The sequence below is a fragment of the Coccinella septempunctata genome, chromosome 9 (assembly GCF_907165205.1).
Source record: "Coccinella septempunctata chromosome 9, icCocSept1.1, whole genome shotgun sequence".
NCBI lineage: Eukaryota > Metazoa > Arthropoda > Insecta > Coleoptera > Coccinellidae > Coccinella > Coccinella septempunctata.
The window spans coordinates 7,257,262-7,319,550 of record NC_058197.1 but is presented as its reverse complement, the minus strand read 5'-3'; the positions used below and the strand labels follow the sequence as shown (position 1 = coordinate 7,319,550).

Sequence of the window (62,289 nt, the reverse complement as noted above, 5' to 3'; positions counted from 1 at the left end):
GGTCCTGTATGGCAAGCAGTCGCCCTTCAGTTTCTGGGAAGAGGTACCCTGCACGAAGGTAAGTCAAGGACTCCATCTTATTTACTTCTTTTTTTTCCAGGTTACCCGGGTATCTACCATGCAGTGCTTTACTTTTCCATTCCTCCATCATTTCTTCGGCTGAGTGTTCCTGCCTTCGATGTTCGGTTTCCGATAGCCGCAGCGCCGAGAGGCCATCGTCAGCTTCTCGCAGCGCGATGAAAAAAATTGTGCTCTTCTTTAGAATATATGTTCTCAAGGCATCAACTTCTCTCTCATGTGCGATCTCCAAACTTATCAAACCTCTTCCACCTAGGTGCCGCGGAAGATACAATCGTGTTGTGGACGAGTGCGGATGATGCATTCCATATTTGGTCAGCATAGTTCTTACACTCCTATCGATTTCTCGGAGATCAGTAGGCGACCACGTCAAGATCCCAAACGAGTACGTAATACTAGGTATCGCCCACATGTTGATGGCCCTGAATAGGGATCCCGCATTCAGTTTTGATTTAAGAAGCAAGGTCATTCTGCTCAGCAATCTCTCTTTAAATTGTTTTTTCATTTCCGAAGTCTTAATGTCCAGCGCTTGCTTTACTCCAAGATATTTATAAGTCTCCTGCGCCGAAAGTGTGGGTATTTTTTCGTTGTTCATCAACTTAATTGGCTCATCAGCATTTATTATTTTTCCTCTTTTCACTTCCAGTGTCGCACTCTTATTCATCCCCATCTGCATTTTAACAGATTGACTGAAAGCCGATACAATCTCCAATTGTCTCTTCAGCTGGTCAAAGTTGGCTGCGTATAGTTTCAAGTCGTCCATATATAAATGGTGACTAATTCGCACGTTCTTTTGTTTGTCTATCACATAGCCGTAATTCGTATTTTTGAGAAGTATACTCAGGGGGTTGAGTGCGAGGCAGAACCACAGCGGGCTCAGGGTGTCGCCCTGAAATATTCCTCGGTTGATGAGAACTTGTCCCGACTCCTCTATTCGATCCCCAACTTTAACCTTCAGGCGCGTCCTCCATGTTTTCATGAGGTGCATGAGGGTGTCGGTTACTTGATCGGCAATGCCATGCATCCTCAAAACCTTGATCAGCCAGGAATGAGGAACCGTGTCAAAAGCCTTGCGGTAATCAATCCAGGCAACAGAAATATTTCTGAGCTTCCTTCTAGCTTGTTTTGTCAGGATGTAATCGACAACCAGCAGTTCCTTTGATGATCTTGCGCCTCTTCGGCATCCCCTTTGCTCAGCCGCCATCAAGTTGTTTTCCCCTAGGTATTTACCTATGTGTTTACTTATTACCCCAGTGAACAGTTTGTAGATAGACGGAAGGCATGTTATAGGTCGGTAGTTTTCGGGGTCAGTTTTATTGCCCCCCTTTGGTATAAGGTACGTAATACCTGCTGTGAAGTACTCAGGGATACTGGAAGGATCTTGCAAAGCCCTTCGAAAGAGCCGCGCCAGCAAGTCGTGGGTACTCGTGAGGTACTTCCACCAATAATTGTGGATCTTATCCTCTCCAGGGGAGGACCAGTTATTGGAGCCTCTTAGGACCTCCACAATGTCCGCCTCAGAAACTTCTATGTCTTCCATCCTGGTGTTAGGGATCTTCTCCTGAGCTTCGTCTATCCAGTATGCACTGTCCTCGTGGGTAACCGCCTCAGTCCAAATACCGCTCCAATACTCACGTGCCGTCCTAGGGTCAAGATGACCTCCATCACTGGGTGTTTTTTCTTCTAGTTGGCGGAAGAATTGTTTTTGGTTCTTGTAGAAAAGCTTATTGTTATTATAACGCTTAACTCTTTCATTGTACCTTCGTAATCGACTGCCTAACGCTTTGATTTTTTGTTTTACGAAATCCAGTTTTAAGGATATCTTCTCCCTGAAGTTGGGATCTTTGCGTTTGATCTTAAATGCTGATGCCACTTTTTTTACAGATCTCAAAAGTTTCAATGATGGAGCATCGTTCCCCAGGTAAGCATGCATGATCCCGACTTTTTTCCTTAAGCTGACGATCTTCCCCTGCAGACGGTCCAGCCACGGGGGCCGCTGTTGACAAGTCTATATATATATATATATATATATATATATATATATATATATATATATATATATATATATATATATATATATATATATATATATATATATATATATATATATATATATATATATATATATATGAAAGTCTTAAACACACAACTGTCAGCCAAGAACAAAATGACCGCTATCAATACCTGGGCAATACCGGCTTTCATATATACTGCTGGAGTACTCACCTGGTCTCGGACGGATCTGGAAAGACTAGACAGGAGAACTAGGACCACCTTGACACAGTATGGTTTGCTGCATCCAAATTCAGCTATTGAAAGGCTGTATATTCCACGTAGAGAGTCGGGGCGAGGACTGAGCTCACTGGAGAACGTCTATCTGAAAGAAGAAAGCAGAATTAAAACCTTTTTTCTGCAGAGCAACTTACCGGTGCACCAGTGGGTAACTAGCCAACGCTATGTGTCCACGCCGGCAGGAAACGACGATGAGCAGGAACCTGAAACAGAGAACATGGTTGAAAAATGGAAAGAAAAATGGAGATCAAAGCCCTTACATGGACGGTTCTATGCCAGCCTGCAGCAGCCAGAAGTCGACTTGCCCAGCACGAACACCTACCTCACTCAGGGTTACCTCTATCCTCAGACTGAGGGAACCCTGATGGCAATACAGGATCAAGTTGTTCCTACACGAGCCTACGCGAAACACATAATGAAGCAAAACATCGAAAACACAAAATGCAGGCTCTGCAACAACGTTGAGGAAACTGTGCAACATTTGTCATCTGGATGCTCGACTATAGCTAACACCAAATACTTGTCTCGCCATAACAACATGGGCAAAGTTGTACACCAGTTTATGTGTCTCAGAGAACGGCTTCTCCAAGAGTTCGTCCCTCATCACATCTACGAACCGACGACTGTCCGGGAAAACCAAGATATCAAGATCTATTGGGACTTGACAGTGCAAACAGATCCGGGTGCTGAACATAACCGACCAGACATGGTTGTATGGAACAAAGATAAGAAGTCGGCGATCATCATTGACTTCGCGGTACCGTTAGACCAAAACCTCGCTAAAGCCTACGGAGAGAAGATTGCCAAATACGAATTGCTATCAAGACAGATGAAGCGAACTTTTGAGCTGGAAAAAGTAGAAATAAAGCCATTGGTGATTAGCTGCAATGGTCTGGTACATAAGAAAACCGTTGAGCACTTGAGAGAGATGGATCTGCCTTCAAACACCATAACTTGGATGCAGAAGGCCGTAATATTGGCAACTGTCAGCATCATACGACAAGTGATATTCCCACACTAATCAGTCGGATTGCTCTTGGCGCTTTTTCCCGAGCAATCCGAAAGGCACCACATTCTGTGTGAAATTAAAAAAAAAAAAAAAAAAAAAAAAAAAAAAAAATATATATATATATATATATATATATATATGTGCTAGCACAGTTAGTGCAAGGAACGGAGTAGACACAGTTTGATCGACTCGAGAGGGGAATACTATATTTTGGTCTGGAGAACAGAGCATTATTAGAAGAGATGTTATATTTCGCTATTTTTAAGTTATCGATACTTGAGTATATGTGGACTAACTTATTTGTGAGTCCTGGAATACATGGCAAAGAGGCAAATTTTAGTCTTTCCAGTCCTAGGTTAGCAACCATTACATTAACTCTTGGTTCATGGTTGCTTTCCGGTGGTTCATCTTTCGTTGTGTTGGTGATGTATAGTAACTTATTGAGAAGCCCTCTAGGGTATCCATTATCTTTTAGAATGTTGTAAAGCTCTCTTAGTGATGATCGATGAAAATCTTGGTGGGCGATTTTTAGTATTCTGCTTTTTATATTCAGGATCGTGTTTATTTTGACCTTCCAATCGTGGTTAGAGTGGTAGTGAATGTATCGGACTGAGCTAGTTGGCTTTCTGTACCAGTCTAGCTTGATTATATTGTCTGGAGTTCTTATGACTCTGGTGTCTAGGAATGGCACAGGTTGATTATTCTCTTTTTCGACGGTGAACTCTTCTGGGATTGCAGTGATGAGGTCGGAGTCGAAGCTTGGAGGCTGTCTGCGATTCTATCCAACCATATTGTTTAAGTTCTTTAACCAGTTTGTTACTTGCTGTCTGGAATTTATTTGTGGGATCTGTGGGAATTCTTCTGTAAACTGTGTTGTCATTTACCAGGTCTAGCATCCTTTCCTCATATTGTTGTGTTGATATAGCCACTGTAACGTTGCCTTTATCTGCTGTTGTGATTTTAATGTCATCGTGGTTTTCTAGGAAGGACTTAGTGTTTTTAAAGGTGCGATGCAGGATGTTCTCTTGATCCCAACTTGATTGCAGGACATTAGTGATGGCGTTGGTGGCTCTTGCTCTTAATAAATCTTGTGCCTCTTTTGGTGCCATTTTCACAATGTATTCCATATCAGATAACATGGATTCAATAGGTGCATACTTAGACGGGAATCTGTGAGCGAATTTAGGGCGCAGACCCAATAGATGTTTAATATTTGGTGGGAAGGAGTGATTTTTTAAATTCACAAACCAAGATTCTCAGATTTGATCAAGTTTATGTTAGCATTGGCTAACTTGGTGAATTTATTGTTTAAATTGGTGGAGCCAAGCACCCAAATAGTTCCATTAAAGTTAATCTAAGACGACAACACTCCACATTAAAGATAAGTTGATAAGATCTCCAAATTTAGTATAGAGAAATTGTTTGAGAAGTTCCCAATTGTTAGGTATATCGGAAGTTAATACTTCAGCACGCGCTCTATTAATTAATTTTGATTTTACAACAGCAAAGCAATAATTTTTAACAATTTGGTTCTCATTACCGAACATCCTTAAATAATCTTCAGCATTTTGAATAAACGAATGCAACTCATTTTCTATACCAGAAAATTAGGGTGATAGCATGCCAATATTTTTTTGCGATAGACAAATCTATTCTTTCCGTAGCCATTTTGAATTTATTTACTTCTTTATTCTTTGTTGAAGTAATCTTGAGATTTCGTTATTTTAAATAATTATTCAATATTGAAAATTCACGTTACTATAAGTTTTTTTTGAAAGAAACCAAGAAAAAACTCTTCCTAATTATTTTATTATTGATTATTATTGATTATTGCTTTTACGCTCAAAACTGGGAAAAAGAATGATAACTTTGGGTCAGGTTATTAGACTGGGGGCAAAAGTTCAGGACTTGCTCTCCACGTTGTATTCCTTAAAGTTGGTTTTGAAGTCGTCGAGGGGCGCTACTCGATCAATCGGACTCCTACGGGGTTTCAACTTGTCCTTTGGTTGTGCTGGACAGTTCAAACTGATAATTCGTGGATGCTCTGGATTCTCGGTTTCTCACACAGACACAATTCCAGTTTTTCTGCTCTTCTCACAAATTGGCACAATCCGAGACCTCGTCGCCAATTATATTTTTACGGTGAAAAATCCGTTTTCAAAAACACAAACTTTATTTTGGAAATTTACAACGATGACTAGAAAGTATTCTATGTAATGAGACTGATTGACTTTTGAATTAATTCTGTTCTTGCATCTTGAATGAATTGATATTTATAACATTGGATTATCTTAAAAGAGATAAGGATGCAGGTGCACTATTGCCTAATATTATTATTGTATTGTTATATGTAGATTCAAACAGGTAACAAACAAAAGTCTAATTTAAGTTAATAAGGGTTAGGATTATGTAATTATATACAAACTTTCATTGCTTTACATAGCCTTTCGGCGTCAAACCGTTCATTTTAATGTTTAGGAATATCTGGGCCATAAATTGTATAAGAACTAACTTCGAATATCCGAATTTCTTCGGTGATATACTTGTTAATGGCTAACAGTGCTATTTGTTTTATACTTTTATTCAGAAGTGTCCAATAAGTTACGTTGGTATTCCCTATTTTGATGGATTTGAGCATGTCTATTTTCTTGAAAACATGTTTTCAAATAATTGCTTGCCTCCTCCCGTTCGTTCAAGATTTCCTTCAGATTTTTGTGAATTTTAGTTCCCTTAAAAACTTGCAAAGCCTTGCAATTCTTCAATTCAATTTATAGCCATAAATTGGAGAATAATCCTGCACATTTCGTCCGTTATTTCAGTGCATGAAAGATAAGGTAGGAGAAGAATAGCATCATCTGTAGTTATCTCCAGATGGGCACCGTTTCTCAGAAATAAAGCCATTGGTCCAATATTTTTTTTCAAGGTGAGATATGGTGTGCGTCCTCGGAAATCTTTGGTCTCCAAGTCGAATCCTCTATCTAGGAAAAACTCCATTACTGCTGCAGCCTCAGCTGCTGCTTCTTTTGATCGAGACACTAATGTGTGCATCGGAGAACCTTTAACGGTTCTTGAATATAAGGAGTTGTATTCCATACATTTCTCAATAATCTCTTTATTTTGTGGTATGAAATAACAAGCATAATAAAGATGAGTTTTCCTTTCCACATCTGTATTTTCCATGCTTCCTCCATGCTCAATAAGTAAATTTATGAATTCTATTCTCTGGTAGCTTACAGCCCGATGAAGTGGGGTTTCTTTGTATTCGTAGTTGCGCCTGTTGACAACGGCATTTATTGCCAATATTTTTTTTCGTTGTTTTGAAAAATTCCTTTTTCGATGGCAATATGAAGTGCTGTATCTGCCGGCGATAAACCGTGTGGCTTGTTGATGTCTCTAATGAAATTCACCATAAAATTGAACATATTTTCATATGAAAACGAAGAGGAATTAATTGGAAGTGTTTTTCAAAGAAAAATACATTTTTCGGAAACACTAGACATGGGAAGTTCTAAATTCATTCATATTTTATAGTGTATAACACATTTGAAATAAGATCCAATTCGGTACAAAATTCAAACTTGAATTTTTCCGAAACGAATGGATTAATTAAGATATATTGAATATGCGGAACTCAGAAGAGAACTTCCTATCAAATGAGCTATCTATTACCCCAGTTTCCTAAAAATCGGCGTCTCAACAATGGGAAATAATAATAATTAGTATCATTTTAAGTTGATAAGTAGGGGCAATTTTTAAGTTCTACACAGTAAAAAATCGAGGGGATTTTTGACACCAAAATAACACCCGGCGGTGTCTACATCCATACACACCATTTTAGTATTGGTTTCATAACGTAGCTGCGGTGTTCAATTAACACTGTGTAGGTGAATATATTTTACACCGGTTGTTGTTGATATGTAAAAAATTACTTTTTGCGGTGTAATTTCTTCACCAGATAATGATTAATTTTACCATACAGAGTATCAATTTTTGACAGTAAAGAGAGTATTCAAGATTCGAAAATGGTGAATCTGACACCATGAAATGTGGAATTATTTTACACCAGATTGTGTGGGAAACTTTTCTGCAATGGTCGATTCAACACCAATTTATTATTGAAGATTTCTACACCAAATTATGTGTTGACATATCGGAGTGGTTGGTTTCGCACCAATAATTGGTCGAATTCAATTGGCACTTTCATTCCACTATATTATTGTCACGAGCAATTATAATAATTAATATCCCGCATTTTCGGAAGACTCGAAATTATCAAAGTTACTCGAAATAATTTTGATAGGTGAGAAAAATCATGGAGATTATATAAAATTCTTTATTCTCCAATGTTATATAAACAACAACAAAAATTTCACTGTGATAATCATAAAATATAAGTGAAATAAGATACATCATAACTCCTCAAAACATAAATAATACTTCTTGAAACAATATAAAAAAATAAAAAACAAAATATCACATTCAACATCTGTAAGGCCCTCCTTACACCCCCCCTGGGGTGTACAAAAATTAAGAGTTGATTCAATCAAATGTTGAAATTATCAAGGTAAAAAATATTCAAGCAGCACATTTATCAGATTTCAAAGAGTTCATCCACAGAGGAATAGATGTAAAACTAACAAGTTATTGGATTGATAGGAATCAAGAATTCTGTATAAATATACTAAGTATAACGTTTAGAGCTTACACACACTGCATCTATTTAAATAAAATATATTTCGGTACTATGCAGCATTCATCACTAGTCCGTAACGGATATTTTTCGAACGGCCCTTTGTAAATTAGGGAAAAAGCGTCAATTAATTCTGGAGTTTGGGGATGTGAATCATCTTTTATAATATACACACAGATCTTATCACCATATTTCATAGTTTGCCAAGGCTGGATGACAAAGTAATCAATTTGATCAATTAAAATAATATCTAAGATTTTTCCAAAAACTGGCAACTGTGCATTCCCGATTCCAGTACAAACATAAAAACCCAATGTATATAGATAACCATATTTGATCCAATTAAATCGTGAAAGTTTATCCAATCCCGGGGGTTACATATTTTTGTAGATATATGTTTCAAAATTAACTATTTTTTCTGGGTCATATTCTTTTTGTCATACCAGTGTCATTCCAGTTATGACACAAATATGTGTTAATAAACTTGATGTTTTTTTCTAACGTTAGACATATATTATTAAAGTTCCTCAATTTTGGAACCAAGTTTTTGAAATAGTGATCCAAAAATAGAGCTTTATTTTCAGCATTATTTTATGTTTGATACAAAAAAGTTAACAGAAATCGCAAATGAATTTTCGGCAGATTCTTGGCCATTGCATTCTTCATGCACCCACTTGGAACAACTGCAACAACGGAACCATAACTCTTTGTCACGTCCAAACTCCCCACATATGGCACAGATATCATTCGCTGCATACGATGGCTTGCGACTCCAATCTTTTTTTACCTAGTTTTCCTTTAGTCAAATTCTTACCTGGAATATTTTTTCCTTTAATATTACGTTCTTTTGCCAATTTATTTTTCCCTTTTTCTTCCAACTGTTGTTTCAAAGTAGTGCTCGTTAAAATTTTGGAATATTGTTTTGTACAGTGTGAAAGTTATTTGGGTTCTTGGCTAAAGGGGCTATTTATAATCAAACAACCATTGGTACATACACCTATATTTCGGAACTATATTGGTTCCTTCATCAGGGTGCTAAAAAATATATATATAATTACACAAAAACCTAGTTTTCACTGGGTGTGGGGCTAAAAAAATTGAACAATTTAAAATACTTCTTCAAGATAGGTGCAAGAAAGAATTATCAATTAATTTATAGTTATCTCCTGCATCTAGTCTTAAAAGATGACCCCTGTAACTTGATAAACGCCACCGCCTCGTTTTCATAGAAGTAAACTTAGTCTCTTCTGCCTTTTGCTCTCGTCTGTGGTCTCTCCTAACCTATAAAGACTGTTTGTAACCGCTTTTTTGAGTCTATCGTTTTTTCTGTGCATGTCTCCATTTTAATAATTCGATATTATAGCCTCGTAGCTATATTCTGAGAAATGTTTTCCTTCCAGTTTGCCTCTATTTTCCACAGCAACTAACGCATGTGAGTAACATTATGTCTTAGTTGTTGATAATTCTTTCTTGCACCTATCTTAAAGAAGTATTTTAAATTGTTAAGATTTTTTTAGCCCCACACCCAGTGGAAACTAGGTTTTTGTGTAATTATATATATTTTTTAGCACCCTGATGAAGGAACCAATATAGTTCCGAAATATAGGTGTATGTACCAATGGTTGTTTGATTATAAATAGCCCCTTTAGCCAAGAACCCAAATAACTTTCACACTGTACTAATTCCACGGCTACTCTCCTCCAACATTGACAATATTGTTTTGTTGTACGACTTCTAATTTTCATAACTTTTTCAGGCATAGGGCTTCATTTTTGCAAAATATCTTTTGATATGCTTGATGTGGGTTTGTCATTATCTACAACGGAAGGTATTGCGGACACACTCTTAGGCGGATCGGCCACCGAATGCGAAGTTGCGCGAAGCTGAGCATTTTCAGTACTAATATAATCGACAAGCTACGAATCGAGTGACGTAGCTCATCATTTAGCATTGAAAACTCTCAGCTTCGCTCAACTTCGCATTCGGTGGCCGATCTCCCTTAAAGTCTAAGATCTTCGATTCTTGGATCAGCTATAAACTCGTCATCTTGAAAAACGTGTAGATTCACAGGTAAGATGCCAGTTACCTAGAACCCTTTCACCGCCTTGTCCTTCGAAGTAACTCTCAGATAAGCTTTATTAAAAATAAAAGCCAAAACGTCATGGTTTATTTTTTCATATGGATGGTTTTTCATGTACAGATCCCACTCTCTGACTTAAGAGGTCCAAAATATGTAACATCCAGTGGTTGCATTCTATGGGAAGTATGGGGTGGGAGCGACAGCATATGAATTCCAGTGCGTCGACAAAATAAATAGGCCTCCAACGATGGCTGTGTACAAGTGGCAAGAAAAGCTTCATGGAACTATAAACATACAACTTACTAATTATGGTTTCATTTCGAAACCAATAAAGCCTTGCTAGACATAACATTTAGGAAGAAACTTAGACATTTATAAACGTGCAGATTTTGTAAGGGTTTTAGGTTAGGAGAAAACCATTAAAGTTAATCTAAGACGGCAACACTCCAAATTAAAGATAAAAAAATATCAACATCAAGCAAACCCTATTCTGATAAAACTGCCCATGTTTGATAATACCGCGTCTTGTTATTAACACTATTTTTGAATTCAGTACCATTATCCATTATTACCGTTGTTGGTGAACCATGATGGGCCAGTAATAAGATCTTATTCTGCCAACAGTTTCAGTTATTCCTCTATGATTTGTTTTGCCTTCGTGCATACACTAAATGGCTTGTGTTTGATCATCTTTGTCTGTTACCTCTTCCAAAATATCATTACATTTTACTAGCTTGAAAGCAGAAGAGGTGAATGTTTTTCTAAGGATTTCACAAACTTCGGAATAAAAATCGTCTTTTTTTATATAAAGTGCATAAAGAATTTTTGGTCGTATATAAATTTTGAAAAATTCAATCACCGTTTTACTTAAATCATAAGTTGCAAGCTGGACAAAAATTCTTTGTTTATTTGGAGAAAATTCTATCAGTTTTTACCTCTGCTGGGGAAAGCAATACAAAATAAAAACTACCTGATTGTCGACTATATTCAAAACCTTCTCGGAAATAGGAATTTCTTAGACTGGATTTTCATGATTGGAATGTACAGTAATACTCTCAGATTCGCTTATGGGTTCTTCAACACTAACTGATGAATAACAATCTGTATTTCTGAATTCATAAAAATGTAATGTATCATGTTAAAAATTTTGGTCCATTGCAGTTTAACTAATCCACATGAAATTCTAGTTTTTTTTTTTCAATGCTTACTGCTATTTTACAATCTACTTCTTACAGAGTATTGAGTAAAAATAAATGAAAAGACAATAGACTTGAAAGTATGGTGCCCACTGGCAACAACACTTCTGCTCAGTGATGTATTAGGAGATCTTCAGGCCAGGATTTTTTCAATTTTCTGTGGGATGGTCCATTCCTGTAGAGGTTTTCTATATGGTCGTTGGTGTGGCCAGCTGTTCTGTTTTTATAGTTTGTGACGACTGTACTGATTTCTTCCCTGATGTATGGTACTTGGAGATCTTCATGCAGAGTTTTGTTGGTTATGTACCAAGGAGCATTTACTATAGAACTCAATGTTTTTGACTGAAATCTTTGTATAATATTTACTCTGGATGATTTTGCACACCCCCAAAGTTGGAGGCCATATGTCCAGATTGGTTTCAGCATTATTTTATAGAGTAAAACCTTATTCTTCATGGATAGTTTTGATTTTCTTCCTAGTAACCAGTACATTTCTCTAAATTTGATGTCTAGCTGTTTCCTTTTCGATTGAATGTGTTTCTCCCAGGTGAGCCGGCGATCTAGGTGTAATCCAAGGTATTTAATATGGTTTTTGATAGGTAAAGAAACTCCATCAATCGCGACTGGGGGGCAGTTGCTATGGCAGGTAGTAAACGTCACTTGTGCGGATTTAGATTGATTTATTTTAATTCTCCATTTTTTGTACCAGGAGTTCAGTGTGTTCAGGTGGTTCTGCATGTTGACTGACGAGGTGGATGGGTCTTCGTTGACGGAAAGAATAGCAACGTCATCTGCAAAGGCGGCCACTGTCGTAGAACCACTGACTGGCAGATCATAAGTATATATCAGATAGAGCAGTGGACCCAAAACACTACCTTGTGGTACGCCGGATCTTATTGAGTAATGGTCTGACATTGCATCGTTATACTTCACTGAGTAATATCTTTCTGACAAGTAGGAACTCAAAAGAAGGTAAAAGTTGTGCTTCGGGGTGGTTTTGATCTTGAATTTCAGTCCTTTGTGCCACACCTTGTCAAAGGCCTGTGCTATGTCAAGAAATACTCCTGTACAGTATCGTTTTTCTTCAAGTGTTTTTGAAATTCTAGGTAGAGCGAGATGTATGTCGTTATTTTTTCACATAATAGTTTAAGATTCAAAAGTGATCGAAAAATATCCTCATACCTGGGTTTGTAGTAATAACATTCTTTTATTACAAGGTACTAATAAATTCGACGATTATCGCTTTCGATGTGAGCTACGTAACCAATGGGGTATTTTCCTAAATTTCAAAATATATGTCATTGAAATCCTTATAACTCAAATATATCGAAATATATTTTTTTAGAATTTTAACATATTGCGTTTTGTCTGTATTCACTTTCGAAAATTCTGATTTCAGAAGTGCTCTCTTATGAACATTCTACGTCATTTTCACAATCCGGCAACGCCCGTCGAATCAATAAATGTCATGAAAGTTTTATGATCATCATAGACTTAATAAATATCAAGTTTGGTGATCACATTTGACAAAGAAAACAAACAGTGCATAGAAATATCAAACAATGACACAAAATATCATCGTTTTTAAGAATATATAGACACAGATAACAGAAACAATTTTTTGAAATGTGTGGATATAGGATTCTATATCTTCTTGATCTGTTCCACTGTTGTCTAATTAACAAAAATTACTAGACTTTAGTAAAGGCATTCTACGTCACAAGCTTTTACATATTCGAAATTTCGAAGGGTATATTTCTGAAATTTCTGAATTTTGAAGCGAATCTTTTACGTGTTGGATAACTGATGGAAAAGGGTTTCCATAAATAATTTCAAATTCGATTTTGGAGTTTAAGGAAACTTGCCCATTCCTCTATTTTGGGAATTGTGGTCCTCCACTTTACCAAACTTTCTTTAAATGTGAGTGCAACGCCCTTACTCATGTTAAAATCTTGAGATACACAATGAGCCAAAGAATAAGTTTCAGGTGCCGTAAATAAATCACCCTCTTCCCACTATATTAGGGGAAACTGTTATGGTATTGGAATCAAGAAGTTGCGAAAAATTTTCAAATGATAAGCTTTGATATTCATATTCTTCAGAAATTGCTGATTCGTCTGAAGTTACAATCGTGGATTCATTATCAATACTAGTATTCAATTTGGAAAATTCTTCGTTACATTTCTCCATGTATTCAAAAAAATCTTTGTTTTGGCTTTCAACTCTAGAAAGTGCATCCGCATTAGTATTACAAGTACCTTTTTTATGAATAATTCCAAAATTGCATTTTTCCAGTTTTAATCTCCATCGTAATAGTTTACTATTGGGTTCTTTCAGTGACATTAACCATTGAAGGGGGGATCAGTGAATGTTTCCGCATTTAGAGCCAATGTTATGTACTTTTCCAAATATTGTGGTTTCTTTCTTTCCCTTCTCCCTTTTTGTGTGTTCTCTTCTTGATTATATTCAATATCTTCGCCATAAAACCATTGAACGTAGGAAGTGATGAACTTTCCCTTTCGAGCTCATATGCAGTTCTTGTCAGATTATCTAATTTGCGAATAAGAACATAAACATAAACATAATGTCCCATTTGTCCACTGGTAATTTCAATGCTTGAAGAGAATTGAAATTTTGCTTGATATTAGTAATAAATTCTCTTAATTGCCTAACATCACATTTCGTTACCTGTTGGACATCTATTAGACCCGATAAATGCATATTGATAATAGTTAATTGATCATCTTATCTTTTGTGTAAAATATCAAGAGCCACCCTGTAATTATCGTTCGTCAGTTGCAAGTCCTTTATTATACTTAAAGGCTCATGCCTTAAACTACACCATTTCCAAATGTATTTCAGAAATCGTCAATTGTATTTCAGATTAGTCAATTCGATTTCAGAAAGCGTCAATTGTATTTCAGATTAGTCAATTCAATTTCAGAAAGCGTCAATTGTATTTCAGATTAGTCAATTCAATTTCAGAAAATATCAATTGCATTTCAGAAAACATCACTTGTAATTCAGATCAGTCAATTTAATTTCAGAAATCAATTGTATTTCGGAAATCCTAATTCGAAATTACACATTTCATATAGGTTACAGAAATGGTTATTGGAAATACGGTTTATCCTCTAGAATCCTGAGATCAGACTGAAAGTGAGATAACTGTGATATTTGGAAATTCGGTTTAATGTAATGTAAAAAACATTACTGAAGTTCTTTGAAAAACCGTTAGATCTTTTTTTGGAAGACATTTTAGGGGTTCGTGATTTCGTGAATGAGTCATGGAGCATGGAGGGATTGCTTCTGGTAGTTATTGATGGTAATCTTCACAAATTGAACGAAGAAACGAACGAATAATAAGATTAAAGCAGTTCCTACATTCAATCATGAATACAATTATTTTAAAGAGAGATAACGCAACAGTATAGGCCTTCTTCAGCTGCTCGCGTAACGCGTGAATTCAGTATCATTGACATCAGATTCCATGAGTTCAGTGTTTTAACAATGATTGCGGGAATTTGGACAAAATGTATCTCTTTTTTCAAATCTTCATTGAAAGTGTTAAGAAATATGATGGCAGAGTCCGATGAAATAAACCACAAGACAATCTTCTATTATCTAGTTTAATCTCAAAGTTATTTCCATTTCACCTTGTTACAACATAACATACTGATACTGTAAAAATTTCTTCTACACCTTTTCCAATTGTAATTCAGAAAACGTAAAATGTAATTCAGAAAAGACAATTGAATTTCAGAAAATGAAAATTGTAATTCAGAATAGTAAGTTTATATTCAGAAAAGGGAATTTGAATTTCAGAATAAGAACTTTAAATTCAGAAACGGTAATTTGAATTTCAGAATAGTAATATGCATTTCAGAAAGTGTAAATTGGAATTCAGATTTCGTGATTTGAAATTCAGAAAATGGAAATTGTAATTCAGAAATAGGAAATTGTAATTCAGAATGTACTCTACATAGAAATAATAACAATGAGTACAGGTGAGGTATTTCTTGATCGTGAATGAATAATTGATGGAAGCTTATATTGGGATATCCTGGTCTTCAGGAAGAGTATTAATAGTAATATCAAAAGTAACACAATTAACAAAATTAACATAAGATTATAAAGCTAACATAACAAAACTAACAACCAACTGGTAAATCTTCTAAATCTAGCACTGCGTCGTGAAATGTTGTTGTGTGCTGAGCGGCACGAGCACAGTCGCCTCCCATAATTGTGTCTTTACTTCTATCTATAATTTGCTCCAAATATTGCAACCTTTGCTCTTGAACCCCTGGGGCCGTCACCTCAGGGACTCTAAGTCTTGTTTTCACCCCCATTTTCAATTTAGCCCAAATTGATTCGATCGGGTTTAGCATCGGGGAATACGGAGCTAATCTCAACAAATTAGCTTCCGTTGCATTGACAACTTCTTCTAGCCTAGAGTGACAGGGAGCGTTATCACACACAATAACCAAATCTGACAATCGATTGCCCAAGTCTTCCCATGTATTCATAAGTCTTTGAATCCACTCGTTAGCTAGAAGCGCCGTGTAAGATCCTCTTCTATTTTCCATTGCAATCACACCAGCGGCAGAAATAGCACCAATCACATGTATATTCGGACCTCTTGCTGCCGGGAGCTGTTGAATTGCACGAGTACCGGCTTTGGAACGCCCTCGAGATCTTCGGCAAAATAAATTGAAATTTGTCTCGTCTATCCAAACGATTTGTTTTCCTTGACGGATGAAATTGTTAAGGGACCTTACATAATCGGCACGCTTCAATTTATTTTCTTCGGTGTTCATAGTAGCTGGTGCTGTATGAACCTTTTTTAATGTGAATATTCTTCCTTCCAAATAGTTTGTTATCGTTGTGCTCGATATTGATTTTCCAAACTCTGCTAACACCTTGGCTTTTAACTGTTTAATAGTTAGGTCGCAAGTTTCCTCAACCCATGAGATCATTATATCTATTTGTTCACTGTTCAAAATTTTTGGTTTTTTCCCACCCTTTCCAAACATACTGTCCCTTCCTGATCTTACCCACTGATAGGCAGTTTTGTATTTCACACCCAAAGTTTCTGATAAAGACACCCAATCGTCCCCTTTATTTGCGCATGCTGTTATACGCTGCCTGTCTTGACTTGTGTTTTTTTTATATATGGTCCTGGTAACTTCTATTTTTTCCACAAATACAGTTCTGCAAATAGGACAAGTCTGATCCCTCAAAGGCTCCGCACATTTGTCATGTAAAAGATGGCTGCATGGCAATAATTTAACTACTTTGTTTCTACTCATGGATATTCTGCATATTGCACAATTATCTTTCAATTCCATTTTTGATTTTTTTCTCGATAATGACTTAAGTTTCATGAGAAGTTTGATGACATATTGTCATACATATCACTTGATACTTTTCTGAATTACATATTACATTTTCTGAAATTGAATTGATGTTTTCTGAAATACAATTTTCGTTTTCTGAATTACAATATGCTATTTCTGAATTTCAATTCACTATTCTGAATTACAACTTTGTTTTTCTGAATTTCAACTTCCTAATCTGAAATTCAATTTCTATATTCTGAAATTAAATTAACTATTCTGAAATTCAATTTCTCTTTTCTGAATTAAATGTTGCTAATCTGAAATACATGTTTGCTTTTCTGAAATTGAACTTTGATTTTCTGAATTACAACTGGAAAAGGTGTAGAAACTTCTACGATCTTGTCATTGTCAGTGTCAAACGAAATTCACAGATATCTGGATATAGACAGTCCATAGAATATTACACTAACATCCCCCCTCGATTGAAAATTTCCCAGATTGAAATCGCTATAAATGAATTACAACACAATATAAGGTCAAAGTTAACAAATATTCAAATTATCTCTCATAAAGTTATGTTTTTCCAAACTTGAAGATTTTGTTAAAATATCAGCAACATTCTGTTCAGAAGATACATATTCAATAGAAATTATTTTTGAGTTAACAATATTTTTCAAAAAATGGTGTTTTATGTCAATGTGTTTGGCACGTTTACTATTTTCAACAGTTTTTGGAATTTGAATTGCACCTTTATTGTCCATGTACAAAATGCACGTCACATCACTATGTCCGTTTAAATCGGTATACAGTCCCTTTGTATAGATCAAATCACAAGCACTACTTGCACCAGCAATATACTCTGCCTCTACGGTAGATAGGGCAACAGAGGTTTGTTTTCTTGAAAACCAGGCAACAGGACACCCATTGTAGAGAGTCACAGATCCCGATACACTCTTTCTGTCTGTCTGGCAGCCGGCCTAGTCTGCATCCGAGTAAGTTTCCAAACAAGTCTCATCTGATTTCTTGAAACATAGACCAATGTCTTTAGTCCCTTTGAGGTATCTCAACACTCTTTTTCCTTGCATCCAAAGACTCTTCGTAGGTCTGTCCAGATATTGGCTTAAGTATGAAGTAGAAAATGCTATGTCTGGACGAGATGATGTAGCCACAAACATGAGAGTTCCAATTAGCTGACGATATGGAACTTCACTCACAATTGGCTTCTTCGAGTTGATAACCTTTACTTTACCCATATGGTCCCATTGTACTCATTTGGGTACAGTTGATCACCTACAGGTAAAATGTCCCTCTGATGGCATCTCCCAGTTTGCATAAAAACTGCATCGATACTGTAGTGTTCTATGATGTATAATGAGCGAGTCTAGAAGGTTTTCAAACAGGGGTAGCTGAATATCGAACTCATGAAACATATTTTGTACAGCCAACATTTTTTCAATTGTCAGTGAAATTTCACATAAGATCATTTGTATTGTCTGAGACCTCACGAGGGCCCAGTGTACTCGTTTGTGTGCATATTTCTTTCCGAAATCGCTACTTGATTTTTCCTTCGAAAATGAGTCTGTTGTGTTTTACTCATCTCATTCCATCAGTATATAGTGAAATTTATCGAAATGAAGAGAAAAAAATGTGTGGGACCATATGGGTTAATGGTGTTGCAGTACTCTTACAGTCTGTCATATTGAATTTTTGTAGCATACTTTCTATTTGTCTTTTCTGTGTGATCTTGAGTGTGTTATGTTCTTTCATTATTTCCATTCCAAGGAAAGTTTTAGGAAAACCAAAATCTTTTACATTGAATTCTTCTTTCAATTTCTTCACAATTATATTTATATTTTCTTCCAGTCCAGTTAGAATGATGTCATCAACATATATGAGCATCCATACTTTAATATCTTTTCCAATATATAAACACACATCATGTTCTGATCTTTTGAATTCCATCCGTTCCACAAAATCATTGAATCTTCTATTCCAACACCTTGGGCTTTCTCTCAGACCGTAAAGTCCTTTGTTTAGTTTAAGAACTTTATTTCCTTCAACCTTTATACCTTCTGGCGGTTTAACATAAACTTCTGATTCCAGGTATCCATTTAGAAAAGCAGAGGGTACATCTAGTTGTCTCAAGTTCCAATTCATCTCTACTGTGTAGGCGAGTAGAGTTCTCAAAGTAGACATTCTTGCCACTGGAGCATAGTTCTTTCCAAAATCGGTATTTTCCTTCAGCTGAAAACCTTTTACTACCAGTCTGGCTTTTTTCAATCAATTCTCCTTTGTTTTGAAGATCCACTTTGCTTCAATTGCTTTCCTATCTTTAGGTAATTCTATCTCTGTCCATGTTTCCATTCTTCTCGAAGCATTTATCTCTGTGTCTATAGCTTCTTTCCATCCATTGTTAATAGCTTCTTTGTAGTCTTTAGGATCTTCTTCTTCATTTATGAGACAGTAGGCTTCATGTAACTCGTATTCTGATAAATAATTTGGCCTATTTACTTGTCTTCCACTTCTCGTACTTTTGATATTGGTTTCTTCTCTTCTCTCCTCGTTCTGATCTTCATCCTCTTTATTCTGTACTGTTTTGTTCTTTTCTTCTCCTTTTTCCTTTGCTTCATCCTCCTTCCTTTCTTCATCTTTTTTCTTCTTATCTTCGTTATTGGATTCGATGAAATGTTCGTGTTCATGATCGTTGTTTTCAATTTCATTTCTAACTATGTATCTGTAATCCAGTTCATCAAATCTGATATCCCTTGTAGATGTCACTGTATCAGTCAATGGGTCCCACACTTTGTATCCATTTTTGGTATAACCAAGTAGTCTCACCTCCTTTGCTCTTGGATCCAGTTTATCAGGTCTAGGCAAAATTACCATCCATCCTTTACATCCAAATGGTTTCAATCTGTTAAGCATTAAATCATTGCCGTACACTTTAGCCGGAATTCTATAGTTGGTAGCGCTAGTAGGGCTCCGATTAATCAAAAAAGTAGCTGTCAGAATTGCATGTCCCCAGAGCTTTCTAGGAAGATTTGATTCATCAAGAATTGTACGGGCCTTTTCCAATATAGTTCTATTCATACGCTCACTCTTTCCATTCATCTGGGGACTGTATGGCATTGAGTATTCAATTGAGATTCCTTTGTCTTTACAAAAACTCTTTAAATAATCAGACGAATATTCTCCTCCATTATCGCATCTAATTCGTTTCACTCTTATATCCTTTTCTGTCTTCAATGCATTTATGTATTCCATAATGTTGTTTGCTGTAGGTCTTACAAAAATGAGAGTAATCATCGAGGATTAATTGAAAATACTTATGTCTTTCTGGAGTTACAGTTCTCATTGGTCCCACTACATCAGAATGAATTAACTCTCCAATGAAACTAGATTGTGGTCTTCTGATTTCTCTAAACGGTAGCCTCGTACTTTTATTTTTCATGCAGGTAGCACATATTTTATTACTATATGGTAGGTTCATAATCCTTAAGCCATTTCTATTTATGTGCCCCAATCTAAGATGCCATAAATCTTCTTTTTCTTGATGTGTATAATTGCATTCACTCTCGGTAAGTAAGCTTAATCTAAGTATATTTAATCTTCCTCTTTTTTCTCCTTTATATTCATTTTTGCTTGATCTTATTATCAGCTGCCCTTCTTTAAATATAACTTCCTTGCCTTTGTTCGTTAACTCACTCACAGATAATAGGTTATGTGCAATGCCATTAACTATCAGTGCTTCTACGACAATAGGAATTTTACCATATCCTGCTTTCAAGTTTCCTCTTTTGTATGCAATTAATTTATCTCCGTTGGCAATTCTTATTTCAATAGGATTTTGAAGATCTGTCACATCTGTCATATATGTCATATATCTTTCTTGAATAAAGTTGTGTGTGGCTCCTGAATCCACCACAAAAATTACCTCATGTTTATATGGTGCCTCCACACTTGTTGTCAGTGCTACAAACATTTCAGAATCGTTTGCCTGTTCACTCACCTGTGCTTTCGATATCGACTGTCCTCCTCTGTAGTACGACCTTCTCTTGTTACCTCGATATCGACCTCTTCCTCTTTTCTCCTCACCTCTTTCTGTACACTGGTAGGCCTTGTGTCCTTCTTTCCCACATTTTTATCATGCAAAGAAACTTGTTGATTCCATGTTCTCTCCTTTTTGTTTCAGTTTAAGCTCTGCATCCAGTAATCTTGATTTAGCAAATTCCATAGTTAGTTCTTTTTCATCACTCATTGTTTCCAATGTTGTAATCACAGTATCATAACAGTCAGGCAGCGACAAGAAAAGATGAGTCAGTTTGTCAGCTTCTTCCAAACGTGTAGATTCTAGCTCGGTTATCAAGGTATCAAACTTCATCATGAAAGATTGTAGGTCTTCATCTTTGCTGCATTTCAATGCCAATAATTTTTTTCGTAGAAATAACTTATTAAACACACTTTTTCTCTCGAAAACTCGTTCCAAAGCGCCGATCATTTCCATTGAAGTATTGCATTTCTTTATTATATCCAGGTAAGTACAGACAGACAAGTGTCTGTCACACACTGAACTATGAGAGACTTCGCTTTAGCATCATTTCCTGATCCAACTTCTTCTCAATTTCTAGTCCACGTTCTTCCAGCAAAATCTTTACCCTAAACTTCCAGTTTGAAAATGAGATTCCATCTTGCAGTTTCGGGAAAATGCACGACGAATTTGACGACATTTTGCCTCACATCGACCAACCACGCTCTGCTGTTAAGAAATATGATGGCAGAGTCCGATGAAATAAACCACAAGACTGAAGAAAATTTCTCTTTTTCAACTCACACTTTTTCACATTTCTATGTAATTTGAATGATATTCGTACTTTCTGAATTACAAATCATTCAATCTGAATTACAATTACAATTAGTTGTGAGGCAGTGGCGGTGTACACGTTGGTGCTCCAGATAAGTTGCATATACGGGTGAAATACTGGTTTATGAGTCTCCTTTTTGGTGAAAGAGAGCTTTGAAATTTGCTTAAGCTGCATTGGATTGATTGGTTGATTTGTTTTTTTTTCGAGGATGCAGTGTTCCGACTAACTTAAGTACGAAGCGGACGAATATATTGCAGTGCCTGGAGAATTCGACGATCATAGATTAATTACCATATTGTCTGGGTATTCAAACTGATAACAAGATGCCTAATAAAACATCATGTTTTTGTTGTCGTAAACAATATGAGAATCACCAAGTCTTATCTTGTGTCATATGCGGGAATTCCTTCGGAGGCGCCTGTGTTGGTATGGGAAACTCCGAGATTCGTATCATCAATTCGAAGAAATCAGTGGCGTGGAATTGCCCCAATTGTGAAAATCTGGGTGGTGATGTTACATCGCTGAAGTCAGTCATTTCTGCTCTTCAAGCGGAAATTAAACAACTGAAGGTCTCTATTCAGTCCCTCTCATCTCAACCTCAGGATTGTATGAACGATGACAAGTTCGAAGAAATTTTATTGGAGTTCGAAGAGCGTCAAAAACGCAAAAATAATGTTATTGTTCACGGTTTGCCAGAACAAACGAGTGGATCAAATGAAGAGATGACTACTAACGACTGTAAGAGGGTCAATGAGATACTGGGGTCTGTACTATCGAGTTTTCCCACTCTTGATCCATCAGTAATAAAACGTTTGGGACGGCGATCGGGTGGTAATGTTAAGCCAAGACCTATTAAGGTTATCATGAGTAGCAGTCAACTTGTGTATAAGGTGTTGGGAAAATCGAGGGTCTTCAAGGAGAGTTTCGATGTTTTCATTTCATCTGACAGAACCCCAAGACAGAGAGACTATTTCAACAAAATCAAAGGTGAATTGGAGCAGCGAAGGTCAGCTGGAGAGTGCGTGGAGTTGAAATACATAAAGGGTGTTCCCGTGATAAAACATTTAAACTCGATTCCCCCAATTGCGAATTGAGTAGAAGCAGAATATTTTACCAGAATGTGCGTGGCCTCAATTCAAAAACTCTTGAACTAAGGGCCTCAGTACAATCTGAAGATTTCGATATAGTGTGTTTGACAGAAACTTGGTTGCAGGATGGCGTGTACGATGCTGAATTGTTTCCATACAACTATAATGTTTTTCGACGTGATAGGAATCTGGTTGCCACAGGTATGGCATCGGGTGGTGGTGTACTTGTGGCCGTTCATAGTGAGTTATGTGCCGTGGAAGTTAACATATCAGAACTCACTACCCTTGTTCCGTCCATCGATGCTTTAGCCTGTAAGATAATGCATAAAACTCATTCCATTATTATATTGCTATTATATATTCCACCATGGATTGATATTGCAAGTTATGAACAATTTTTCGACTCACTGGCATCATTCGGTCCATTACTAAATAATAAGTTAATTGTGATAGGAGACTTTAATTGTGCCAGGTATAGTGTAAGATCTTTATTCGATAGTCGTACATTGACACTAAATATGTTTTCTGAAGCGCTGGAATTGAAACAGTTCAATGAAGTACGAAATCATAAGAATATATCATTAGACTTGGTATTTTCGAATGTTGAGTGTGTTGTTACAGGCTCGGTGTGCTCGCTTGTTGCGGTGGATTTGTATCATCCGCCAATAGAGATATCATATCTTTCTGATCGAAGTGAAAGAAATTTTAAATTCTCAAACTCGACCCCCTACTATGCACCTCGTAAATATAATTTCTCTAAGGCAAATTATGTGGATATGTATCGATATATGTGGGAAACTGATTGGTCAACTGTTACAAATGAAAGCGATCCAGACTTGGCATGCGACCAGTTTTATTCAATATTAAATAGAATATTCGAGCTCACGGTTTCAGTCAAAGTCGGTAGAAAAAGGCATTTTCCCTCATGGTACACATCCGAAGTTATCAATACTATTTATCTGAAGGAAGCTGCTCTAAGAAATTATAGAAAGTTCAATAATAACTTCAATCGCCTCCAGTATATCAAACTGAGAAGTTTGCTTAAATCGAAAATTAAAATTGCTTATGACAGTTATGTTAGAACTTCCGAGCAAAAGTTATTAACATATCCTTCAGATTTTTGGTCATTTGTGCAGGAAAGCAAGGGTCATTCCCGAATACCCGGTGTAGTAAGCGATAATAATAGAATATTAAATAAGCCGCAGGACATTGTGGACTCGTTTGCTCAGCACTTCAGTAGTGTTTATGATACGCCTTATGACACATATCAGCTGGAAAATTTTGAGGATGATGCTGGTCTACCAATCAGTATTGCTAAGATCTCAGAAGACGATATAATTCAAGCATCAAAAAAATTGTCAAATAAACGAACTGCTGGGCTTGATGGGGTTCCTAGTTTTGTGGTGAAGGATTGCATAGGGGTGCTGTCTGCCCCTCTGGCGCATATTTTTAATCTTTCTGCGTCCATGGGAGTATATCCGTCAGTTTGGAAAAGGTCGAAAATTATACCAGTTTTTAAAAAAGGTGATAAATCGAATGTTTTAAATTATCGTCCAATTTCCATATTGTCAAATTTTTCGAAGATTTATGAGATCATCCTCCACAAGTGTATTTTTTCCTCGGTCCGTAATAAAATCACAGTTAACCAACACGGTTTCATGCCAAGAAGGTCCACTACAACCAATCTTGTATATTTTTTCGAAGAAGTGCTGAAATCATTAGATGAATCCGGTCAGGTAGATGTTATATATACCGACTTTCAAAAAGCCTTCGATAAGATTGATCATAAAATTTTAGTCAATAAATTGAAAAATAAATTTGGTTTCGGCCCAAAACTGATCGATTTAATGAAGTCATATCTAGCTGACAGAGTTTGTATTGTTAGCGTTGAAGATCACTGTTCTGTCGGATTCTTTGCGACATCGGGAATCCCTCAAGGCTCAAACCTTGGGCCTTTACTGTTTCTTCTATTTATAAATGATGTAGTGGACCTTATTGATGTGGCAGTATTATTGTTCGCAGATGATTTGAAGATTTTTCTTAGAATACACAATACCCTTGATTGTCTCAGGCTGCAGGCGGCACTTGACATCCTCTCGACATGGTGCAAAGGTAATAGATTGAACCTTAATATATCTAAATGTAATGTTATGACATACACCAGGAAGAATAAAGTTGTAAATTTCAATTATAATATCCGTGGCACAATACTGTCTCGGGTGACTGAAATAAGGGATCTGGGAATTTTGTGTGATAGTGGTTGCTCTTTTGTACCGCATATTAATCAATTGTTACTTGCCTCCAATAGAACTTATGGATTCATAGTCCGGAATACTAAATGCTTTCACAATTCGAGCACATTGATAGCCCTTTTCAATAGTTTAATACGTAGTAGATTGGAATACTGTAATATAGTTTGGAGACCTATATATGACTGTCATAGGAAGAGCGTTGAGTCGGTGCAGAGAAGGTTCTATAAGTTTCTGATGTGGAGGCAGGAAGGTGTGTATCCTCCCATAGGTTGTGATCATGGTGTTTTACTTTCAAAATACCGTGCTGATTCTACTGTGGATAGGGTGAACATATGTGCATTATTGTTCATTTACAAAATTGTCAATCATAAGATCGATTGTTCCGGGCTATTGTCTTGTTTGCCGTTTCTGGTTCCCCGTTTGGGTTCTAGGAATGAAATGGTTTTTTACTGTGAAGCGGGGAGAACAAATGCGAGCTTGAGATCACCTATTAAATATGCATGTGGACTTGTCAATTTGTTCGCCAGTGTACTTGACATTTTCCACGATTCTCCTCGGTCCATAGTGAGGGCCTATAACTCGCACCGCTGTTTGCTTTCTTTGTAGGGATTTGTTTTGGATATTTTATTTTTGTTTTACTTTTCATGTCTAAACATTGTACACCATACCAGTGTATCATAATTGTATCAAAGTTTTTTCTCATTGTGATTTCCTGTAATTGGGGGTTTTAACCTGTAGGAAATAAAGTACTTATTATTATTATTATTATTATTATTATATTACAACTGGGGCCTATAACACAAACCATACAAGTGTAACAAGTCTACATACATCTCGACATACATACATATGTACAAGTTACAAGTGATCTACCTGTAACTATGTACAAGTCCAACTTAATTCGGTATCAAAATGCGAATGGCTACAATTGTAGAAATTGAATAATTTTGTACATATGTAGCTACACAAATTTAATGTGAATATTATTCTTATTGTATGAAGACTTGTCATGATGCGCTTGGGATAGTGATTATGTAGAGTGGCTTTCCGGTCATAGTTGGGGAGTGTAGAGGGAAATTCGGGAGTGGCTCGAGCGTTTTAGTTTAATATAATGGGAGATACATTGGACCCTGCAGAGTACCTCTACCAAAAATAAGACTCATATATTATGGGGGGAGTTACTTAGACAGCCCGTCGTGTTTCAGAATAAGGTTCCGTAAATTCGGGTTCTTATTGCTCAGACGATTTCATGGAACAGACAGAGTTCCTATGTACTATTGGTCTCTGCTGCATTTCTCATGAGATACAAGGTGTTGAAACTTAAAAAAAGAAATATGGTTTTTCAATACAGGTGTTGTTTTTTTAATTTTGGTGGGTTTATGAGTACACAGCTGTGCTTATCCGCTTATAATTCTAATGCAGACAATCTCCAATTTTCACATTTTATACGTGATCTCCACGTGAACGAGAGTAATTTGTATTTGGAATTGGAAGAAATGTACGGAGAGAAAGAAATAGTGCATGATAACTTGTTCAGGACCTAGATTTCCATTCTATGAGGATACAAGACTAGCAACTTTTCTGAAAGGCCTGGATGACCTGCATTGACTATGGCCAACGACTCATGAAAAACCCTGTATAATCTTTATTAATTCTCAATAACACTTGGAAATGGCGAAACAGTCAAACGATAAAACGAATAACTCTTAACTTCATAAAAATATCTAACTTCCTACAGGCATATCTTCCATGGCAATAGCAGCTGCATGAAAGGCAGTGCTATGCTGCGCTGCTCGAGCACAATCACCTCCAACGATTGTTTCCTTAGCCTGGTCAATTATATTTTCTAGATATATGAGTCTTTGTTCAAGAACTCTCGGTGGCGCACAGTTGGGAATTCTTAGGTGTGTTTTTACATAGGTCTTGATCTTCGACCATACAATTTCAATGGGGTTCAGCATAGGAGAATAAGGGCTTAGTCGCAGCAGAATTGCTGGTGTAGGGTTGACTACAGTCTCCAATCTCGAATGGCATGGAGCATTATCACAGACGATAACTAAATCTTCTAAGTGGTTTCCCATATCTTGCCACTGCTGCAATAAAGTCACCACCCATTCATTTGCTGAGTCCGCAGTGAATGAACCTCAACTTTTCTCCATGGCAACTATACCAGCAGCAGACATTGCCCCAATCAAATGGACATTTGGCCCCTTGACGCTGTAAGATATTGAATCGCTCTTGTACCAGCTCGGGACCGTCCTCTTGATCTTCTACAGAACAAATTGAAATTGGTTTCGTCCATCCACACAACTTGTTTTCCTTGCTGGATATATGAATTCAAAGACTGTACATATTCAGCCCGTCTCCTCTTATTTTCTATCACATTCATGTTTGTCACCTCATAATGAACTTTTTTGAGAGTGAAAAGCTTTCCCTCTAAATAATTGCCGATTGTTGATGTACAAACATCTTTTTGAAAATGTTGCATTATTTTGGTTTTCATTTGTTTGAGGGTTATGGAAGAATCTTCCTCTACCCATAGAATGATTGTGTTAATTTCTTCCTCAGTGAGTGCTGTAGGTTTTATTCCACCTTTTTTCCTCATGTCAACGCGTCCAGAACGAATCCAATGATATGCCGTCTTGTATTCCACGCCCAATGTTTTCGTTAAACTCACCCAGTCTTCGCCTTTATTAGCACAATTTACAATTCTTTGACGGTCTTCTCTTGTGTTTTTTTTTTATAATTTTTCCTTTGGATATTATCAAAATTTATCACTGATGTACGGCAAATAGGGCAAGTTGTATTGATCGGTAGAAAACACTTTTGGTGCAAATAATGTTGGCACGGATGCAATTTTATAACTGCTTTTCTCAACATGGGAATAAGACATATTGCACAGTCTTTCAAATTCATTATTGAAAATTGAAAACTTAGGTGATCGTGGCTTAATCTGAGTCATCCTTTTTTACATCTCTATGTACTTTCTGAATCATAAATGACCGTTTCTGAAATACATATACTTCAATCTGAATTACAATTGACGATTTCTGAAATTCAATTGACTAATCTGAATTACATTTGATGTTTTCTGAAATTGAATTGACTAATCTGAAATACAATTGACGCTTTCTGAAATCAAATTGACTAATCTGAAATACAGTTGACGATTTCTGAAATACACTTGGAAAAGGTGTAGATCTTAAATAAGAGAACTTTTGCACATCACACAACTCTATATTATCGTCTACCAATGCCTTGAATAAGTCTTTGAAGGAATTCCATTCAGTAACTTTTCCATCAAAAATAGGAATATTAATATTTGGTAACTTAATTTCGAGATTATCAACCTTACTTTCACTGAATGATACTTCCTGTCTCTGAAATTTAGAAAGAATTCTCTTAACCTCTGATAGAATAGTAAAAAATTTTTGTTCTACTTGTGTCCTATCACTTTCCTCATTCTCATCAAATGTTTCAAGTTCTTCCTGAATAGTACTATATTTTTCATAAGCCTGAATTAAGAGAGTTTCACGAGTTATAAATTCATTTACATAGTAGTATACCCAATTCTGTACGAAGTGATCACATATTCAAAGTAAGAAAAACAAAAACTTGCATTTCTGTGGTTGACTGCCCACTCTATGGTGTAACCTCACATCTCTGGGGAGGCCAATTCTCCAAACCATTATCTTCAAAGCTAGTTTATTGAACATTTATGTTGTAATTTCATAATTATTAATTGATAATTTGGGTTAGGGGGGGTGGGAATGATCTATTAGGACGAGACGCTTCATATAATTAAGATCAAACTTCACTTAAGGTAAGTTCGTTTAATCTTTACATTATATTACGCGTCTCGTCCTCTAGATGCTTTAACGTAGATGTTCAGAGCATATTACAACATGATTATCAAAAAAGGGGGGTTTTTCAACCAAATCCAACTAAAATACAAGTACACTCGTCACTGTAACGAGTAAATATGAATTCAGTTTTATTCAGAACAAAATTATGATTAAATCCAACTCTTTATACAATAGAAGGAAATTTGCATATACTCAACATTTAGCTCAAAACTGCTTCAGCTAGAGAGTCAGAAGAGCAGATGGGTCTATTATAGACCCTATTAAAAGTATCTGAAGCGGCTGTCCATCCTGCTATTTTCCTTATGACATCTAAGGATACGCCTTTCCGTGATGCTGCTGAAGTACTCGCATGTCTTGTACTGTGTGCACTAAAAATCCTTGTATCAAGGCCACTTTTCTGCAATGTGGATTTTATCCATCTGCTCAGAGTCTGGCTCGAGACTGGTGCATAGGGTCTCTCGAAGGAAATAAACAACCTCTTTGTGGTACATCTTAGTGGCTTTGTTCTCTCCAAATAGGTCATGAGGGTCCTGGCAGGGCAAATGCTCGGTTTTTCATCGAAAAAGGGGATCAACAGTAATGGCTGACATTTTCCAGGGCCTGATGTTTTGATCCTGGTCGGAATCTTTATTGTGATCTGACTATCACTCACCTCTACATTTTCAACCTCGATTGCAGCTAGTGTCTGAACTCGATGCGCTGTTATAATAGAAAAAAATGTGACTAATTTGAGGGTTAATGACTCCAATGTAATCTCCTCATTAGGAAAGAAAGGAGCCAAATAGTCAAGTACGATTTTTGGATCCCAAGTTATGTTGTACTTGGGTAAGAAAGGGCGGAGTCTATAAAAATCTATTAAAAATCTTCTTACCCGGAAATCGGATCCTATCTCTGGTGAGATCAGAAGAGAGAGGGCCGACCTCATCGTGTTCAAATTGCTCCATTAAAAATTTCAAAATCTCGTTGATTGAATTCATCAAATAGGAAATTTTTCGCGACTTACACCAGTTCCACCATAACTTGAGTCCGTGATTGTACTGACTAATGGAAGACTTTGGACAAAGATGAAATAGCTGTCTCGATTGCCTCCTCCGGGTAGCCATTCTTCTTCAAACCCTCCCCGATAACAGCCCTGCAACCAGGGTAAGTTTCCTGTAAAGAGGATGCGGTTTCTTATCAATTCAAACAAGTAATTGAGGAGAGGGATTGAAGATTATGGGTTTTCTTATCAGAAGAGAGTTGAAAAGGGGATACCAGGGTTGCGTAGGCCACTCCGGTACCACTACGATTCCTTCTGCTCTTTCGATAATAATCTTCTGTAAAACCCGAGGTATCAGACAGAACGGTGGAAAAGCATAGAGTTTAAGGTCAGTCCAAGAAATCGTGAAAGCATCTATCGTCATAGCATCTGGATCTAAGTGCCAAGATATGAAACGCGAACACTTTTTATTATTTCTAGAGGCGAATAGATCTATCTCAGGATTCATTAATTTTCCTTGGATTGCCTTAAATGCATAATCAGCTAGTTCATATTCGGTATCCGGTATCAAACTACGTGATTGCTCATCCGCTTCCACATTATCAGCTGACGAGATATAAGATGCATGTAAAAAAATATTCCTATTTTCGCACCACTGCCAAATAACTCTCGTAAGCTTGTTCAAATGTCTATATTGTGCCCCCCCCCATTCGGTTAATATATGAAATCGCCGTTGTATTATCAATACGTAACAATATATTGCAGTTTGTTAAATCTTTTGCAAAGCATTTAAGTCCAAATAAGGACGCTGAAAGTTCTAGGTAGTTAATATGGTGCAACCTCTCAAGGTCATTCCAAAACCCATGGGTTTTGGTGCTGTTACACCATATTCCCCAACCACTTTGTGATGCATCACTGAAAATTTCCAATAAGTAACTGGGGGGCCTCAAGCTATTTGAATCAGAAACGTGAGTCTTCCACCATATTAAATCTGCTTCAATAGACTTTGGAATTATCATCTTATCTTCGTAACATTGATTGGAAGCTTTCAATGATAGAAGCTTTTCATGTTCCATAGTCTTTGTGTACAACCAGCTATATTTAATAGCTGGACAAGCTGATACTAGCACTCCAACTGTTTTTGCAAATTCCCTTATTTTTCATTGAGCTCCAATTTTCATCTTATTAACTAAACTTACAATTCTCTCCTGTTATCCTGGGGAAGACTAACGGTCATATTTAGGGAATTATAAATCAGACCTAAATATTTAACTTCATGGGATGGAGTCAACTTGCTCTTTTCCCAGTTGATAATAAAGCCTATTTTTTGAAGGAAATCGGTTGTGAATCTGATATTTTCTCATGAGTATTGCCTATCAATAAAAAATGATCCAAGTATGAAACCGATAAAAAATTATTCCCACGTAAAAAGGAGAGAACTGGTTTCATTATCTTAGTGAAAACAAAAAGCGCTGTATTCAGACCAAAAGGCAAACACACATATTGATATAAAATTCCATTAAACATGAAGCGCAAATACTTTTGATCCTGTTCATGAATAGCGATCATATGATAAGCATCTGTGAGATCAACTGTTGCCAGAAAACAATGGGGAAATACTAATTTGGCCACTACTTTATGGTCCTCTAGTTTAAAATGTTTCGTTGAAATGAATTCATTCAGCGCTTTCAAATTAAGGATCAACCTAGTGGAGCCATTCGATTTCGGAATGACAAAAATGTTAGAAATAAATTGCCCCTGCACAGGTGAACATTTGCTTATTACTCCCTTTTTTAAAAGATGGACAATATGTTCTTCCACCTGCCCCCTTTCCTTAGAAGACCAGTTAGGCTCCTTAGGAACATTTATCTGTTTGCACAAAAGGTATCTTATAGCCTTCCAGCCAGGATAAAATTGAAGGGTCCTTTGTGACCTTTATCCAGCTGTTTTTAAAAAACTTTAAGCGACCTGCCTGACACTTTACCTCTATGGTTTCTTCCAGGTTGAGCGCTGCTGCTGCTTGTTGGCTGCATGGTAACGCCTCTTGCCCTGGTACTCGTTCTTCTTCCGATGCACTGGCTGTCTGCCCCTTGGATATATCGGCACTGCAGGGGGCAGACTCTTCGAGTTTAAAGGCTTACGCCCTTTTGTGGTTGTTTGTTTTGTTGGTTTCTTAGGAATTTTAAGGTCCCCAGACGCCTTTTCTAGGGCCTTGGTTTCTTTAATTTTCTCACCAAGATTATTTCCATAGGGATACCCATCCACTGCAGTCGAACTGAGTGCCTCCTTTAACTTATCATTGATTCCTGGATGAATCAGTCCTCTACGTAGCGATGACTCCTCAAAATGAACCGCCGTTAGTATTCTGCCTGCATCGCTTAGGCGTTCAATGAGCCTGGTATTCAGGGATTCTTCCTCAACGGCTTCATTCAGAGCCTGAGCGATTGCCGTTATGGCAGCTCCGATCTGATTTTGGGACTTCTGCACCCTCTGGTCCATTTTCCTTGCCAGCTCATTGATTGCCACATTTACCTCCGGATTCAGTTTTGGCGCTTCAATCCAAGGGCAATTTTCAACCGGCGGGTATTTTTTTAACTATCTCCATTACCTTGTTCTCTGGTAAACCAGATCGGAGGATATCTCCCCACTGGTCCGCAATTGTTTGGTGGATCTTTGGCGATGTTTTCTTCTGGGGTATTTGCTCATACCCAAGAATTTCCAGAATACTGGCATCCAATACATCAATATTATTCTCGCCATCCTTTTCAGGTATCCCTATATACTCGATCTCATTTTCCGCTTGACCTGTACAACAAGAACATATTTATGTTAATACACCATACAAGTAGTTAAGAACCAATAGTAATAGTCCTGATCGTTATCCTTTCAGGACGATTTCATGATACGTAACTCAACCTTAAAGGCTATGATATCATTTCTCTCAGAAGTGTATCAAGTTACAACAAGTCTACCATTACTTGGTAGGAATTCTCTCAGGACCTATCAAGTTATGGAAGTAATCCTCTCAGGACACTTCCATATTAAGTAACTCAACCGTGAAGGCTCTGATAACACATCTCTCAGAAGTGTATCAAGTTGTAAAGCGGCCGTTGTAGGCCATTAGATTAGAAGTCCTCTTAGGAGTCTTTCATATTATGAATTTCAACTTACTCTGAGTTGTGCTATCCCTCCTAACATAACATTTTTTATCCTTATTTGAGCAAACAAAATTCTCAATTCTTGTGATCGTACCTTTGGATGATACACGTTTTCTTTTTAATCTTTCAACAATTTCATCCAATTTATCAGTCATATTGAATATTGAATAGAAATCTAATAGTGTTGAATAAAACAAAATTCAATGTAATAAATGAACACAGAACTTTAAATTCCATTTAAAAGAACCTCTAACCTGGATCCGTGAAATTCGCCTTCCAATTCGATTATTCACCTGAAGAATAATACTCTGGAACGTCGAAAATGTGAATGTCCTCCGTTACCTGGAATACTTGATTTTCGAACTGACCTGTGCCTTGATTCCTTGATTGCAATTTTCCGTAATGCGTGTTCTCTCGTCTATTTGTGATGTATTCCTAAAACCTGAATTTGGGTGGTTTAGCCGTTGTTCCAAATATATTTTTGTTTTTTCCTCCTTTATTGTTTATGAGTGAATGGGTGTGGAATGAATTGTTGTTCTCTGCGAACGCCGCCCAGACGTGAATTCTTGCTTCTTCAAAGCGACGCCATATGCGATATCTCTGATATCCTACACGAGCCTCTGAATTTCCAAGCCGATGCACCAAATTTTATGTTGTGAAAAGGGTTGTTTCCTTAATTTCTTTCCTTGAGTTGTCTGGCCGGTAGGATATTGAAACACCAGATTTTGATTTTTTCTTTATTTTTCAAATTATCCTTCTCGTGACCCTCTCTTAAATCGCCATCTTCTTACCATTTTCCGTTTTTCCGGCAGGGACTGCGCGCACACGCTCTTTTTAACTTATTTTCAACTCTGACTCTACCGTGCAAAATACCTTCACGATGTTGTACCTACTGTTACCTGAACATAATCAATTCCAACAAGTAATTGAGGAGAGTTATTGAAGATTATGTGTTTTCTTATCAGAAGAGAGTTGAAAAGGGGGCACCAGGGTTGCGTAGGCCACTCCGCTACCACTACGATTCCTTCTGCTCTTTCAAGATGGACTATATGTTCTTCTACCTGCCCCCTTTACTTAGGAGACCAGTTAGGCTCCTTAGGAACATTGATCTGTTCCGGGGTTTGCACAAAACGTATCTTATAGCCTTCAAGCCAGGATAAAATTAATGGGTCCTTAGTGACTTTTATTCAGCTATTTGTAAAAAACTTTAAGCGACCTGCCTGACACTTTACACTATGGCTTCTTCCAAGTTGAGCGCTGCTGCTTCTGGTTGGATAACGCCTCTTGCCCTGGTACTCGCTCTTCTTCCGATGCACTGGCTGTCTACCCCTTGGATATATCGGCACAGAAGGGGGCAGACTCTTAGTGTTTAAAGGTATACGCCGTTTCGTGGTTATTTATTTTGTGGGTTTCTTAGGAATTTTAAGTTCCTCAGAAGCCTTTTCTAGGGCCTTGGTCTCTTTAATCTTCTCACCAAGATTATTTCCATATTAATATCCATCCACTGTAGTCGAACTGAGTGCCTTCTTTAATCTATCATTAATTCCTGGGTGAATCAGTCCTCTGCGTAACGATTACTCCTCAAAATGAACGGCTATTAATATTCTGCCTGCATCGCTTAGGCGTTCAATGAGCTTGGTATTCGGGGATTCTTTTTCGACGGCTGCATTTAGAGCCTGAGCGATTGCCGTTATAGCTGTTCCAATCTGATTCTGAGACTTTTGCACCCTTTGGTCTCTTTTCCTTGCCAGCTCATTGATAGCCACATTCAGCTCAGGATTTAATTTTGGAGCTTCAATCCAAGGGCAATTTTCAACTGGCGGAAATTTTTAAACCATCTCCATTACTGAGGATATATCCCCACTGTTCCGCAATTGTTGAGTAGATCTTTGGCGATGTTTTCTTCTGTGGTATTTGTTCATACCCAAGAATTCCCAGAATACTGGCATCCAATTTATTAAGATTATTCTCGTCATCCTCTTCAGGTACAGCAACATGGCTGTAGTTAAGGACCAATAGTAATCAATAATCCTGATCGTTATCCTCTCAGGACAATTTCATGATACGTAACTCAACCGTAAAGGCTATGATTACATTTCTCTCAGAAGTGTATCAAGTTTCAATAAATCAACCATTACTTGATAAGAATCCTCTGAGGGCCTAAGTTATAGAAGTGATCCTCTCAGGACATTTCTATACTAAGCAACTCAATCATAATGGCTATGAAAGCATTTCTCTCAGAAACGTATCAAGTTGTGAAGCGGCCATTAGAAGTCCTCTTACTTAGGAGTCTTTAAATTATAAATTTGAACTTACTCTGAGTTGTGCTATCCCTTCTATTCACAATTAAGTTCAAGGTTTGAGATGGAAAATCACCACGTGTACCTTTATCGGGACGGTAAGGAATATGAGGGGCTTCTAGAATCTTCTCGCTCCCGATGACGTCTCCTTTCCTTCTTGAGTCTTTTGACTTCCCTCTCAAGTTTTCTGATACGAGCCCCCTCTTCTTCAGATGAGTTTGATGTCGATGTTGAAGAATGGCGTCTCTTTGTTCGTCCCATTTTCTAAAATAACACTTTTTTGATATGTTCACACTTTGGCACATAAACGAATAATGGTTTGGAGACTTGGCTTCCCCAGAGGTGTGAGGTTACGCCATAGAGCAGTCAACCACAGAAATGCAAGTTTTTGTTTTTCTTACTTTGAATATGTAATCACTTCGTACAGAATTGGGTATGCTACGTTAAATGATCTAGAGGAGGAGACGCGTAATATAATCAAACTTATTATCCCTTTCAAATAACTAAAAACTCTTTTAACCTTAATCCAATCACTGACATTGAAATTTGATTGTTTTCTGCACAAAAAGTTTACTGCATATACAATATCAGGGCGAGTTGCATTTGGTACAATAGACTGCTTGCCTGTAAGGAAATACACCTTCATCATATGATTTGTTTTCATAGATATTGTTACTCTTCTCATTTTCATACGAGAACATAGGTGTTCTAACAATATAACATCCTTCCATGTTAGATCTTTTCAACATCTTCCTAATAAATTCCTCCTGATTTAAACGTAGGGTACATTCATCTAAATTTCTCGTTTTTTGTATTCCAAGAAATTTTTCAAGAGTACCCAGATATGTAATTTCAAATTCTTTGTTTAGAATATCATTCATATGTTTTATTTGAATTTCCAAACATCAGAATATCATCAACATAAACAATTAAAATAACAAACTTTTCATCTTTTCTCCACATGAATATACAAGGTTGGAAAACATATGATGTAAAGTCATAGTTTTCCAATGTAGATTTTAGTTTTTTATACCAACGCTTGGGATTAACTTTTAATCCTTATAGAGCTTTATTCAATTTACATACATAATGTTCATGTATTGCTTCCTTGTCTTTCATACCCTCTGGTATTTCCATATAAACTTTCTTTTCTAGAACAGCGTTAAGAAAAGCGGCTTTTACATCTAATTGATGTATTTCAAGTTTGAATTTATTTGCAATTGCCAATAGAAATCGTACATCTGTTAATCGTGATACTGGTGAATATGTTTCTGATAGATCGTATTTATTCCTGTCCATGAACCCTATAATTACAAGTCTAGCTTTAAATCCAGTTATGTTTTTCTTTTCATTCTTCTTTTTGAAGACCCACTTAGCATTCATTACTCACAGATGTGCAAAATAAGTTTTAAAATGTATTTAAATACAAAATGCAAATACTTTTCTTTTTCTATATTTCAAATATGAAATACAAAATAGTTTTCCATTTTACATTTGAAAAATAGGTATCTTCAAAATACTTTATTAAAATAAGATACTTTCACTTTTTAATTTAGTTTATTTTATATTTAATTTTTTTAACAATATAACCAAAGTTCTCCAATAAGAAGAAGTGATGAAAGCTACTTAACAGATTTTTGATAAATTTATTTCTTCAAATACACTGTCACTCATCGTGATGAAAGCTACTTAACAGATTTTTGATAAATTTATTTGTTCAACTGTCACTCATCTTTCGTCTGTTCAGTCTCATAATCATACCACCATAAGAAAAAAACCTTTCTACCGGTGCAGAGCTAGGCAGGCAGGTATTAAGCGGTGCACACATAGGAGCGGCTGCGGCCACGATCACGATCGAGAAGCGACCAAACGCGTCCCATGCAAATGTATTAGGCTAGGAACATAGTGAAGCGACCAAGAAAGCAAAGCGGCAGTCGAGTTTGATTATTATAGTCAAGAAGTGGCGCGATTTCGAATAATGGATTCAAATGAATTTATGCTGTTGGAAAATTCGTCACTGAAACTCTGGTATCTGATAAATGATGAAAATAGAAGAACTTGAATGTTCATGAAATCAATAAATCTAGAAAATTACATGGTGAATTTCATCACTTGTATAAGGAATTACGCGAGCATCCAGAAAAATTTTATTCATATTTTCGTATGAAGATTGCAACGTTCGATTACATTTTGGAAAAAATTGAATCCAAATTAATGAAAAACTGGGCCAATTTCATTGGCACACATAAACACACATATTCCTCATAATTTTATTCAGAAATGGATTCAAATTGAACAAGAATAAAAAATGTAGATGCTACTGAGTATTTTTTTAATTTTACAAATTTTTAAAATATTCATCAGAAAAATGATTTATGTTAGATGCTATGGATGTAGATGTCGAATATTCCGGTGTACTTTGTACAGAACGGGTTGATTGTGTCATTTGCTGACCTCCATAAACGCAGTCATAAACTTCTTTCTGTATTTTCATCCTCAATAGCATTTTTTTTTCTCGGACTGAGTGTCCTTGGAAGGAGGAAGGAGGCTTTCGAAGATACTTCCATCTTCATCTGGTGATTTCTTCTGGTTACTTAACAATTTGATTTTTTCTTTCTCTAACCTTATTAAAGCGGTTCCAACTTATGACTCGTTGGTTAGTTTCCTCTTATTTTTTTTTTTTGCAAGAGGAGTGTAGCAATCATTATGCTCACTTTCCCTTTTTCTTGAAAAATTGCTCACCGATGGCGTGCTTGTCGATGGTTCATTAATACAGGATTGTGATATATCGACAATCGATGGAGAGGATCTACGTTATCTAAAATTTCTACATTCAATAGTTGAGAATCAAGATCCTCATCGAAGATTACGCTATCAGGCAAATTACTTGTACTTTTTCTTGCCGTGAATTGATCTTTTAAGAAGTATAGGTTGTCGAAATAAGACCAAGAGGAAGCTCCATCTCCTGATCGCTTCACAGGCATTTTTTTAGTTCTTTACGAAACGTATGTCTTAAATTCTTCCATTTTGTTCTAACAACGAATATTGGAGCAAATTAAGACCACCTTGAATTTGATAATGACCTTTTTTTTCTTTATCTAATGAGTAAAAAGCCACATATATTTCGACCCCTTCAAAATTTAGGTCATCTTTTTTACTCATTAAGAAAACTTGGAGCAGATACGAAAAATTCATTTTCACTAAATTCAATATCATATATTTATCACAACTCGGTGAATTCTAAGAAGTGATAAACGTTGGAATGTGGATTTTCATTTTTGCCCACTTCTATTCAGAATTAGAATGTCATTTTTATTTCATCACCTCAACATTTACATAACCGTTTGATTTCTGACTAATAATTTCTTATATTGAATTTCATAATTAAGTTACTCTATTTTTAACTTTTGTTCTTCTCTTTGATATGTAGCAGTTGTTTCCAATTGTTCTAATTGTTTTTCTAATAATGTTAATCTTCTATCCAGAAGTATGTTGTATTTTTCTGATATATCCGAGGTTGTCAAGGCTCTAGTTACTGTTGGTCTTCTCCTACTTTTTGGTTTGGAAGTAGGCATCTCTCCTGAAGGTTCCACACAGTGTAGAGCAGCGCTCATTGGCATTTTCAAGCTATCTGTTTTCAGTTTTTTCCATTCACAAGTTCCTATACATAGAAGATGCATTAAACCTTCTCTCTATTTCTTTCCAAACTTCTTTCTTTTCGTCCAGAGAAGTCCGGTTTGTTTTTTTTTCCTCGATTTCTTTTCCATAAATCATATTAATCAAGTATAGTCTTTCAGACGGGGTGAAATTTGGCACCCGTTTGTTCTCTGCCATCATCAACACACGCTGACAAAACGATTTACGTATAACTTTCTTATATCAGAGTTATGGAGAGTAGAGTTTCTAGAATAAACAATAACGATGCAAAGTTTTGTATGGAATTTCGTATTTCTTTCGTAATGCTGTTATTATCGAAGATTACTGCGTGGCAGGCCCTTTCTAATATGTCTTTTGGACATCTATCTTTCCACACTTGCAAGTGTACGAGGGTCATATTTTCGCATCTCATTCGCCAAATGCAACGCATATGTAACATAAGGGTCGCTCGATGTACTGACGGATGATTGCAAAACCTGCAGTGCTGTACTCATCATTTCTTGGGATTCATCCTTCTGCCCAATTCTTTTGTTCTTGCGGCTACGTTTTGCCAACGGAGGAGCAAACAGGTCATCCTGTTCAGTGGAAGTAGGTGCAGTATTTATTGGAAAAGGTTCCTTCTGCGAAGCAGGAGTATTCTTTGACGAATTACCGAGCATTGGGGCGTCTGCATCAACTGGGAGATCAGTTGCTTCTCCAAATTCCTATAACAAAAAGTCAGTCAATAGTACAGGGTATTTCACTTCATGGAATTGATGGGTTATGGTGAGATAAATTTTGTTCTTTCCTTTATTCTTTTAGATGCCGTCTTCTACCGAGGAGTGGCTCCAGATTTCTGATGAATGTGAAAAAAAATGGAACTTTCCTCACGTTATCGGTGCAATTGATGGAAAGCACATCGCGCCATTCAAGATCCCATTAATTCAGGCACGGAGTACTATAATAACAAACATTTTTCAAGTATCGTTCTGATCAGCTTAGTCCATGCAAACTATAAATTTATATTTGTTGACGTTGGATGCCAAGGCCGAATATCGGATGGTGCAGTATTTAAAAATAAATTCTTCAATCGATTGACAGGAAAAAGGTTAGGTTTATAGAACAAAAACCACTCCTTAAAACAATGCCGACTAGTTTCGATTTTATTCAAAAATCATCCTCAGGGCTAGTTTTAAATAGTCTGAGTCATGTAATCAAAAAATTGAAACAAATACACCTTACAAAACATCGAGAGAAGGCGGATGGAAAACAACTTCCTGTCAATCAACTGAAGAATCTAATAATAAAGGCCTCAAATCTACACTTTAAAAATACAGTTCTATACGGAAAGTTAGACAACCAAATAAAATGTTTATTGATATTTGTGGATCAGTTTATAATTTAATTAAAGAAGAACCTTATATTTTTACTTCTATATTTTCTACTATATCAGCTTCCTACATTTCTTACGACTTTCATTACTACCAAAAAAATCTCTGATCTACTTAACCTAACCTAACTTATATTCTATGGTCTGTTGACAGAACATCTTCTTGAAAGGTGAACATTGTCCCTCAACACTCTCCCTCAATGCACATCTTTCAACCCTATTTTCAATAAAAACGGTAAAAACTGATCCTTAGATAAAGGCTTCGTGAACATGTCTGCCAACTGACATTTGGTATTCATATACTGAACATTAATTAAACCTTTCTCTACCTTTTCTTTGACAAAATTGAATTTGATATCCATATGTTTCATTCTCTTTTGATCTGGATTCTGTACAGCCTTCATTAAGCTTTGATTATCTTCAAAAATAGTAACATTTTGAGCATTTATATCAAAATCTAACAATAAGGATAAATTCAGATGCATACCACCCGACGATATGAATATCGACAAGTGTTACGATCTGAATTGAGCTAGCCAATTTGCCATCGTCAAGGCCCCAAATGGAGTACGCTCCACCGAAGAAAAGCAGATGCTGACCATGGTTTCGGCCTCATTTGGCCTCATCAGAGAGAGAGAGAGAGAGAGAGAGAGAGAGATAAACTTTATTAAACGTTATTATATACAGTATTTACAATGAAATTGTTTTGTGTTATAAAGAACACCAATGATAGTTCCTACATATATATGTTTACCTATCTTTTTGGAACAATGGTACAAAACGTTATAATAATTCAAAGTATTTACATATTTTACGTTCTGTTAGAATACTGTGATTTTGATTAATTTTGCAGGGAAAATAAAAGTAAAAAAACCCTGCTCTTGGTTTTACAATTTCTTCAGAATTGTGTTTTCATTATTTAATTATACACTTTCAATCAATGAAAGAACTCGGATATTGCTCGCATTTTTCGAGAAAGATTGGCAGATGTTCGTAAGGGAGAACATGCTTTTCATTTCGACTCTTATTTGTTGATCGAGTTATTGTTATCCGACTGACGGGATCGCTCACATAACATGATTTTTCATAAAATTTGGAAGCTAATTTGTCTATGTGTTCCTTAAATGTCACAATTCCAGAAGAAACGTGGAGAGTCGCTATTCTTGTATATTTGTTTTTATTCAAGATCATTCTCAATATTTGATTCTGGAATTTCTGCAAGGGACTTAACCCTCTAATGCCCAAGTTTTTTTTCCTTTTTAAAATTATTTCCGTATATTTTCAAGTTAGCTTATGTATAATCTACATCTTTCTTTCGCAAATAGTTAACTGATATTCATTAACACCTGTTCTCACAAAATGAACCTATACTGAAGGCGGACATGGGCAGTTGAACTAAACTGCGCACAGGGAATAATTTTGTATCCACTCATATGCAACCAGTCTCAAGGCGGAGTTGGGTATTAGAGGGTTAAGGGTGTTTGTTTTAAGTGACACCAAGCAGGTGCAGCATATGTCATAATTAGTCGAATTAACGACGTATAAATGATTTTTTTTATTTTTTGGTTCCAACTTACTGTTTTTGTACAATAGGGAATGTAGATATTTCTTCGCCGCGTAGGCTTTTCCCAGTGATTTTTCGATGTGTTTGTGAAAATTTAGTCGGGAATCAAGTTCCATTCCTAGATATTTCACGGATTTTTTTTGTGCAATTTTCTGGCCGTTGATTTTGGGAGGATTGATTATGTTTTTATCATTATATTTTCTACTGAATACGACCATTTCAGTTTTTTTCTCATTCACGCGAATCTTCCATTCGTCGTAATAGTGCATTAATGAATTTAGCCTGTATTGTAGAAGCCTTGAGGCTGCTGTTGCGCTAAACGAGTGAGCGTAAATAGCAGTGTCGTTCGCGAAGAGGGCAGTTTTCGTATTTGGGATACCTGGGAGGTCGTGTATGTATAGGTTGAAGAGTTCAGGTCCAAGGACGGAACCCTGAGGTACGCCTGCTCTAATTGTTTTGGTTTCTGAAGTTGTGTCATTCAATTTCACGGTGAATTTTCTGTCAACTAAGTAAGAGTGAATAAGCTTTATGATAAAAGGTGGTAGTTTAAGCTGTATCATTTTGTATAATAGTCCTTGAACACAAACTCGATCGAATGCCTTTTCGATATCCAACAACACCATGACCGTATTTTGTTTTTTATTGAACGCATTGATAGTATCCGTGATTATTCTTGTTAATTGATGACAAGAACTATGTTTCTGCTTGAAGCCAAACTGCATTTCGGTTTTCTTCAGTGTTTTCTTTAATATATCCAAAACAATTTTTTCTGTAAGTTTACTCAGCATCGACAACAAACTGATGGGCCTGTAGCTAGAAGGGGAATCCTTCTCTTTGCCGGTTTTGTGTACGGGTATTACAAGCGCGGTTTTCCATGAGTTAGGCCAATGGCTGAACTTTATAATTGCATTGATTATATACGTCAGTTGATTTTTTGGAAAGATTCTTAATCAGTTTGTTGTCAATGTCGTCCAGTCCTGGGGATTTGTTGGGAGGAAGGGTTTTGATTAGATTTTTAACATCTGAAGGGTTAGTAAGATATTGATGGAATACATTATTGTGCTTGGAGTTTAGATACTCAGAGACAACTTTTTCAATGTGACGGTCTGATTCACTATCCGTGCAGCCTATATCGTGAACTTTTTCAAAAGTTTTTGCTAACAATTCGGCTTTTTGATCATCCGTGTCATAATTGATTGAATTGTGCATTAAATTTGGGACGCTACTAGGTTTTTTCTTCAAGGTTTTTGTAACCTTCCACAAGGAACCGTCTGATGGGTTGAGTTTCTGCAGTTTATCGCCCCATTCTCGATTTTTGAAAATTTTTATTTCTTTTTTGATAATTCCAGTGAGTGTCTCCGAGTTTATTTTTTCTTGGGGATCGCGAAAACGTTGCCAACGTTTGCGGGTGCTGTTTCTTAGTTTAATAAGGTCAACAATATCAGAAGGGAGTGATTCTGCAAAGGGATGAATTGTTTTTATTTTAGTGGTACGGTTACGTGCGTAAGTTATAGCCTCCGTGAAATTTAATACTTCTTGTTCCAAGCATTCAACGGAATCTATGCAGTTATTGATGACTATTTTGTAATTGAGAATTCTTCGAAATTCTTTCCAGTTGGTGGTTTTATAGTCAAAGATCTTCTTGGAAGTCTTGTCCTTGAAATTTCCGAATATTTTAAATTTAACGACATTGTGATCAGAGGGTAATTCAGGTAAGGACTCTAGTTCACTAATCCGGGTAAAGGATTTCGCTAATAAAATATCTATTGTTGATGGGGTAGTGCTATTATAAGGGAATAGGGTTGGACTGGCCGAGTGATGTAAATTGCAGTCTGGGTGTTTTTCTAAGAATTTCAACGACGTTCTTCCATTAGTGTTATTGCTGAGATTTCCCCAAACACCGTGTTTGGCATTTAGATCTCCAACGACTAAGGTGTTCCCGGAATACAAAAGGTTTTCTAGGCAGTTTTCACTGAAGTTATTTGACGGACTGTTATAAACGCAAGTTATTCTAGGACCGTTTATGATTTGTTTACCTACATTCTCCATTGTGCAATGCGTTTTAGGTAAAATTTTAAATGGGATGGTATTGTCTACTAGAACACCGACGCCTACGTAGTGTGAGTTATTTGAGCGAATTCAAAAGTATCCGAAGGTGTTAATCTAGTTTCGTTTATGAGGAAAATATTGATGGAATGTTTTTTAACGAAATATGAAATTTCGTGTTTTTTGCTGCGAACGCCGTCGGCATTCCAGATGGCTAGATTGAGGGATTTATGGATTGTATTCCTAGTCATCTAGGTTATTCACAAAGTTGAAGAAAGTTTCGAATCTTTCTGCGCCAGATTTGTATTTTGACAATTTTTCGTTCAAGGTCCTAACTAATGATAGAGATTCAGAGACATTTATAAGGTTATTCAGTTTTTTATACTCATTTTTTAGATCGAGAATTCACCTGCGGAATGTGCCATTTTGTGTTCTTCTTTTTCTTGATTTTTTTTCTCCTGTTTCCGACGTTCCTCCCAGGGATTCACCTTCGGTGGTGGTGCTGGTACGTATTTCTTTGGAGTTTCTTGTACATTTTTGTTGGCTGTTCTTATGTGGAGTTTTTCCAATAAGTTTAAATATGTTTCGCACTTCGTGCTATTCGCTGGGTGATTTCCATCACAATTTGCGCATTTTGCTGGTGTTTCTCTCGTTTTTGTGCAGTTCATTGTTAGATGACCTTCTGCACATTTCAGGCACTTGTATGGGCTGTAGCAATTCGAGGTTGCATGGCCCCAGGATTGACATCTTCTACACTGGGTCATTTTTTTGTTTGAGTAGTGCCTTTCCCATGTCACTACAGTGAAGTTGATTGTTCTGACGTGTTGTGTCAGGAAACTTAGTTTGGTTTTCTGATCTGTGATAACCGAGTAGGATGGGTTTTTTGTTCCTTTCATTTGGTATATATTTTTTGTGTTTATTTTGTATTCTGTTAGTTCCTCTTTCAGTTGTTCTGTGTCGAGGTGCTCATTCAGACCTCGTAAAACGAATGCGTGCGTTTTTTCACTTTTTTTCGAGTAAGTATGGAAAGCAAAGTTATCTGATATGAAATACTTTTTCAAGGTATTATAGGCTTACTCGCTTTCTACGTAGATGCTTGATGTTGCTTCGTCACCAATTATTCTTTGGATTATTTTCACCGTTTCACTGTGTTTTTCGAAAATTCCGTGGGCAACTATCGGAGGTGGTCTCAATTTTGGTTTAGTGGAGTTTGTATCGATTTCCGGGACAGAAGTTTCATTGGACAAGGCAGCAAAGCGGTTCTTCAATTTTATTTTTGGCTGGGCAATTTCCATAGGGGTCGGCGTTCCTCTGGGATGGGAATGATTTGGGTCGTCTTCATCGTGAAGACGAATTTTCTTTCTCTTGAAATTTGGAGTACTCATTTTTCAGAAACACTTTTTATCACACACTATGGAGTCGTTTGCTCACTTTACTAACACATGCACTAACACACACACGATATCACGATATACTACAGAAATGATCCTGTGAAGTATGATCTTGGCTTCATCAGAGCAACATAGCATTTTTCCACGGTGGAGAACGTTTGGAATTGATGGAACTTTATTCAATGTTGTCATGTTCTACTGGGTATTATTTACCCAGAGCGCCATCCAACATGAAACGGTATCCGATTCAATCCCCTCCAGATAGAAACCAAGACGAAGACAATAGCATATGTCCCATATTTTCCCTAATTCAGTACGCCGATTCGCTTTGCGAATGTCAGACGCATGATGAATTGAGAAGTCTGGGACGCGCTCAGATCGCGGCAGAGAACGATGCCAGCGGTACAATAATGAAGAATGATAACGCCTAATGGCAATGAATAAAATAATAAGGATAAATTCAGATGCATACCACCCGACCATATGAATATGAGAGACAAATATGTATTATTACAATTTTTAGTATAAATCAAATTGAAATTAACAGTTTGTTTTACATATCTAAGTACTCGCTTTAATGCTTTTCACAAATTTTCGCTTGGCGTAGACTGGTATCTACTAAGATAGTTTACTGAATTAGTTAAATCGGGTCTTGAGCCAACAGTGGCATACATAAGAGTAATAAGAGACCCAATCAATGACATACATTGAAGTTCGTATTTCATATCAATAGTAGAGTTTTCATCTAACTTGAAATTCACATCCATTGGAGTTTGGCTACCATTACAATTTTCCATATTATATTTTTTAAAACACCAAGCAAATAATCAGTCTGATTTATGAGAATTTGTTCCGAATTCTGAATGATTGAAATTCCTAAATAAGTTAACTTTTCACAACCCATATCTTTAATTCTGAATCTTTTTGACAAAAACATTTTAACTTTTTCAATTTCTATGATTTTGAATCATTATCTCTTGTTGAATTGTAACAGCTTTGTTGTACTACCCTACCTCCATTTGGATACTATATAAATTTCCTTTTGCACTACCTAACATTTTATAAATTGATCATCTCTGTAAATTTCAACTCTACCTTTATAGAATGTTACTTTGAATCCATTGGATTCTATTTTAGGTACTGACAATAAATTTGTTCTAAGGTCTGGGACATAGTAAACATTTTTAATTGTACAGGTAGTGATCTTTTCGCCTACTCTACATTTTACTCTTATATTTCCAATTCCTAATGCCTTCAACATAACACCTTCTCTAGCCGCAGCAATATTTCTAGGAAACTTAAGTTCTGAATAATTGACAAATATATCCTGATTATTCACCAAGTGATCTGAACATCCAGAATCAATGCACCATGTAAATATACTTTCATTTGAAACATTATTGCCAATATAAGCTCCAGCTGGACTGCTTTCACATAAAAAAGCACATTTCTCTGCTGTATATGACTCACGTTCTCTTCCATATCCTTGCTCTTCCTCGTTCATACCCATGACCTCTTCCTTTTTGATTATATTAAGCTTTTCCTCTTTGGTAACCCTGACCTCTTTCTTGATGAGCTTGACCTCTTCCTCGTTGATAACCTTGACTTCTATCTCTCATGTTACATTGGAACTTCTTATGGCCGGGTGCTCCACGCTCCACATAGGAAACATGAAAATGCTGTGTTATGTGATAGGAGTCCACTGGAATCTATCTTTTTCTTTTCTTCCTCTCTAAGCAATCTGTTCTTTACAAGGTTTTCCATAGTTTCCAGAGCTGTTATTATACCATCATATGAGTGGCACATTGATAGTAATAAAAAATAATTAACTTTTTCTTCTTCGCTCAGTTGTGTATCAGCTTCTCTCAAATCTGTGAATATTTTTTCCATTTCGACGAAGTGTTCGGTCAATGATGAGTTCTCTGAATATTTGATTTCTGACAATTTTCTACGAAGAAATAACTTTGATCGAACTCCCTTTTCCTTGAAATTTTCTTCTAGGTTTTTGAACATCATGTATGCAGTGTCTTTTTTTAAGTATTCGATGTGACTATCTGCTACCCCTGATATCAATATTGCTTGAGCCTTCGTTTCCGCCTTGGAATTGTGTTCATCTTGACAATAATTTTCGTCTTCGATTGTCTTCTGAACCCCATTTTCCTTGAGTATACTTTTTATTCTAAAAGACCACGTGCTGAAGTCCACGCCGGCAATTGGCACAATAGGAAATCTCTCTCTTGAATTTGCCATCGTAAATACTTTATGAAAACCACGCTCTGCTATCACTATTGATATTTGTAAATCAGTTTAAAATTTATTAAAAGGAGAACTATGTACTTTTACTTCTATATTTTCTACTATATCAGCTTCTTACATTTCTTACGACTTTCATACTACTACCAAAAAAAAACTTTCATCTACTTAACCTAACCTAACTTATATTCTATGGTCTGTTGGCAGAAGGTGAGCATTGTCCCTCAACAATGTTAGTTAGTAGCTATAGTTGAAGAACCTAGCAAAACTGTCTTTTTGCCATTGATACATACCTTAAATAATCAAATTTAGAGTGCCAAATTAGTTGTTAATTCCAAGCATACCTAAGACTTATTTAAATTGGAAATTGAATAAACTTGATACTAGGAAAAATATATATTTCAAATATTCAGTCAATAAATTCAAATAGTTTCATTTGACTGCTCATTTCTATTCTTGTACTCCTTTCCTGATTTAGCGTTCGTAACTTGGTGGTTAGAAGCGCCGGCTCAGTATTTCGCAACCGCAAGGTACTGAGTTTGATCCCGGGCTAGAGATGGAATTTTCTAGTGTATACGGGTACGGGCCACCATTCACTGTTGGTTTCAAATGTTTGAACTAGAAAAAAATTTGAATTGTTGGTTCACCCCGTTTGACGGTACTGGATTCAATGATAGCGAGGCTCTTCTTTTAGCATTTTTTCATTACCTCCTTTAAAAATTGTTCACAATCCATTTCAGTAAAAGCGGAATCTGCTCTTCTTACAATTTCATGGAAAGCCTTGATAACATTTGTATGGATTTTGAAACACAGTTTTTGTTCTGAATTTCTACTACCACTTGCCCATGTAAATTTTGTTAGAAAGTTTCTATCGAAAAAAATGTCTATAAGGATGTAACTAAAATTTATCCCATTCTTTTTTCCATTATCTCCACAAACCATGGTACTTTTTTCGATGAGCTCACTTCTGTGAGTTCGATTTTTAAGGTATTTCTCGAATTGCTCGAATTTCTCTACTGAGTTAATGATAATTGAGTTTCATTACTTTGAGTGTATCTTTCCTGAAAATACAAAGCATTGTTAATAGAAAAAGATACTTTATAATATGCATAGGTTCTTTAATTCACTAATACGTACCAACCGAATCGATGACTCTGGCGCCTGCTTCCAAATCGATTTCTATATTATTATTTAAATTAATATCTTTTTTGGTTTTCTGTAAATGAAGAGAACTTCTGTAAAAATATAAGACTCGCTACTTCTTAATTGCTTGTACCTTTGAAGACTCATGAACTTTGTATATTGTTTCCCTTCGAGGCTTAAGTTCTTGCATCTATAAAGCAGTTGACCTCAACTGCTTCTAAGTCTGTTGCTAGCTCATTGGAATCATTCTGGGGTAAACGACCTATTCATTTCAAGTGTCTGTTTTTGATGATACTGGCGGCTGAAGTGTCCTCTGCATCGGTGTCATCGCGTTTTGCTATCTCATCCATTTCATCTTTGGCTGCTGACTATGATGAGAAACCATTCCTTTTTTTGACACACAGTTGACGTGTCCAATCTGCATCAGGTTTTGATTTGAGATTATTCAGGAGGGCGGACAGAATGGACACATTTTTCGTTTTGGGCCAGGAAAGCACGTTCATGTGTTTCCATGATGCAGGAACCACACATAACGAAGGCTTTTCGTTTCCTGGCTCTAGCGTTTGCACAATTTTGAACATATTCATCTGTTTTTCACTGCGATATCAAAATAATAATAAATAATCCGCTACGACGAACCATTTGGCGGCGAAAATTTTAAGGTTAGGATTTTTAGCGGCGGGTACCGACGAGGAGCTAAATGCTCATACCCGTACCGACGTTGCCACGTCTACTTCTCTCTCTTCTGAAACTGTCAACTTCAGTACTGAAACTTCAACCAGCTGTCAGATAGACGTAAATTGTGTGGGTGTTGTGTAGGCAAAAATAATACATAATTTGGAATATTATTTTACTTTTAGTTGAAATACGTACATTGAAATGCATTATTTTTGTTTTTAATTTGATGGTGGTGTTAGTCCTAGTGATTCTTCAGCCAACAGTGTTAAATGTGCGTTATCAATGCCAGTAATGGTAATGTCACACAGTATTTTAGCAGGAAGTGAATAATTATGCCACTTTCTTGTCGTGTTGTTGGATGTGGAGGCCGAGGAAACAGTGTTAAGTTTTTTCCCTATTCCTGAAGAAATTTCTGTATTTTAGCATAAGAAGATTCACATAAATTACTTGACGAGGAGACAACAAAAATGCTATTAGGAGAGCTGACTTATACTAGTTATATTTTTATTTATACTCATTATATTTATGCTGTTTTTCTTACTAGTTCTATTTTGTATCGATTATATTTTTGTACTGTTCCTGGGCAGGAAGACCTGAGTTGTTAGCCCTTGGAAACATTGTTTCAATAAAGTTTATTACTACTACTATAGTGTTTCTGTTTTATATATACCTATATTGAATACACCTTTTCAATGAAATAGTGCAACATTTCAAGAATATTTAATACAACTAAATTACATAATATTATGTACATATTTACATTTTGAGAAAATATTCATTCCATCTCTTATAACCCGTACAAACGCTGTAGAAATAAAGGCCAGGAACAATGGTCTACCAGATGCATTCCATATGGATCCAGAGTTACACAATCCTCATAGCAGTATTTCTTTTGATCTTTTGATTTAGTGTTTCTTAATTAGCAATATAATAAAAGGATTAATGAAAGCTTTTTACTTAAACTCCAGAAGCTTTATTCCACAACAACGATACTTGCTAATATGCACATGTCTAACTGTCCATGCCGGAAACGGAAAACACAGTTCTTTCATTGACAGTCAGTGTCACCAATATACATTTAGTGGAAATGAAAAACAACCATAACACCATCATTTGATTGAACTACAACACCCACCCTCAATCAATGATTCAAGAAAACATCTTACATCTTTCTAAACAAAAAAACAAAATATTTTAATGCACTAAATTTTTGTCAACATAAGTTCTCTTATCCTCTCAAAAACAACTCTGCTTAAGGGTTTAGTAAATATATCTGCAATCTGTTCACTGCTACAAATATATTTTATTTCAACCAAACCTTCCTTAATCTTGTCCTTGATGAAATGAAACTTTATATCCAAATGTTTCATTCTTTTCAATTGTTCATGAGAACTACATGAACGGATTGCAGACTGATTATCTTCATATACAATTGCCCTCATATCTGATTCAATTAGTTTCATATTTGATAGCAAATTTCTTAACCAGCAAGCAAAATATACCTAGCATTATTCCATGATGGTTGCTCCATCGGACCACATAAGTCTACATGTAATAAATCACCTAAATGTTTTGACCTACTTTTGTTAATTTTGAATGGTTCTCTACAGTGCTTACCTTGAATGCAATGACTACAGAATTGATCAGCGTTCTTGAAAATCATATTTTGATTTTGTAATGTATTTGTAATATACTTAAAATTTTGATGAGCTAAAGCTCTGTGCCACCACATAATATCTTGAGTTTGGTGCACTAAAAAACATTTATCAACTTCTAAATTTTCATTATAACTATAATGCTCTGCGTGTTCACAACCATTGGACCCCTCATCAAAATTAAATACCATTTTATACAATTTATCTGAACGATTTGCTACAGCTACAATAATATTTTCATTATTAACAAATTTTGCACTTTTAGCATCCGAAACCAGAGTCAAACCTTTGTCTAATGCTTTACCTTGAGAAAAGAGATTAATTTTCAAGTCTGGCACATATAGAACATCATAAAGAGTAACATTATGAAAACATTTACCATTATAAGCTGAGACACAAATGTTACCTATTCCTTGTGCATTGAGATTTGTACCATCACCAATCTTGACCCATTTTGCCTCTTTTAGTTTCATAAAATTGCAGAACAGTTCCCTCTGCTTACACATATGTTGTGAAGCTCCACTATCGAGATACCATTCCAGATTTTCTTGGGAGGAACCAGTGATTAGGGCATAGTTCCCATTGTTTTGATTTGTCGATTGATGTCCATTATTCTTATCCCTCTCTTCTTTCTTCTTCTTCAGGAAACAATTCTTCAGCAGATGACCTTTCTTCTTGCAGTAGTTACATTCAACATTCTTGCATTGAAATTTGAGATGACCAGCTTTGCCGCATATGAAACATTTCTTTATTGGTGAACTTTGTTGGGCAGTATTTCCTTTTCGAACTGACATTAAGGCTGTAGAAGACTCTTCTTTACCAAATCTTTCTTCTTCTATAAGGAGTCTTGCTGTCAAATTATTCAGTGTTTGATTTTCAGCAGAAACACTATCCCATGCAGATTGGAAATGTTTATATTTTTCAGGTAAGGCCATAATAATTTTTGTCATCACCATCTTCTCAGGAATTTCTTCACCCTGCTGCTTTAGTTTGGCCACTAGGTTGGTGACTTTGGTTAAAAAACAGCTAATATTTTCACCCTCGAACTTGAGATTATAGAATTGTTCGTTTAATAAATGAGTGCTGACCTCTGATCTTCTTTCGAAGATGTTCTCCAGTTTAAGCCACATTTCCTTGGCGGTTTCACACTGCATGACGTGAGAAATAACTTCCTCCTCCATCCTCATGACCAGGGCTTCTTGGGCTTTAGCATCCTTTAACCTCCATTTGGGGATTTCTGTTGCTTCAATGGGAAAATTTTCATTTCCACAGGTGATATCATACAATCCCTTTGATAATAGAGATACCCTTGCTTGGAACTTCCATATATTCCAATTTGTGTTATTCAACTTAAATAGAAATAGCATAGAATAGAAATAGCATTTATTGATCCAAAAGACACAAACATTGATGTGTATAGGACAAGTCATATATGCATATACATAAATAGAACAATAATGAATATACGAAAGAACATAAAAGTTCTATGAAAGAAAAATAAATAAATAAACGAATACATACATTAGTACATATAAAAAAGACAGGTTAAATACAAATGACATTACATAGATTCAATGAGAGTAGCTCAAATTGGTGTCAGTCATAAATTCATCTATGGAATAATAAGCCTTCAAAACCAATAGCTCCTTTAGATACTTCTTAAATGATTTAAAGTTTAAGTCCTGCACAACTCTAGGAAGATGATTAAAAAATTGGATGCCCTGGTATTTTACATACATTTCAAATTTATTCGTTCTATGCTTTGGAATACTCAACAGGTTGGAAGACCTGGTTGCATAATTATGATAGGATGAGTTTTTATTCATACTTGCAAAATTATTCTTGATAAACAAAAGAACATTCAAAATATAAATACACGGAAAAGTTAAAATTTTGTGTTTTATAAAGATGGGTTTACAGGAGTCCAAACGATGTAACCCAAATATGTTGCGTAATACACGCTTCTGTGCAATCAGAATTCTCCTGCTTTGCACCGCATTACCCCAGAGTATCACGTTGTAAGAGAGATGGGTATAGACCATACTGTAGTAAACACTCAGAACTACATCAAGAGGCAAAGTATGTTTTACTCGAGAGATAGCATAGTTAGCACAATTGATTTTTTTGCTCACGTGATCAATATGAGCATCCCACTTCAGGTTGTGTTCCAAAAACACGCCCAAAAACTTGACAGTGCTTGCAGAGCTCTTGCATTCATTATTATCAGAATTAATACGCAGGACATGTTCAGACTTAATGGGAGAAAGGGCCTCCATATTGACCTCGTGGTATCGGAGTAGAAAGAACGCAGATCCTTCACAGATTACTATATTTTTGAAACACTAATAAGCCGTGACTGGGCCGATAACCTTTTGATCTTTTGATTTAGTGTTTCTTAATTAGCAATATAATAAAAGGATTAATGAAAGCTTTTTACTTAAACTCCAGAAGCTTTATTCCACAACAACGATACTTGCTAATATGCACATGTCTAACTGTCCATGCCGGAAACGGAAAACACAGTTCTTTCATTGACAGTCAGTGTCACCAATATACATTTAGTGGAAATGAAAAACAACCATAACACCATCATTTGATTGAACTACAACAATTTCATTATAGGTTGGTCATTATTCCCTTCTCTAAATATGCATCAATTCATCTGTGCTAACCCTTTTGTGAAATACTTTCCTCGAATATTTTGTTCCAAATATTTTATAGAGTAATAGAGAGTGATTTGTTTTCAAAATTTCAATAAATTAGGTACTCTCTGTATTCACTGAAAGAAAATTTATAGTTAATTCAGAAATCTTGATATATGATGATGATAGTTATCATATCAAAAGTTTAATATAAACTTACATTTCATATATCTATTACAGATTGCCAAATAAATATTCTTCCAGATGAAGTTAAATACCACTCTTTTATACCTTGGAACAACGAAAATATTCGTCAAGTGCGAAGTTTTACTTGTAATGACGGTTTTGCTTGCCTTCACAATTTTGTGAGGCTAGAAGGTTGGAGTGGCCACTAATATTCCAAATCTTTGTTTTGACCGGGAGGGCCTCTCGACCAGGTTCATTCTTCCAAGTTTCTGTTATGTTCTTCAGTTGTTGAGGAACGTTACAAGTCCCTTATGTTGTTATATGTAGTAAATATATCGGTTTAATTTAACGTTCCGCTCAAAACTTCTTGTTGTTAATGTTGTTAATCATGTTGCAAGTGATTGCAACCCTGTTATTTGTGTTTCATTGGTCATCTATTCAATACAGATTATCTGATATAACTATTACCACAATTTTACAAAGAATATTAATGAAAAATGTAAATAATAAACGGTCTCTGATAACAAAATAAAAATAAATTAAACATGTGAAATGAGTTGACAGGCTGTCAGAGATGGATAGTTGACAGTTGACAAATTTTCTGTGGCTTAAAAAGTAGACGACAGACGTGGCAACGTCGGTACGGGTATGAGCATTTAGCTCCTCGTGCGGGTACCGTACTCTGAGCTATATAACCACGGATCAGCAATGAAGTACAGGTTGTGATATATTATCACCTCAAGTAATCTTTGATACATTAATGAAAGCTTTGGTATATAGTTTGAAGTGCTTTTCACTTCAATGTGGTGTTAAAACAATTAAAGTGTTTTTTCTAATTTCGCCATTTTAAGTGGACATAACCACGAATCGAATTCCGGAATGAATCATAAAATCATGTTTTTATAAAAAATATATTTGATCCAAGAGTCTTTTTATTAAGAATTTGATGATATCTGTTTAGTAAATCAATTTTTTTCTTCTAGAATAAAAACAAAAGACAAATTCAAGGTCGTGAACTTTCCATTTCTTGGATATATTTTGATTGTTATTGAAGCGCTTCAGTTTTCGAGGCTTACAATTCAACTTTCATAAAAGGTGTATAGTGAGTTAACTAACTCCAAAATAAGACCTGGTGTTGTAAAACATTACCAAAATCATGGTGTTGACAACTCTTATTGTCTCTCCATTCAAGTTCTTTTCCGGTTACATTAATGGTTTATTAGTGTTGAGAGCACCAATGAATGAAGCATTTAGTTTTATTAATTCGTTCTTTAGATCGTTATGGAACTTTAACCCTTAATAACCTGAGTTTCTATGATTATTCTAATTGAATGTCTTCATTGGAGTTTAAGGAGACAAAAACAACTCAATTTTTGTTTGAAAAATTTATGATTTTTGAGAAAATTTGTGTTACATATATGTAATGCTAATAATATGGAGCTAATAGCTACAGTTACTGAGAAATAAAATAGAGTTGCCAGTGAAATTTGCGGTACATATGTGTAACACTAGGGTTAATGAAACTGAAATGAAAATTGTTCATTGGGGTAGCAAAACAAGCTACCTTCAGCCTTTCAGATTATCGTCACGCACTGCTCTCTGTTGCAGAATAGTATTCACTATTATATAAATTTTGAAAACGGTTACAGAACGAGGCTATAAGCCCATCTCGAGCCCCCCCTGTATCAACCCTCCACAGTCTCCCATACTTGAACGTGGATGTAACTTTTTGCCTTTGGGTATATTTTAGATTTTCCGCTTGTGAGCGAAAATGCCGTTTAAAATACAAAGCCCCAAAATGTGATTGGAAAAACTGCATCAAAGAGAGAGGCCCGAGCCCTCTCTTGTTCAGTTCTATTGAATCTCTCAGCTTTTCCTTCATGTTGATGCTGGTATGGTTAAGATAATTGTATATCCAATCCAAATTTGCTCAAAACTGATTGACACGCTGCACTAGTGAACTCTCTGCCGCTATCACATCTTATTTTACTATATGAAACTAAATGATTTGAAATTCGAACACTGTTGTTCAAAGTTCAATTTTATGAGTTATTCGGCTTTAATTAAGTCCATGGCCATTGAATTCTCCTCTCTTTGCAGTATATATTTTTAAGTAAACTGAACACCCTTTCAAAATAAGCATTGCTTCCATGAGTTGATCAAACAAAAGATATAATTCTTTTCAAATTTTTCAACTCCTTCTGGTTGCATTTATTGAAGAAATATGCCCAAATTTTGTGATTGGACAAATCATTATCTCTCGGAAGGTGTTTAAATATTTCTCGCAAACAGCCATAATCTGTGTACAAAGCATCTTGGTCTATATCTTTAGAAATATTTAGTATTTTGGTATTTGCGTTGGATTCCCATGTGAATAAATTTTCATCTTTCAGAGACAACACAGAAATTTTTTGTTGTTGTTCTGTGTTTTTCTGTTTTTACGCTTTTGTAAATATGTGATGGCTCGGTTTAAAAACTGCTCAGCTTCACTGCAAAAAATAACTTTGCAACACCAGAAACATTCTTTAATATGGTTTTATTTCTACTACCGAATAATTTATCTTGCAACCTATTCTTGAAATTGTTCATTAGTTTCACCATAACATTATTCAGGTACTTGTTTGATAGTGCACGTGTCACTCTCCAGAGCTAAAATGGCCGTTTGGAACTCTATCATTACGTTATGTACAAAGTATAGATTAGCTTCTTGAATACCTTCCTTTATGCATTGTGCTCTGTGCTGTTGCTGTTAGTGCGCTATGCTGTCACGACGTGCCAAAAGTCTCAAGATGATCCATGATCCGCCCCCCTGCCCCCCAGTTCTTTCGTTCTTTCGATAAAAGATTGAAAGTTAGGCGCATGGTGATTTTTCTTAGAGTCAACTTCTGAGAAGCTGTTTGTCTGGAGATTTTGAGATTTGTCGGGAGTCGGGGGAATCCAGACGAATCCCGGCCATCTAGCAACCCGCATTCGTAGTGAAGGCAGTCAATACAATGTCTTTGATGAGGAATGTGCAGGTTGCTGCCTCTGCTTTTATTGTGATGGCTACAATTATTAGAAAATAACAACAGAAAATACGACGTAAGCACCGTTGGTAAGTCAAAAAATGTATCAAAATCGATTAGAATATGGGAACAGACTCCTAGAAGGCGTGAGGTTCGAGAAAGACGTGCCAAATTTTTTGCGAATGTCCAAGCATTGAACATTTAATTACATTGATATGGCCTGCCGTGAAACAACGTGACACATACATGCGAAGTGCTATTACCGTCAAGGAAAGATTAGCTCTTACTAGAGATTTTTAGCTTCTGGAGATTCATTTACAAGTTTGCAATGCTTCTTTCGTATATCCAAACAACTAATATCTGTGATTGTTCCAGAAGTATGTGATGCACTGATTGAAGTCTTGAGGAACTTCAAAAGGTAAGAAAACAATTTACTTCAAAAGATCAATATATTGTAGTTAAACAGCATGTAGCTTGCATATTATATGTCATGTTATTACATTTGTTCAGGATTTATGTTAGTCAGGTAGTGTAGTAAATTGTCTTCTTGTTGTGGAGCCCTTGAATCAATTAAGGATTGAATAAGTAAAGCATCGAAAAGTGGAGGAGTAGGAGTTGGATGGTAACTAGCTCGAGACGAAGGAGGATTGGTTGTACTGAAATTTGAATTATAGTATCCAGCAGTGTTACGGAAGTTGTGAGTGGGGGCAAATTCTCCAATATCTGCCCTGAACAACACTATTCTATTATTGCCCTCTTCACGTGCGATAGAGTATTGCAGTCATATTTCTTTAGTTCACTTGCCACATGCATTCCAAAAGTTTCATAGTGGTCAGTAGGAGTAGCCGATGTCTTTTTCAAAATGGAGTATGAGCAAACACCCAAACCAAGGAAAATTAGAAGAAGATTAGCCAAGAAGGAGATTCAAGCAGAATTTACTTCTGAAGAGAAAAAGCTCAAGCTGGATCTTCCATCAACTAGGTGGTTTGAATAGTGCCGTCTGAGAATATCAATACCAAGGAATGCTCTGAAAAACCTCAGATTCAAAAGAAAATAAGGTATTTTCGTCTATCTTATCTTTATTATTTATTATTCAGTTGCTCCAAGTAATTATTTTGCAGGAGGAGGCATTATTTTGCAGGAGGGGGCATTATTTTGGGGATGTGAAATATTCTGCACTCAAAACATATTGCCAATAGGACTATTGATAAAATTAGAAGAGAAAATAATAAATTAAGAACAAAAAAACAAAAATTGCAGAGCAGGGTGACAAAGTCGAAGGAACTGATAGGGCATTTGAAAACTTCTAAAAATGTCTCTCAAAATTGTTATGACATAATGCAGGTAAAAGACAAGTATGAACTGGAGGCCAAAAAAGAATCATTCACTAATGCAAATTAATGCATGTTGAATAAGTGCATGTGTTTTAGAATTTTATTTTCTTTTGGCTCAGTAAGGATGGTGCCCCTTCTTTCCAGAAACCAATTCGAAGGTATAGCTCACATATTTTTTTCATTTCTACATATCTGGGTATATGAGTGAGTAATCTTTGAATCTTGGTATGCCATAAAAAAAAAAATTTCAGATTTGTGGGTCAAATATATTTGAATTAATTTGTAATTCACTTAAAATATTTTACGTTACAGGAATGTATTCCGAAGGCTGAACAGGAGTTAGTGTTGAGACAACTCAAAGTTTCAACAAACAAGGAATATTCCGAGCAGTTGAGAACATTTGCTCTTACTCTCAACTTTTATTCGACTTCTGCATATAATTATGTGAGAAGTAGGTTTCAAATTGTCCACCACATCCTAAGACTTTATCAAAATGGTATAAAACTGTTGATGGATCACCAGGCTACACAACAGAGTCCCTAAGAGCAATTGAACTCAAGTCCAGAGAAATGAAGAAAGAGGGAAATGTAATTTAGTAATGGATGCATTGTCTATTCGTAAACATATTCAATGGCAGAAAACAAGTGGGATACATAAATTACGGTTATCCCATGGAGAGTGAATCTTTACCAGAGGCAAAGGAAGCTTTGTTATTTTTGATAGTTGCTCTGAATAGCAGATGGAAATTACCTATAGGTAATTCCTAATTAACGGATAAGGTGCTGAAGAAAAAGCCAATATGGTGAGGGGTTGTTTGACAATGCTTGATCAAGTTCGTGTTACAATTTCTTCAATTACATTTGATGGAGCAGCTACAAACTTATCAATGGCTACTATTTTGGGGAAAAACTGAGTGATATTAATAATATCCACAGTTACTTTGCTCATACTATTACCAAGGAACCTGTTTATATCATTTTAGATGCTTGACATATGGTGAAGTTGATTCGTAATCTGTTCGGTGATTGGGGTATATTGTTGGTTATATTATATGGTAATCGAATCAACTGGAAGTTCATGAAAAATGAAAAACATTACAGGAACATTATGCATTACATGCTGCGACCAAAATTAAATCTAGATACATAAACTATTCTCAAGAAAAAATGAAGCTCAAGTTGGCAGTGCAAACATTAAGTGACAGTGTTGCAGATGCACTTTTATACTGTTCCGATGACTTGAAATTGAAACAGTTTCAAGGTGCCTATACTACTGCAGTTTTTTTGTCGCATCATCAACAATATTTTTGATTCTATGAATACAAGAAACCCTTTAGGAAAAGGTAGTTTCAAAAAATCCTTATCTATGAGTAATAAACAGTTCTTTTTTGATAATTTCGACTATGCCAAAGATTATATGATTAAATTAAAGGGTGAATAAATTATAACATCACGTAGGATAGGATTATTAGGTTTACCAATAAATATATCCAGTATTCAAGGAATTGTGAGAGATCAAATAACAGAAAATCAAAATCTCCAATATTTGCTCACTTACAAACTGAGTCAAGATCATTTGGATATTTTTTTTTCTAATATTCGATCTCGAAGTGGATTCAATAATGATCCAGCTGCAATTCAATTCGAGGCCGCATATAAAAAACTTCCAATTCATGTAGAGCTTAAAAATTCGGAAGCAGCAAACTGCCTGGCACAGGACTCAACCAGCATCTTGAGAGTTTCAAGCAGTAATGTGGGAGAAAAAAATGAATTAGATGCATTAAATCAGGAAGATGATGAATCTGTAGGTAAAGAATTGGAATATTTTAATTTTGATCAATATTCAAGTGATGTTGTGGCTGGATTTGTTTGCAAAAAATTGACAAAAACTTTCAGCTGTAATATATGCTCTTCATCTCTAGCTAATAAAAATTCTCTATCTCTTTTATTGAATAGAAAAAATGAAGGTGGTTTGATGAAGCCTTCTGCAGATGTAATTTCAATTCGCAGAAGAGCTGAAACAGTATTTAGGAGTTTTCCAGATCTTAAGTCAGGTAATTTAAGGCAGCGATTAATTTTAAAAACAATGCGAATTAATTTCGATTGCATTTTCCATAACTTAAACGAACATATTTTTGATCAGGATCCTTCAAATAACCACCTTCTTCAAGTAGTGTACAGTATTTTAGAGGTATATTTCTATATACGAATATATCACCAAAATAAAACTGTTGATGCAAAACAACATATTAAGCTGCATCCACATTATGCCGCTGTGTGCAGAGTGGCTTTGCCCATTGGCAAAATCTCATCGGCAAAGCCAACGATAGAAGACGCATATCCACATTAACATGGGTGTTCGATGTTAGTGGACGGTATTTTTGTTGAGAGGCTGAACTTACCGACCCTCACGGTCACTTGCACGTCGGGAATGGTTTCTGATGTAGGTCCTGGCCACTATATCACTTATCGTCCGAAAATGTTTGTCTTAGACTTCGGCGAGCACTCAATACTATACTTAAAACTAGAAGTAATGTCTGGACAGTTTGTATTGAGGGTTGGGGTTTTATAAGCGAGATATTACGGGATTTTTAAAGAGCAAATTTTCAACGAGATCGTTTGCAAAGAGAGTTTAACTCAATAATAATACGGTGACATCTGTTCAGCCTCATGTGTCCAGTTGAATTTCGAAACTTGCAGAGGAATCAAAAAACAATAAAGGGTTGGCTGAAAGTGATCTCCTCAGTGTCGGGACGAAACAATGGGTGTACACAGTCTAAATTGCAACTGAAGCCGCTTGAGGCCACTGATTCTATAAATGATAAAATGATGCTATGAGGATTGTGAAATATATTGGATCCGATCCATGTGGAAAGTGGCTGACCATTCGTTCAGCAGCGTTTGTACAAGTAATTTACACATGGATCGAATATTTTTTTTAAATGTATATACATAATATGACGTAATGTTGTTGTATTAAATTTTCTCGAAAAGATGCAGTGTTCGATACTATACATACAGAAACAATATGAAAATATAATTGGTTCAATAGAAACAGTATAAAATTAGAACCAGTAAAAAAATATACAACATATGACAGCGAAGAACGCAACACGTCATGTGAGAATGTAGGAAGGAGTGAGGAGTGTCGCCGGCGACACTACGAAGCTCTGAGAACTAGATGGTACTCTGTAAGGATGAATTACAATGTTCTGGTGTATTTTAATTTTTTCAGTCAAATCCTCGGCCAGAGCTATATTTGGTTGATATTCATCTTTGTAGAGTGAAGTTGCAGAACTGTTTTCATTCACGTTTGTTTTTTGTAGAAAATCTAGGATTGTTCGTTCAGGTTCAGGCTCTTTTTTTGTTCTTTGGAGGAATGAAATGTGTTTTGAAATGTCGATTTATATTTGACAACACCCATTTTTTCGTTCCTCTGTCTAAAACGGAATATGTATTAAAAATCGATGATCGGGTGGAATCAGACAACTGTCCGAATTGCTATCTCGCCAAAGACTAAACTTTTATTCAAGTGGAAGCAAGGACAACGAACAAAATAATGACAAGTGATGGTTTCACATATTATCTCACACATGGCGTTAGATTATAAATCAAATTAATTTTTGATAATATTTCAACACCCCCACTTATCAAAAATTAACGAATAAACTAAACTAAGCGTTTTTAACCTCTTAAACCTAAGTCCTTAAGAAATTTAATATGCTTGATACTACATAATCCTTTTGTGAGAATATCTGCTGTCATATCAGATGTTTGCAAATAATCAATTTCTATAATATTCTTATATACAATTTCTCTTACAAAGTGAAATCTGACGTCTATATGCTTTGCCCTTTCGTGAAATACAGGATACAGGGTTTGCACACAATTTTTAAGCTGACTGATTGTCATTAAATATTTTCACACAATTCATTCTGCCTGTGAGCTCTCCAAGTATATTTTTCTTCAAATGATCTCAACTCCTCCATCATCGCCCCCTTCCACTGTTCACCATCCGGTCTTGACAAAGCGTCCGATGCCTTCAATGGTGTATCTTCGACATCAGAGCCAATATTAGAGCAGATGTAGGTAACATAATCATCATAATTCTTCGATACTCTTTCACGATTAGACCTTCTGATGGGTTCATTTGAAATGACTGCACCATGAGGAATGTA

General features: G+C 36.1%; 1 protein-coding gene and 1 pseudogene across 1 annotated transcript; both read right to left on the bottom strand.

Annotated features, from left to right (window-relative positions):
• Positions 1 to 29,823: 29,823 nt before the first annotated feature.
• Positions 29,824 to 32,811, bottom strand: LOC123320416. Its single transcript, XM_044907736.1, has 2 exons — positions 31,716 to 32,811; positions 29,824 to 29,904 (listed from the first exon to the last, which is right to left on the bottom strand). Exon 1 carries the CDS (start codon positions 32,228 to 32,230, stop codon positions 31,718 to 31,720), a length of 513 nt encoding a protein of 170 aa, XP_044763671.1. The 5' UTR covers positions 32,231 to 32,811; the 3' UTR covers positions 29,824 to 29,904; positions 31,716 to 31,717.
• A 12,397-nt stretch (positions 32,812 to 45,208) lies between these two features.
• On the bottom strand, positions 45,209 to 45,330 carry LOC123321172 (annotated as a pseudogene).
• Between the last annotated feature and the right edge of the window lie 16,959 nt (positions 45,331 to 62,289).

Coding starts and splice junctions, on each gene's coding strand:
- LOC123320416 (XM_044907736.1), bottom strand. CDS start 32,230: ATGGACCAGAGGGTGCAGAAGTCCCAAAATCAGATCGGAGCTGCCATA.